The sequence below is a fragment of the Barbus barbus genome, assembly GCF_936440315.1.
Source record: "Barbus barbus genome assembly, chromosome: 22".
Classification (NCBI taxonomy): Eukaryota; Metazoa; Chordata; class Actinopteri; order Cypriniformes; family Cyprinidae; genus Barbus; species Barbus barbus.
The window spans coordinates 5609975-5682063 of record NC_136750.1 but is presented as its reverse complement, the minus strand read 5'-3'; the positions used below and the strand labels follow the sequence as shown (position 1 = coordinate 5682063).

Here is a 72089-nt window from a genome sequence, read left to right as displayed (position 1 = left end):
TCCTCCTCTTTAGCCCGGAGGACACGGTGTCCGTGATTTCTAACAAGAATATCAAATTTGGACTCGTCTGACCATTGAACACTTTTCCACTTTGAAACAGTCTATTTTAAATGAGCCTTGGCCCACAAGACATGACGGCGCTTCTGAACCATGTTCATATATGGCTTCCTTTTTGCATGATATAGCTTTAGTTGGCAGCTGCAGATGGCACGGCGGATTGTGTTTACCAACAATGGTTTCTGGAAGTATTCCTGGGCCCATTTAGTAATGTCAATGACAGAATCATGCCGATGAGTAATGCAGTGTCGTCTGATGGCCTGAAGACCACGGGCATCCAACAAAGGTCTTCGGCCTTGTCCCTTACGCACAGAGATTTCTCCAGTTTCTCTGAATCTTGTTAAATAATCTGTTATGCACTGTATATGATGAGATTTGCAAAGCCTTTGCAATTTGACGTTGAGGAACTTTGTTTTTAAAGTATTCCACAATATTTTTACGTACTCTTTCACAGATTGGAGAGCCTCTGCCCATCTTTATTTCTGAGACTCTAAGACATCTATTTTATAATCATGTGACAGGCCTGATGTCAATTAACTTAATTAGTTTCTAGATGTTCTTCCAGCTGAATCTTTTCAAAATTTCATGCTTTGTTGCCCCTGTGTCAACTTTTTTGAGACCTGTAGTAGGAATCAAATTTGAAATGAGCTCATTTAGAGGATACAAGTGTAAAATTGATCCGTTTAAACATTTTTTATGTTCAATATGTTCTATTGTGAATCAAATATTGGCTCATGTGATTTGAAATTCTTTTAGTTTTCATTTTATTAAAATTTTTAAAATGTCCCAATATTTCCGGAATTCGGGTCGTATGAGTCCTCTATCCATGATAGTGCTTTGCCAGTGAAAAAGTCAATTAATCTGAATCAGGAGTAGCATATGCACAAGTAAATCACCATTTAAAAGCAAAACTTTTCTAAACAAATATGTCAGTGGATTTTGATGTGAGAGGACAACAAGTGATGTTTTTCTCTGAGGGAAGCATTATTATGGGTTACAGACTGGCATTTGGACCAGAAGGAATGGTTTAAAGTAAAAATGTCCGGATGGATTTGTGTCTTGCAAACATGAAATTTTCACTTCACAAGACATTAATTGATGGACTGGAGTTGTGTGGATTACTCATGGATTATTGTTATGTTTTTTATCAGCTGTTTGGTCTCTCATTCTGATGGCACCCATTCATTGCATCTATTGGTGAGCTAGTGATGTAATTTATAATTTCTCCAAATCTATTCTATTGAATAAACAAGCTCATCTTGAATAGTCTATGGGTGAGTACTTTTTATTTAATTTTTAAAGCTAATTTTATTTTTGGGAGAACCATTCCTTTAAAAGTAGTAATTAGTGCAATATACAATACGTAATGGGTTTTGCGCTAAAAACATAGTAATTAGATCACAGTGGTTTAACAATACCACTGAATTTAATGAATTGAAATGAGACCTTTTTCTTTCATCTATTACAATGAAAACATAACAACCTGTAATTTTGCCACCACAAGTGACTTTCAACTAATTTGCTATTATGTCGATTAAACATATATGGCAGCTAACAATTGCAAGTTCAAAGCCATAAAACAACAATTGTTTATTTTGTGCATATTTGAAGCAGGGACAAAACTCCAGCTAAACACAAGAGACTATCATGACAGGATGCAAATTACATTTCAAACCGTTGTTTTTGTTTTCATCTGACAGGCAAGAAACCTGAGTTAGAAACAGGCAATAATTCATCCATCCCAAAGGACTGGAATTGCATTGGCCGTGCATCGGAAATATTGAGGTAATCCATAAGAATATCATTCATAGATATAAGGCACGCACATGAAAGGCTGTTGGGACCACGGAGACGGCGAAAGGAAATTATATGCGCTTGAAGATATCTTATTTTTACACAGACAGCACAGTAACGTACTGTGATTAACCAAGCTAGTGAAAAATCTGCTCAAGATGATACTTTAATAACACAGCCTATCTTTAGGGGTGTCACGTCTTATGGAGGAAGGGAGAAAGCAGGAGTAGCAACTTAAGGTAGAATTTGACTTTTAATATGAACAAAACGTAGGGTACACACAGACCAGCAACAAAGTAGAACAGACAAACACTAAGGCTACGTCCACACGAAGACGGGTTTCTCCGTATCCGATCTTTTTTTTTGCCTGCAAATTCCGTAAACACGGAGTCGTCTCAGCAAAATATCTGCGTCCACACGGAATCACTGAAACCGACTGAAAACGATGTAGTACACATGCCAGGCCAATATGTGGCGCTGTAATTCTGCCACAGAGATACACAAAAAAACAGAGAAGAAGACTTGGACCATGTGCGTAAACCTTGCGCGCTGAATATAAACTAACACACAAAGCAGAAGATTTTGCTTTAATAAAACTAATGAGCTCAGTAGGTTCTGCAGCACGAACACAGGCACGTAGTCTGACATTGTTGTTGTTGTCGCTGTTATGTGACGTAGCGGTGTCTAATTAGGGGCGAGACGTGGGCTGATGACGTCATCGTTTCAGAAAATATACGGATTCGCCGTCCACACAAAAACATGAAAACGGCGCTTTCAAATTTATCCACCCTGGGACCCAGTTTCAAAAATGATCGGTTTCACTCTTCGAAAACGCCGGTTTTGTGTGGACGAAACGCCTATATGGTAAAAAATGTATGCGTATACAGAGAAACCCGTCTTCGTGTGGACGGGGCCTAAGAGAAAACTTAGGGTATATAAAGGAGAAAACAAAAGGAACTAACGAGATGATTAAGGAACTCAGGTGCATGGAATAATGAATTAACTTAACAAGAATAGGAACATAACCATATAAGGAAACTCAGGAACAAGGACAGGGGTAAAGCACACAGTCCACAATCCTGACAAGGGGCATGTTTGCATCTCTCTGTTACTGTTTTACATTTGTATAACTGAAAAATAAATAGGCCTGTTGTGTGGGCGATATATGTATTTATTTATTTATATGCATGCCAATAATTTAAGATATCCACATGGTCACTGCAAAAAGAAAGGGAAAAAAGCCCAAGGAGATTCAGAGAAATTGTATCTGGCCATCAGGCTATAGCTCAAAGCTGCACTTTGATTCAAGAGTCGAGGTTTCAGACATTCAGTCTTTATATTGTGGATGAGATTTGAATTGCAGCACATTTGAAAGAACGTTTTACATGAATTCTCTGCTGTTTTGCATTGTAACAGAAATGTATGTCAAACAGTGTCAGACTGAATTTATTTTACATATAAGCGTTATATTTGTTATAGAATTGACTTTTGCCACTTTGTGAACCTCTACTAGTCTCACACACCAAACAATATAATGCTGAGAGTGAGTTCTTAATTTGAATAAAATACTTTCCTTTGTGTAGATGAAGAATGCATGTATTAAATGTGCACTTTTAGTGTTTTTCATATGTGTATATATATATATATATATATATATATATATATATATATATCCTATACTTGCAGTTACAAAATTTGTATACCAAATTTACAACTTTATTACAAATGTGATTATAAATATATGTAAATATATGGCATAGGCGTTTCAATAATGGCATTATAGCTTACCATACATTATTGTCAACACATTTGACAGTACACATATTTTAAAGATTATAGGGATAATTCTGAAACTAAATCTAAAATATGAGCTTAAGTCCTACTTAAGTGGTTCAAGAAAGCACTCCACTAAGTTCAACTAACTGCATTTAAAATTTAAAAGACATGCAACAAGCAAGCATCTGAAAACATAACATTCGATTTGCACTTAAGTATACAATATTAAAGTATACTGTATCATTAGTAAATAAGTTATTTTAAAAAGTATGCTAAAGTTGGCATGTTTTTATGCTATTGTTAGCATTTTTATGGTCAGAAAACAGATACAGGTAGATTAACAATAAATAAATAATATAACGTGTATACATTTGCAGTAGGTTATTTATGATTGCAAAGCAGCAATCTGAACAAAGGCATTGTACACAGCGTATCTGTCACGAATCATGGCCATGAACTTCCATTCGCTCAACACCAGAGTTCACTCACTCACCACAGGGACTCTTGCACTACACTAACTGTTGCACGCCACCTCAGACTACAATTCCCATCATCCATTGCACTGATCACACACCCTACATAAACCATGGACTTCCTCTTCCTCTCTGTTGAGTATTGTTTAGCGTATATCTTAGCGATAGCTACTCTACGGCGCCCACTCAGTTGTTAGTTTTTCCTTGCTAGTTTTCTCGTGTTTTGATTGCTGCCCATGTTTCCTGGATTAACCCTTTGCCTTGCCGTTCGGACTTTGTTTGCCCCTCATTTGGATCATTGCTGGTGTATCTGGATTATCTCTCTGCCTTGCCCTGTTGGATATCGTTTGCCGATCGTCGACCCACGCTTGCCCTAGGATCACTCTTGTGTCTTGCCCGTGCCATATCTGTTTGCCGTTGTTTGACCTTGCCTGTGTATGGACTATGTTTATAAATAAAAGTTTGCACTTGGATCCGCAAGTCTCACGTCTCGTTCACCCCGTTACAGTATCCAAATTTGAATTATTACCATAATTACTAAATTACACTTCTGAGATTTTTACTTTGAGCTATAAACGCACATAAGTAAATAAATTAATTTAATTAATTAATTAATTAATTGGATCCTGCAAAATACTGAAGAAATGAGAGAACACTATCAAATATAAATAACCTTTAACTGTAAAGATGCTGCTATTTTGTTGCCATGCTGCCATTCTTCCATAAAATTAGTCAAACTGTATATTTGACATGACTTGGTATGTTACACAAGTATAAATATGCTTGGCTTGCATATTAATAATAATATATGAATCAATTTATGTGTTGGACAATCAACTATTTTTCTCTACAGAATCCACAAGACAATTTTCATCTGCATCATGGCTGACTGTACATGATCTTTTACTTATAACACAACTCATCCAAATTCGAACATTAGCTGACTGACTATCTAAAAAGCAGCTCCAGGATTGAAGTGTTTACAGACTCTATAAATCAGCAGCTGTGGAGCGTCCCACCAATCAATCAATCAGATCCACACAGCTGCATGTTAGGAATCAATAGGAAAGACTACCACCTGCACGGAGCAGACCAAATCATGTGTTATTGTAGGAAGATGAGAGAAAGAGAATTAGAACAATAAGAAAAGGTATATTAGTGACTAGTGATGTGTGTGACAGCCATATGTGTTTCAAGAAGGAAGTGTTAATCTTCAAGTTCGTGAAGTTATAAAGTAAAAAAAAATATTAATTCATATTTTTTTAGACTGACTATGGCTACATTTGTGTAAAATAAGTGTGCTTTATCGTAGTGGATGTGAACTTGTAATCATTATTAACATGCATGTTACTAGCATATCGGCTGTTTATTAGAAATTATAAAGCAAATATTAATGCATTATGCATAACCATATTCTAGATCCCTTAACCCGACCCAATACCTAATCAGCAGTAATTAGGAGTTTATTTAGAGAAAACTCTTATTTAATAACAAATATGTTCTCTAATCTAAAAAAAAAAAAAAAGATCTTTATTTTTTTTAATTTTATTTCAGCTTGCATTATTAAATGGTGTTATGGTAGTATCATTAAAATACTTTTAGCATTTTAATTATTGGTTTGAATTAGTTTTTTATTCTGTTTTTAATTTTATTTTTAGTTGATCTTTTGGCAATTGTATTGTTTGTTTTGCCATACTTTTTTATTATTTATATTTTTATTTTAGATCTAGCTTTAACTTTGGTAAATCAAGTTAAACTGAATGAAAATTATTTGGGAATCAGCTGAAATAAAACAAGTTTAAATAAAATAAGTTATTGTTGTTGTTATTATTAGCAACAGCAGTATTAGTAGTAGTAGTATTTATTTTATGACTGTTAACTTTGTTTAATTAACAGCAAATATATATTTTTAATTTTTTTTTATGGTTTTAGTTTTAGTCACCTATAATTCCCCTGCTGTTCAGGAATTTTGACTTGTTTTTCATAAAAAAATTCTGACACAATTCCGAGTTTGAGAATGAGAGAGAGAGAGAAATAACAGGATATGTGAAACTTGCAATTCTAAGGTTATCTCACAATTCTGACTTTTCTTTTATATGATTCAGATTTTTTTTTTTTTTTTTTTCTTCATTCCGTAATTAAATTTCACAATTCTGAGAAAAAAAACATAAGATAGAAACTAGAATTGCAAGAAAAACAAAGTCAGAATTATGTGATAAAAAGTCACAATTACCGTTTTATTGCACTGCAGAAATGGGCTTTCACAGATACATCCATTAATGGCTGCACTGGCAGTCAATATAACAGTTTTACTGTTAGCCGCTGCGGTAATCCTAAATCACAGACACAGTATTTGTGTTTAAATTATGCATAATGGCATTAATAGGCCTGATGCTGTGGGCTGTACATGCTGTAGTCTAGTCTTGACTCTCTTCTCGTGTCCTCTGGGGAGTCCTCTACAGCCCAACGCCACTCTCAAGAGCACGTGAAGAGCAGATGCCGCCCACAGCATGTATAATGACCCTCATCAAAGTCATCAATAACCGTAATGGCCAAACAGACAGTTACGTTACATTTACCAGAATGAAGAATGAGGCTTTTGTGGCCCTGGACAGCCTTTTACACACTCGGTTTAGCTTCCTGTTTATGTCTGCTCTTCTGGCCAGAACTGCATTTTCTTACAAGTGCCTTAGATGTTGTGCATGTTGACACTTGTGGGATTCGGCACTGATGGACGGCTTGCAGACTGATTATGCACAAACATCTCCACTTAATTATATATTAATATCAACTAAAAGTTTTATTTAATTATAAATATGTGCACACCACCTTCACAATATCATTCTGTAGCAATACGAGACGATATATTTTTTTTATCTTTTCATTAACTGTTCCCATCTGGTGGAATGACCTGCCCAACTCAATACGAGAAGCCGAATCCTTACCCATCTTCAAGAAACAGCTAAAAACTCATCTGTTCCATCTTTAATAATAATAATAATAATAATAATTCGTTACATTTATATAGCGCTTTTCTAGGCACTCAAAGCGCTTTACATAGTAAGGGGGGTATCTCCTCGTCTCCTTTACTTGACCCTCTAACTCTAGCACTCTCTATTCTAATTTTATTTTATCTTAGTCTTTTTATTTAAAAAAAATAAAATTAAAATAAAAAATAAATAATAATAATAATTATCTGTACTGCGTTAGGCTAACCAAGACTTGTAATAGCACTTGCATGTTATTGCCCTTTTGTTGGTTCTGATTGCTTCTTATGTCCTCCTTTGTAAGTCGCTTTGGATAAAAGCATCTGCTAAATGACTAAATAAAAAATAAATAAAATATATTTAACATCGGTGTGATAGGTGCTGCCAGAGGTAACTGTAATGAAAGGCTTTTAAAATATAAAGCTAATCCATCACATACATTCCATAATTGCACATCAGACCTCATTAGCCAACCACTTAATTTATCGTTAGAGGTTTCCAAGTAAACTGAAACAAGCTTCACACTAGACAAAGAACAAGTTCCTGGCAAAGATTTTCTAGAATGTGTCAGTCCATTTTTTTCATTTTCTGACATGAGGACTTTCCATAGACTTTTTTCACTTTTATAACAAGTTAATCATATTTTCTACCCCCTGCCTTTAAACCTACGACTCATATAAATCTTTCTCCATTTTTTACAATTTCAGTAAGACATTATTAAAAGTAATTTTCTTCTTAGCTGGTCCTCATTATGTAACTGATTTTATATTTTACTATTCTCATAAATAATAGCACTTACTTATTTACTCACTACCTTATATACATGTTTGTTCCATTTTTTTTTTCATTGAATATGTTTTATCCGTTTTTTTTTTTTTTTTTGTAGCAAATCCATACACACAGTTTGTTCATTCGTTCGTTCATTCGTTCGTTCATCCATTCATTCTCATATACTTTTTTTTTCATCACAAAATATTACTATTTACTGGCCAGCTCTCTCTTTATTTAGCAGGTTTGCTTGTATTGTTGCAAAATGCATTATTGCCCAGCTACAATCTGCTAATTGTGACTATAATGAATGAAGATATAAATATATATATATATATTTTTTTGTAAAGCTGAAACAAAGCGCAAAACAAATTTGATTTGAAATTTTAAGATTAATTTAAGCCAGCCCCATTAAATAAACAAACAAACAGATAAATAAATACATTTTAATGCTAAAAATCTAAATTATTTTCCAAATTAAAGGTGGTAGTGATTTCTGGTAGCCAGAATGTCAAATCACCAAAACAAACACGCCCCTACCCCAAAATAGTATCGTCCCTATTTTGATAGCTACGCCCCACACATACGCAACGAAACAAAGCAAAACCAATGTTGCACCGTGTCTACACTGGACCGCGACATGACAAATCCCTGACAGAAAACTGCTCCTGCGTTCTATTTATGACGTATTAACACAAATTTCAAATGATTTTCAACGGTCGCGTCCGGTGTAGACAATCACCTACCGAGAAGAAACAAAGCAACCTCAGCGTCCGATTGCAGGCCTTCCGCTCCTTGTATATGTATATACAAATCCGATTCCAAAAAAGTTGGGACACTGTACAAATTGTGAATAAAAACAGAATGCAATGATGTGGAAGTTTCAAATTTCAATATTTTATTCAGAATACAACATAGATGACATATAATATGTTTAAACTGAGAAAATGTATTATTTTAAGGGAAAAATAAGTTTATTTTAAATTTCATGGCATCAACACATCTCAAAAAAGTTGGGACAAGGCCATGTTTACCACTGTGTGGCATCCCCTCTTCTTTTTATAACAGTCTGCAAATGTCTGGGGACTGAGGAGACAAGTTGCTCAAGTTTAGGAATAGGAATGTTGTCCCATTCTTGTCTAATACAGGCTTCTAGTTGCTCAACTGTCTTAGGTCTTCTTTGTCGCATCTTCCTCTTTATGATGCGCCAAATGTTTTCTATGGGTGAAAGATCTGGACTGCAGGCTGGCCATTTCAGTACCCGGATCCTCCTTCTACGCAGTCATGATGTTGTAATTGATGCAGTATGTGGTCTGGCATTGTCATGTTGGAAAATGCAAGGTCTTCCCTGAAAGAGACAATGTCTGGATGGGAGCATACGTTGTTCTAGAACTTGGATATACCTTTCAGCATTGATGATGCCTTTCCAGATGTGTAAGCTGCCCATGCCACACGCACTCATGCAACCCCATACCATCAGAGATGCAGGCTTCTGAACTGAGCGCTGATAACAACTTGGGTTGTCCTTGTCCTCTTTAGTCCGGATGACATGGCGTCCCAATTTTCCAAAAAGAACTTCAAATTTTGATTCGTCTGACCACAGAACAGTTTTCCACTTTGCCACAGTCCATTTTAAATAAGCCTTGGCCCAGAGAAAACGCCTGTGCTTCTGCATCATGTTTAGATATGGCTTCTTTTTTGACCTATAGAGTTTTAGCCGGCAACGGCGAATGGCACGGTGGATTGTGTTCACCGACAATGTTTTCTGGAAGTATTCCTGAGCCCATGTTGTGATTTCCATTACAGTAGCATTCCTGTATGTGATGCAGTGCCGTCTAAGGGCCTGAAGATCACGGGCATCCAGTATGGTTTTCCGGCCTTGACCCTTACGCACAGAGATTGTTCCAGATTCTCTGAATCTTTGGATGATATTATGCACTGTAGATGATGATAACTTCAAACTCTTTGCAATTTTTCTCTGAGAAACTCCTTTCTGATATTGCTCCACTATTTTTCGCCGCAGCATTGGGGGAATTGGTGATCCTCTTGCCATCTTGACTTCTGAGAGACACTGCCACTCTGAGAGGCTCTTTTTATACCCAATCATGTTGCCAATTGACCTAATAAGTTGCAAATTGGTCCTCCAGCTGTTCCTTATATGTACATTTAACTTTTAAATTTTGCTGGGGTGCGTCGAAAGACGACAATAGCCAGAGATAATTTCAAAAGAAGAGAAATATTAAGGAAATAAATGAAAACAGATATAGGCTATACCGTTATCAGCATATGTTGAAGCAGATTGGTCTCTCGTCATCTCTGAGAGAATATGCGGCGTCAGATGATGAAAGCTCCATCATTACTCCGTCATCCGTTTTTACTTTCACTTTCTGCTTAAAGTGAATTGACTGAGATTATGACGTTCACAAGCATAAATCTTGTGCAAAGTTTGCACGTGTGCAAACCCGGGTGCAAACGTGTGCTTGTGTGATAACCATTGGCTTATATACACTGACAGAAGTGAATACACCCCTCACATTTTTGTAAATATTTTATTATATTTTTTCATGTGACAACACTGAAGAAATTACACTTTGCTACAATGTAAAGTAGTGAGTGTACAGCTTGTATAACAGTGTAAATTTGCTGTCCCCTCAAAATAACTCAACACACAGCCATTAATGTCTAAAACGCTGGCCACAAAAGTGAATACACCCCTAAGTGAAAATGTCCAATTCGTCCCAAAGTGTCAATGTTTTGTGTGGTCACCATTATTTTCCAGCACTACCTTAACCCTCTTGGGCATGGAGTTCACCAGAGCTTCACAGGAGTCCTCTTCCACTCTTCCATGACGACATCACGGCGCTGGTGGATGTTAGAGACCTTGCACTATTCCACCTTCCATTTGAGGATGCCCCACAGATGCTCAATAGGGTTTAGGTCTGGAGACATGCTTGGCCAGTCCATCACCTTTACCCTCAGCTTCTTTAGCAAGGCAGTGGTCGTCTTGGAGGTGTGTTTGGGGTCGTTATCATGTTGGAATACTGCCCTGCGGCACAGTCTCTGCTTCAGTATGTCACAATACATGTTGGCATTTATGGTTCCCTCAATGAACTGTAGCTCCTCGGTGCCGGCAGCACTCATCAAGCCCCAGACCATGTCACTCCCACCACCATGCTTGACTGTAGGCAAGACACACTTGTCTTTGTACTCCTCACCTGGTTGCCGCCACACACGTTTGACACCATCTGAACCAAATAAGTTTATCTTGGTCTCATCAGACCACAGGACATGGCTCCAGTAATCCATGTCCTTAGTCTAGTGGGCTTTCTTGTGCATCATCTTTAGAAAAGGCTTCCTTCTGGGACGACAGCCATGCAGACCAATTTGATGCAGTGTGCGGCGTATGGTGTGAGCACTGATAGGCTGACCCCCCACCCCTTCAACCTCTGCAGCAATGCTGGCAGCACTCATACGTACAACATTCAACCAAACACAATCTCTGGATATGACGCTGAGCACGTGCACTAAACTTCTTTGGTTGACCATGGCGAGGCCTGTTCTGAGTGGAACCTGTCCTGTCAAACTGCTGTATGGTCTTGGCCACCGTGCTGCAGCTCAGTTCCAGGGTCTTGGCAATCTTCTTATAGCCTACGCCATCTTTATATAGAGCAACAATTATTTTTTTCAGATCCTCAGAGAGTTCTTTGCCATGAGGTGCCATGTTGAATTTCCAGTGACCAGTATGAGAAAGTGAGAGCGATAACACTAAATTTAACACACTTGCTCCGCATTCACACCTGAGACCTTGTAACACTAACGAATCACATGACACCGGGGAGAGAAAATGGCTAATCGGGAAAATTTGGACATTTTCACTAAGGGGTGTACTCACTTTTGTGGCCAGTGGTTTAGACATGAATGGCTGTGTGTTGAGTTATTTTGAGGGGACAACAAATTTACACTGTTATACAAGCTGTACACTCACTTCTTTACTCACTACTTTACATTGTAGCAAAATGTCATTTCTTCAGTGTTTTCACATCAAAAGATATAATAAAATATTTACAAAAATGGGAGGGGTGTACTCACTTCTGTGAGATATACATACACACACACACACACACACACACACACACACACACACACACACACACACATAACAAGTAGATAGAATAGAAAAAGAATAGAGAATGTTTTTTTTTCAGTTAAAAAACAGAAAATTAATAGAGAGTGCAAGTGTTAGACGGTCGAGTAAACAAATAGATAAAATAGAATTAGAATAGAGAGTACTAGAGTTAGAGGATAATTTTATTAATTTTCTTTGTTACTGTTGTTTTAAATTGAGGATGATTGGCAAGTTTTTTTTTGTTTGTTTGTTTTTGTTTTTCTGGTATAGCTATCGATACACGCAAACACACAGCACTTCCCTTGGATCAAGCTGAGATATTAGTCTAGTACATTCTCTTAGAAGCTGATAAATGAACACATCACTAGCTTAACCTCATTTGAAAGGTGCCCTTTCGACAGCAGCTTTGACCTTCTGTCCTCTTTTGGCTGCCTTGGAGTATTTGCGTGTATGTGTGCCCATATGTCCACAGTATCTATTTATCTGTGTGTGTGTGTGTGTGGCGGCGGGGGGGGGCAGTTGTGAAGGGGTCATTCAGAAGTGGGAGCAGGTGAGCAGCTCATGGGCCTGCAGCAGGGCCTCTGGAGAAGTCGTGTGAGATCGGTCTTAACTCTGCCTGCTCAGGGTGATGGATAGAACCCGACTCAACACCTGCTGCCCCGGTGCTGCTTATTGGGCACATGAATCAATTTAATGAGAGATGGAAAGGTTCAGGACTTCAATAAACACCCAGTTGAATCCCCTCCAATACATGTCCCATAAACAGGGTTTGGGCGCAGACACCACTGGGGCAAATTAGATCACTTTCTCTTTTGTCAAGAGAACGCTGTCGCTCATTCAATTGTTGTCTTGCACCCTGGGCCCAGCTGCATCTAGTGTTTAAGACCACATGATGTCACAATCAAAGACTTTGTATGGCCTTAATGCTTTTGTGCACTTTATTTAAAAAAAATATATATAAAAAATCTGTCAACTGTTTTGATTTGGTTCTCAAAAAATATTCTTATATTTAAACTATTATACTACTATTTAAAAGTTTGTGTTAAGTAAGAAAAAAAATAAAAGAAATTAATTAAAAAAGTAAATACTTGTATTCAACAAGGAAGCATTAAACTGACAAATGTGACAGTAAGGACATTTCTAATGTTATAAAAAAGATTTCTGTTTCAAATAAATGCTGCTCTTGTGAACTTTCTAATCAACAAAAAACCCTGAAAAACATGCAACTTCAATGCATTGATTATGCCTTGTAATAAAATTGTAAAACAATTATAGTACATTATAATACTTATTCATTGTTACACCTTTAGAAAGTATAATGCATTAAAATGCATGACAAAAAAAAACGTATAATGCAGTTATAATATTATAATGCATTTTGACTTTGGTTACAAATACAGTGCCCTCCATAAATATTGTAACAGTAAAGACAAAATTGCTCTGTTGGCTGTGGAGTCAAGACATTTGCAAATATCATTAAAAGATGAACATGAGACAAAACTACAGAATGTCACATTTTATTATTAGCCGTTTCAACACATATATGTTTTACCAAATAAAAAGAACAGCACTTTTAGAGTTCATCCCACTCATTGATGTGAGCATAAGTATTGGGACAGTCGAACATAAGGCAGATATAAAAGATTAAAAGCTATTATTTAGTTGCAGATCCCTTGCACACAATCACAGCAGTGAGTCTGTGACCCATAGACATCACCAGACTCTTGGTCTCATCCTTTGAAATACTTTTCCCAGCCTTTAATGCAGCCAATTCCAATTGTTTCTTGTTTTGGGGAAATTCAAGTTAAATCGGATTTAAATCTGGAGATTGACTTGGGCAATCTAAGATTTGCCATTTCTTTGCCCTTATAAATTCCTTGACTTAACTGGCAGGGTGTTTTGGGTCATTGTCCTGATGCAATATGAAGCACTTCCCAATTAATCTGGTGGCATTTTCTTGAATATTGGTAGGCAAGATGGTTTTGTACCCTTTCCAAATTCATTCTGCTACTGTCATAATATATTAAGTCATCAGTAAAGTTGAGAGGGCCTGTTCCAGAGCCCTCTCAGATGAGGCTGTATGCTTGGGATCATTTGCAGTTCCCTTTTTTTCTCCACATTTTTGCTTTCCCATCACTTAGATAAAGATTCATGTTTGTCTCATCGGTCTATAAACACAGTTCCAAAACTCTTCTGGCTCAGCTTTGTGCTTTTTTGCAAACTCTAATCTTGCCTTTCTATTTTTGGTGCTGGTCAGAGGTTTGCATCTTGCTGTGAAGCATCTGTAATGCTGTGTCAAAGTCTCCCGAGGACAGTAAATTGTCAAAGCATCACCCCAGCTTTCTTGGAAGTTGTTGGTGATTTTACAGACACGTCATCAACTACTGTTGTTTTCTAAGCCAATCAGGTCGTTGTTGGTTGCTGGTGTCGCTGGTGGTTTCCAAACTCTTCTCTATGCCCTTTGTTTTTGCTATAGATCTAATTGACTTACTCTTTTCTTTTAGCATCCAAATTGGTAGCTTTTTTCTCAAAGTCAGCTCCATCGTCTTCATCCTGGTTTGTATGTGTCATCATCGAATGCAAGATTCAGAATGCAGAAGTAATGGATATAACTGACACATTCCCTGCTTTTAATATCTGAAGAAGTAATGCAACAGGACACAGCTGATCACTTAGAAAGACCTGTGAGGCAACTGTTCCAATACTTATGCTCACATCAGATAGAGGGATTAAACTATAAAAGTGCTGAACTTCTTAACTGGTAAAACATCTGTGTTGAATCACCCAGTAATAAAATGTGACATTTTGTAGTTTTGTCTCATATTCATCTTTTAATCATATTTGTACATGTCTTGACTCCACAGCCAACAGAAAAATTTAGTTTTTACTGTTCCAATATTTTTGGAGGGCACTGTATGAAAAGATATGATGCATTAAAACATACATTATCAATGCCTTTAAAATGCATTATACATAAAGGATTTAAGTATAATGTTAACAAATATTAAGCAGCAACATCTATTTTCAATATTGATAATAAGAACCCTTAATATAAACAATAGAGCAGAAATGACCACTGATAATAACTGAGCACCAAATCAGCATATTAGAATGATTTCTAACTATCATGATTACACAATACAACAATATTATTGTTTTTTCTGTTTTTGATCAAATCAATTCAACCTTAGTGAGCAAAATACTTCTTTCAAAAACATAAAAAATAAAGAAAGAAAAAACATTCTTGAATGACATGTGCTTTATGTATTTTAATTTATTTCTTGCTATTCCTTTTTAAATTTTAGAGCCTTTGCATGACATTCGATCAACAATCTAAAATACCTGTCCTTGTAATTGCTACTTATGTGATACAGAGACTCTCTTCAAAGTCACTTTTGTAAGAAAGCATCTGTGAGGATTAGAATGTACACTAGAAGTGAAAGTTCTGTAAGGCAAGCAGCACAAATTGTGTCAACATCAGTTGCTGTACCCAGTGCCAAGCAAACATATTATTTATACAGCACTCTCTGACATCTCTGTCAACTCTTTTGGCCAAATCGTTCCTCACTCCATATTTTTGTGGTTTTGAATCAATCTAAACTGCCAGTCATACAGTGGCAGAGAGAGCTCAAGGCACTGCAACTTCAGAAAACACATGCAAATAGTAAAAGCACCAGCAAATCAAGAAAACATCATCAATTTGACAGCAGGTGCTGCAATTGCTCACAACATTACAAAATAAAGAAACTGTGACGAGACGAGGAGAACAGAGGACTCAAAGGCAGAGGATTAGATGCAAACAGAAGGTTTATTCTGGAATTTGAAAGCCCAAACGACATGACCAAATACTAAAAGTGCCCCGTAGGGGTGTTAAAAGCGGTCTTCCATTCGTCCTCCTCCCTAATCCGCACCAAATGATAAGCGTTGCGGCAGTCCAACTTCGTAAAGATGGTTGCCCCCTGCAAGAGCTCGAAGGCGGATGACATCAACAGCAAAGGATAACGATAACTTCACCGTGATGTCATTCAACCCCCGATAGTCTATGCAGGGGCGCAACGAACCATCCTTCTTCCCCACGAAGAAGAACCCTGCCCCAGCCGGAGAGGAAGAGGGTCGAATGATGCCTGCTACCTGAGAATCGTGAATATATTTATCCATGGCCTCCCTCTCAGGCCTGGACAGAGAGTAAAGGCACCCCTTAGGCGGAGAAGTGCCAGGCAACAGGTCTATCGCACAGTCGTACGGGCGGTGTGGAGGCAGAGACAAAGCTCGGGACTTACTGAAAACTGCTCTCAAGTCATGGTAAGCCTACAGTACATCCTCCAGGTTCACCGGCTCCTCTTGCAATACAGAACAAGATGTTACAGGGGAAAATGCAGCACCCAAACATTGAGCTAAACAGAGAGGGCTCCAAGTCAGCACGGAGTTGAGAGCCCAGTCAATATGGGGGTTGTGCTTAACCAGCCAGGTGTGTCCCAACACCACTGAAGTGGTGGTTGAATGGATGAGGAGGAAATTAATGTCATCAGCATGATTGCCGGAAAGTATGAGTGTGACAAACTTAGTGGCATGAGTAATCCTGGTGAGAAGGGTGCCGCAAAATGTTCTAGCCGATATAGGTTCGGCCAGGGCAACAGATGGAAGTCCCAAGCGTGTGGCCAGCCCAGAATCCATGAAATCGCCCTTCGCTCCAGAGTCAATCAATGCTGAAACCTGATAAACAGCCCCATTGAACAATAATGAGGCTTGGAACTCACAACAACCACCAGAGGGCAGTTGAGTACAACTGACGCTCATCGTACGTGCTCCCTTGAGTGGTGAGCGCCGCCTCGCTACCAGGCACGACGCTGCCACGTGACCTGCTTCCCCGGAGTAGAGACATAGTTGGTTGTCCAGGCAATAACGCCACTCTCTTACAGTCAACCGTGCTCTGGAAAAACAACTGAATGTTGGAGAGGCATATCACTTGCAGCTCCTGACGCGGCTCTAGTGACGAGCTCAGGGGGGAACACGCTCCTCCGATGAAGAGAACGGAGGGAAATCCGGTTATCCACTCGGATGGCGAGGTCGATGAGCCCATTCAGGCTCAAGGGTAATTCAAGGGAATATATCTCATCCTTGATATGCTCGGCCAGACCGTGGAGAAAGTGATACCAAAGATCTTTCTCCTTCCAGCCACAGGATGCCGCAAGCATGCGAATCTCGATCGAGTAGCTGGAAACTGAACCCTCTCTCTGCCGTAGCAGTGCCAAGGCTCGTGCCGCCTCAGTTCCCTTAGCCGAGCGATCAAACACCTTGTGTAGCTCCTCCGCGAAACTCTCAAAGGAAGAACAGCAGTTCTGCTCGGTATCCCACACGGCCGTTCCCCACTCTCTCGCTTGGCCTACCAAGAGCGTGATGGTGACAGCTACCTTAGACCATTCCGTGGGAAAACAGGATGGCTGCAGCGAGAAAGTCAAAGAGCATTGGGACAAAAAGGAGCGACGTGTTGGCCTCACCAGAGTAAGGAGCTGGAGGATTGAGCCGTGGTTCAGCGCAAAGGTTACTCGTTCCATCTGGAACGGGAGGAGGGGTTTCTACAGGAGCCGCGTGAGGGCTAGTGTGCAGCTGATCAAACTGTTCAACCAGCTGGTTAAGCTGGAGAGAGATCTCGGAGTAAACGCAGCAGGAAGCCACAATTTTCTTTCTGACGACGACCCAGAAGAACACCGTGCTGCATGAGGGCTTGGCGCATCTCATCCTCCTCTGCTGTGTCCATGATATGGTGAGTAGATTCTGGGGTAATCCAAGTCCCTGGGGTAATCCAGCTACCATTGGCAGTGAGATGCGGATCCAATATGCTGATCACTGCCCAAGACCTAGCGCTCGCACAGGACCAACCACCTGAGAGTGGAGCGAGGCAGAGAGCGGCAGTCCTACTCTCTCTGGCTGGCGTCCTGGGATACAGACAGACGGAACGTGCGTGAAACACAAGAGCACAGCATACAAAACAATCTACTCACAACAAGGACTAGTCAGAAGAGAACTATAAAGGAAAGGGTAATGAGCAACAGGTAGAATAGAAGCAGCTCATGACACGTGCAGCCCCACTGCCAGATCAGCGCTGATTGCACCTGTCACGAGCCGCTGAAAAAGACATGACAACACAGACAGCAGAGGGAGCCAGGAAGGCACCCTGACCCATGACAGAAACGCATTGCAAATGCTCACAACAAAACCAAATAAAGAATTTTATTTGCAGCGCGTTACTTTTTTGGTTGTGTTGTGAGTATTTGCAGTGCGTTTCTTTATTTGGTTGTATTGTGAGCATTTGCGGTGCATGCGTTGTAAAATTTACGAAGTTGTTTTCTTAATTTGCAGGTGTTTTATTTGCAGCGCTTTGAGCTCTCTCGGCCACCGTACAGTCATGATGTCTTTCTCCCTTACCAAACTGAATCAAAGTAGATCTGATGCCTGAATACAATATACAGATTCAGTAATACAGCTGTGATTTATGAGCCTTTTTAGCTTAACCTTATATTAGGATGCCAGTTGTATACCTTACTTCTCTGGAGTGAAGCAAGCGGAACTGGTTTCAGATTTGTATTATATATCTGCATCCTAATCTCCCTAATTGACTATCCCTGGCTAGCTGACTACTAATATTATTTCATAGTAAAGTGTCTGTCACATTAAACCATTTTTTATTTATTTTTTGGCAGAAATAGGTACAATTGTAGTTGTATGCAAGTAGAAATTTTAAACGAGTACTATTAATGGAGTAATCTTTCATCAGGTACAGGATTTGTGTAATTCATCCAGCACTGCTTGTCACAGATGCCTCTCTCTATCAAAACACGCCATATTTTTAAGACCAAGCATCACTTCACGGATAACTGACACTGCAATACGTCTTCAGTCCAAAGGATCCAATTCTGCTCGATGTCAAAGCCTGACTTAACAAGTGACTCAAAACAAACATTCGTTCTTCTGCAGTTTTTGACATCTCGTCCTCAGTTTGTTTTTGTTTGTCTGCATTTGTGTCTGAGAAGAAGTTATGAAGACAAACTAGGGAGAGGTGAGAGTGATGGAGAGAGTGTTTTGCGAAAGAGAGAGCAGGAGAAAGAGATAGAGGTTGAGACCGATAGCAGGGTGCCATAGGTAATCAATACCGCAGCGGTGACCTAAGTGTTTGCTCTCTCGTTTATCTCATTTGAAGCTGCAGGTTGGGACCATCTGAACGCGTAAACAAGAGCATCCCTTGAATTTAACCCTGCTGTAGAAGGTCCTTTTGGCATAATCTAATAGTTAAACTAATTTAAAACATTACTGCTGTTTTTGCTTTGTTCGCAATTTTTGTAAAACAATATTTTAATTATCCGCAAATGTAATTTCCACAACATCAAAGTTTCTATGGTTCAAGAACATTTATTTGGTAGTGGAAATGAGAATTATAAATGTATTGGAATAAATTGGCATGACTTTTATTTATATATATATATATATATATATATATATATATATATATATATATATATATATATATATATATATATATATATAATTTCTAAATATAACTTTTCCTTATTTGTTCATGAAATTACAGCTTGATTGCAAAGTAAGCACATAAAAATATTTTGAAAAAAAAAAAAAAATCCTGTAATTTTCACACATCACATCTCATATTTTATATCAAATTTATGCAATATTCATATAATTTATGTAATGAATAGAAATAATATTCACACAAATACTGACTGATTTCTTTTTTTTTCACATTTTGTTTAGGTTATAATTTAATTTATTTTTCAAAATTAATCGGTTATTAATATAAATTTAATATTTCATATTTTAATGTCAGACTTTTTAGGATTTAAATTCCAGGTCTGGGACAAAGAATAAATTAAATATATACAAGCGTGACTTTTTAGAATTAGCAAAAATAAATTTTGAAGACATGGTCATATATTAATTTAACATATATTAAATTATTCACCCGCCCCATTAATTTACTGTAGATTATATTGTAGAAATAAATGTTTTTATTTATATGATTAACAAATATTTACATTCTATAAAAAAATGCAATATTTTTATTTATTTTTTTTACCTATAAATTATAATTCAGAAATGTGAAAGCTTCTTCTTCTTCTTCAAAAAAAAATAAAAATAATAATAAATAAAAAGTAAAAAATAAGTAAAAAAAAATATTTATCACAGTCTTTATATAGAATGTAAATGTTTATTAATAATAGCAATAAAAACATTTATTTCTACCATATAATCAGTAAATTAACGGACGTTGAGAAAATCCCCTTTTTTTCAAATAAGAGCAAATCTTGCATCATGTGGGTCAGGTATACCTCTGGAGGAGCAGTTTTCATTGAATGGGAAGGCTAACAAATACTGCTCTTTTCAGGTATTTTAAACTTTTGGTGCAAACCCAGGCATGCTGCATAATGAACAGCCATCATAGCCACCACAGTTTTGCTCCGGAACATTTTATGTGCTCCAATCTGTTCAGATTGAAGCACCGCTCTTGGCCCGTGGCACTTGCTATTTCCTCTTTACTGTTTCATTGTGTGCTGTGGAACTGTCTTTGTGGACTGCAGTCACTTTTTGCAAGTTTCCAACTTGAGATGACTTTGAAATAAGTTGATTTTGGAACAAAATAACCTACAGCTGAGCCCAGAAGGGCTCGATACCTCACAGCACTGGAGTGCAATCCCCTTTATCTACAGCATCTCAAGAGTTCCTATTTTAAAACACATCTAAATTCAAGAAAACCGATGCAAGGTGAAACACAGCTCATTTGAATTGTGGATGCGTCACTTTCAATATGCCTCTTCAGGTCTGGTTTAGCTGTAGTTTGCGGAAAGATCAGCAAACCAGGAAACCGTTTGTGTCGGCCTGATAAAGTGTCACAGGCACTTATGCTGAGGGTGGCTGATTTAGGCTGTGTACTCGCTCATTACCGTGGCGGATGCCCTTGGACCGCAGGTTGTTGAAATTAAGCATGACATCCCATACAACCCCAGGTAAAATCTATCATCCAGAGATCCGCATTTCCATCTGAGGTGAAGCCAAACCTGCAGACTCTCATCCGGTAGATCCCGCTCCACACGGGTGAAGGTGCAACAGGCAATTGAAGCGGCATCCATGCTGTGGCTGCTCAGTGAATACATTTCTCTTCATTGCGGGAGACTCTGAGAGTAATGGGGCATGGTGAAGTCATGGCCCCATGGTGCCACAATGAAGGGGGGTCTTCAACTTGGAATAGAAAATAAGGGCCTTCTGTTACTGAAGAAAGAGAGTGACCTTAGTGAGCTACTGCTGTCTTCATCAGCGGCTACTTTTTAAGGAGGCACCCTAATATAAATGGCACCAGTCATGCTGAAACATCCATTTTAGGAATCCCAGACTAGTTTATGCTTATTGTGGTTCATACCTGAGTAAGCCTATTGATCAGTATGATCAAAGCTTTTTTATCTAAGTGTTATTTGGTTACACTTCAGTTTAAAGTGTTTTTGTTACAGTGTAATTGTACATTTAAGCACTGAATAATATTAATTAATTACACGCACTTAAAAATTAGGGTTTGTTTTAGGGTTACTTGCATGTAACTATGCATAATCCATTGTTATTATAATAGTAAGTGCATGTAACGTATAACAAGGACACCTTAATATAAAGTGTAAGCTGTTATTTCTATCAAAAATACAAATTCTGTAATCAACTACTCTCTCTCATGTCATTCCAAACACATTAGACTTTCATTCAGATTTTAAGCACAAATGATGATAGTTTTAATGCAACCTGAAATATTTCTGTCCCTCCTTTGAAAGTCAATTCCACCAAAAATGTGATGCTTCAAAAAGCTGGTGGTCTTCTAAAAAGATGATAGTTCTTTATATGAATATATTGGAATATTGAATAATACAAATGGAATTGTTGCTTTTCATTTACTTCAAATGTGCTCACTTATACGATATAATGTATATCATTGTATATTCAATAATACACTACATAATATATAGATATACAAGATAAAATATGATACTGTGTGCATAAATATACAGTATGTAAACATATATGTTCTATATGGACATATACTATGTGTTATACATGTACACAGTTATTAGGAAAATATGAATTGCGATATATCAATATACAGTATAGCAACACATGATCCATGTATCTATTCCAGTATAATAAATAGGCCTAAATAAATACATAAATATGGGAGACTAGATCTTACAGTATATATATATATATATATATATATATAAGAACTTGTTTTCCAAATATGGAAATTTATTGTTTAATATATTTCATTATATTTTCCAGTATATTCCCACATTTTTGGTTTGTAAGCGTTGTTCTCACGTGTTACACAAGCATGTTTGAGCTTTCACCAGAACCAGTGAAATTTGATTAATAAAAGTCTAAATGAATCTGTTTAGATAAAAAATATATTTTCTTTGGGAAACCTCATTAGTTCTCACATGCCAAGCAACCAAGCTTCTGTTTTTGATGTGGATGATTGATCAATGTTTATATGTGAATAAAGTTAAAACGAAATAAATCTGATCGTCATATAAAATTATCGTATGACTTTAGAAGACTTACGTACTTAAAAGTGTTTATGAACTTTTTGAGATCTCGACATTTTGGAGAAATGGACTTTCAATCGAGGGACAGAAATCTGTCAGTTTTATTAAATATATCCTCATTTGATTTTCAAAGAATAATGAAAGTCTTACAGATTTAAAATGGCTGAATATTCCTGACATGAAGCACACAACAAACTTGATTAACACATTAGAATGTTGCTAAGCTAATGACTTTATACTGTAATATCCTTTTTCCGTGACTTAGAATATATACAGATGTCAAGGTTGGTTTATTGTCATTTCTGTTCTGTGTAACAAACAACATAATGTTTATGTCATGAAGCAACGGTACAGATGCTTAACAGTAGAATATATGCAGGTTCACAATAATTCAGGTAATAGATACAGCATATGGACTGCGGTGTATATGTCAGCACGTATGTCCATGTATTATTTTTATCATGGTAAATAAAATACAAATGTGTCCAAATGAAATGCTTCTATCAAATATAAAAAGATTGCATTATTCTGGCTTTAACAAATCATCACACAAGACCGATGGAATTCCTCAAAACACGTCTGGAAAACAAACACCTTTGATAATTTCATATCACAGAGGCTAAAAAAGACTGGATGCCTTATATTCGGCTCTTTGAGGTTCTTATGTGGGAAAAAAAAAATCACTCTCTCAATCTCTGTTCACTTCATAGCTGGTGTGATTATGAGAACAGAGAGCTTGGAAATGCTTTTGAGTCTCTGTCGGCACTTAAAATATCTGTTTTTATGTTTGTATGCACTGGATGTGTGAATTCTTGTTTGTAACCATGCTTAGCATAACTCGTTTTAATTGCCTCTGTACTATCCAGAAACTGTATTTATTCCTTTTTATTTATTTATTTATTTTTTTTACTGCTTTTGTAGGTGTGAATAGTTTGTGTATGTGTGTGCTTTTGTGTGTTTCAAGTCTACACATCATTTGTCTTTATTTATTAGTTTATTTAAAAATGCATTAAAAATACAATTTATACTCACATGAGTATTTATATATTTCATTTACTCACAGAAAGAGTGCTATCTACACTTGCAAGCAATCAGAAAGTAAGTCTGAGTGCTGAAAACAACAACAAAAAAAAACATGCTTTTGAAAAAAAAAAAAAAATCAAATCCTGTCAAATTCAACTTTCCTCCAGTTTAAGTGTTAGAGCAGAAGAGTTTACTCACTGTAGCCATCTGGATGCTGGTGTGCCCTTCTGTGCTAGCCGCTGAAAAACTACCCTCCAGAAGCAGACACCAGACACGATACACCCACAAAACACCCTGCAGATTCCAGACCAGACACAATCCCGCCATAAAACTGACAGCTCTTCCCTCTTGTCAGAAGGATTTGACACATGAAAAGTCTTTAGAAAGATGAAGGTTCACAATATACTATTCTTGAACTCTAAATGAGAGATGCATTGCAAGGCTTTGATTTTCTATAACTGCCCACTAGTGGACAAGCAGTGTATAGAATCTGTTTTATTTTTGTTTAATAAGCCATATTCCTTTCTTCTTAAATCAGACAATACTTGGAAATGTACTTACAAATTATAGAAAGAACCTAATAGCTTCATTAACTGTTTGAAGTAGAGCCTACAGTATATGAACCTATCATGACTTTACAGTACAAATATGAATGTAAAGATACGGGGGGGGGGGGGGGGGGGGGGTATCTTTACATTCATATTTGATTTTTGTTCTGTAAAAAAATCAGCCTGACAGACCTGCCATTGCCTATTATGTTGTTAATATTAATTAATCAACAACTTGATTAGCCATTTTTACTGTTTTTATTAAACTGTGAAAGCACCTGGGGAGCAGTTGGGGGTTCGGTGCCTTGCTCAAGGGTCTCACCTCCGTCGTGGTATTGAGGGTGGAGAGAGTGTTGGTTATCCACTCCCCCCACCTACAATCCCTGCCGGACCCGAGACTCGAACCCACGACCTTCGGGTTACAAGTCAAACAGCCATTAGGCTACAACTGCCCTATCAGCTACATGCTATTATCATATATAAATTTGTTACATTAATATTTACATTTTTATATAAAATAGTTTGTTCAATAGATTATGCATTGTTTGCAGTAGTATCTAATACTGAAATGTCAATTCTCAGAACAAACACAATATCATAACACAGACTCCCAAAGCCATAGGCTCACTTTATAACTTAAAATAGTTTTGATACTCTGACAAAACATGGGGGGGGGGGGTTATATATATATATTAAAAAAATTATATAAATATAAAAATATTTGAAATAGTGCCAACACACATGCTTGAAACATACTCGTATCTCTTAAATAAAATAGTTGAAGACTACATGCAGTAGTCTATTTCCAGAGAAAAAAATTGTTCTACTAAGAGATCAAAAAGGAGGCAAAGCAAAGCTGAGTCCGTAGGAGTAGCTTTCTTTATATACATAATATACAGATACAGTCACCCACATATTTGCTTCTTTCAAACGTAATTAGGTTCGATATCATAACACTGTAACTGTAATATGGGGTATCTGTGAATAAAGGTTATATGAGTATAAATTAACTCAAAAAGTGAGAACATTATTCAACCTAACCCTAACCGTAACCCTTTTCATGGACTTATTTTTAATAGTCCTTAGTTACCATGGTTACTGATTAATTTGTTCACACCTGTTTGTCTTTGAGTTCATTATTCCTGTGTATTTAAGCCTTTCGGTTGTTTCAATTCATGGTCCTGTATTGTTTGTGTGGTACATGCTGATATGTTGCCTTATTATCTGTGCACTGCCTGAGTTTGTTTTGTTCGGTTTAAATAAGTATTTTTAATTTGTTTTATTATTATTATTATTTGAACCGTTTTGGAACCTTTTTCATTTTCCCTGAACAAAACTGTGACAGTGTTATGACCTCAAAGCACTTGTACAAAAGTGCATGATTTGCAGACTAATACATTTTGACATTTGCATCACAGTAGGCTCCTGTAGGCTATGGTTTTCTGACGCGTTGTAAACTTTTCATGTTGTAAATGTTCAGAAATTCGAGTCAGGATAAAAGCCAGCTAAGGTGACATATTGGCTTCAGTAAATGCGTTGTATGTCAAGTTTGCTTACCTAAACACTAATGGTAAGGTTTAGGGTGGGCGGTATGTTATTTTCGAAAGAGATAGAGAATTTACTTTCTAGCGCCGTTAATCACATGGATGTTTAATTTCTGATTAGCCATTATACAAACATCAAACAATGCAATTAAATATTTCCAAATTTATTTTCATCTGCTTAGGATCAAGCTAAACATGCTTTTAGAGACTCTCACTGGACATTTCACATAGAAATCGCCGCAAAACATGCAAAATGCAAAGTTACGTTATTTTCCAGCAATGTCACCAAAGGCTTGTTTTGGTTTTTTTTCAATTGGCTGCATTTAGTTTCTTGCTGTGCAGTACACAGGGCCATTCCTCTCCAAACATTAGTTTTACTGTTGACATAATTTAAAGTCTGTAATTGTATATCACAAGAGACTTCAGGCTAATATCAGTTATTCAGGCTTTGACATCTATTGAAAAAAACGTTAAGGCACTTTTTGAATCTCGAGTATAGGAAGTGCTTTAATAAGAGACATGGTTAGGGCTCACAGTGTGTCATCAGAGGCAATGCAGTCACTTCCTCACTGCGAAAAAACACACAGGTTAGGTGTTAGAAATGGTAGATATTTTTAGCCTGTTAAAGAAAAAGTTCACACATTACATATAATTTCCTGACTTTTATAGTGTTCATTTATAATTTCTGACAACAGTATGCTTCCGCTGTGTGGAGAAGAGCAATGTCAACATCCTACAAAAATATCTATTTTTTGTGTTTCACAGAATATAAAAAATCAAATAGGTTTGAAATTTGAAAATTACTGACGCATGCATATGTTTGCTAGTATTGTATGAAAAGGCTACACAGCATGTAAAAAGCTGACTGTATGGATGCACAGGTGAATTTGGCTCTGAGCTCTTTGGTGTGTCTTCATGAAGTGATGTCATTCTTTTTAAATTGAATGTGTTCGGGTTCGCAAACGAAGGTAGGATGCAAAGAGAGTAAACAGATGAAGCCTTCCCTCCACACCTTTCAAAACACACAAACACTATAATTCATTCCAAACAAGAAAAGATTACCAAGATGCACTGCTGCGACTGGCATAAAGCCGAAGGTGAAATATGGAGCAAGGATAAATGGGGTGTGTTAAATAGACCATGTTTCCATCAGTCGGCCAAAGTGAACCACATGTGCCATCTCCCAGAAGTCTGTTCAGTTCTCTTATCAGGAACAGGCCTCTTATCTCATAGCTCCATAACAGCAAACCAGCCTGTCCTCCTCCAAAAAACGACCCCATAGGTCGTATGTGCAAGCAGCTTATTACGACCCTATTTTACGTTTTAAAGTCAAGCGCCCTCTAGCGCTCCTGTAAATAATGGCAGTGCCGTGTGTCATGAAATGACGTTTGACCGTCGTTACCAGTTCAAATAAAACATTTTTTTTTACAGTCTATGGCTCAAATACATTTTTTTTATCTTCATATTTACACGATATTACTTAATAAAGAAAACTGAGTTGTTTAATAAAAAAGAAAAATATATATTTTTGCGCCATTTTGGAAAGTAAAGAACCACATTAAAATTGAAATCTTTTCAAATATAATTTTAATTATAATTAGGCTTATATTATTATTATTATTATTATTAATAAATCTTAATTTAAAAAATAACTTTCAATTAAACATTTTCTAAGAAAGCACAACTAAAAAAAAATCGCTGAAAATGTTTAAAAGCACTTCAGATAATTAAAATTATATGTTTTCCTTCTGTCAAATAAAAATAAATAAATAAAAAAGCTAGCAAGCAAGCGCCAAGGGGAAGATCAGATGAAGCAAAGGAAGAAGAAGAACGGGAGTCCTGGGCCAGGCGTTGCACTGATCGTCGTAGCTAAGGTGCGCATTTCAAGTATCCTGTTGTTGTTTTTTTAAATATTAATAAGTATTTATGTTGATTGTCTGAAATTCATGTGGAACTATATAAGTCCAGCTCGACGTTTTGATTATGGCTTGGTTTTATCCATTAATAACACGTTATTATCTTGCTACCTAACGTACTATCCATGATCGCTAGCATCATGTGCTGCTAGTTCACATGCAAACATTGCAGCTAGGTAATTACTTAATTAGTTCGTGCACTTTATGGCATAAAATCCTTGCTTCCCAATTAGCTATAAACCGGAGAAGTTCATTTAGGGGGCCTTCCATAATTTATCCGGTTAAATTATAAATAGACAATAATTTCGGAGGCATTCCCTCCTAATAATAATAATAAAAGGGTTTTGAAAAAACTAATGCCCTTTTTGTAACAAAATACATGTAAATGAATGGCAAATAGTAATTAAGATATGACCTGTAAATTGTCTGATGAATCACATTCTCTGTCCTGAACTAAACTTTATGTAATATTGCCAGAATTTGCCACTATTAACTTTAGCCTAGTCCATAAATTAAGGTAGGGTCACCATTATAAGAATATTTTCTAAATTGCTTAATCTAAATTACTTAATTTCGGCACATTATGGAAAACTATCAATTCCTCTTTAAATTAGGGATATACAATTTTAAAGATTTATTAAAAACATAACAGGTGCAGTATTGGCAAAATAGTTTGGCAGAATCAGGTTCAGGTTGGAAATAAATAAATCCCCATTAGTGCGTTCAGATTTATAGGCACAGTCTGTGGCCACTCTTACCGAGGCCTGGTTCTTCTGATTCGTGCACTCTCAGAAATTTTGTTGACACTCAGCTTATTCCTCTTTGACCTTTGTGGTTATTTCAGAAACAAGTTCAATGCAGAGTTGGTACAACTAATCCTATCACATCTGTTTGTTTTTCAGGTTTTTGTACCCATCTATTCCATCACTGAAATATTATAGAAATCAAACGGTTCTTTTAAGAGCCAATTTCTTTCTTCTCCTCTGTCTCTTTCTTTTTTTTATCTCTCTCCCTTTTGTACTTGTTTGTACTTTGACTTTATTCATTATTTCTCTTAAAAACATCTTCAAATGGCATCTGAGTCATTCAGACAGTATAAGGAATGGCTGGAAGCAGCAAAAACCATGGCAGATGAGTTGGAAGCCCAAAAAGTAAACCTTTTCACATATTATTTCTCTATCATGCCATTTAACTAAATGCAAATGTAAAAGAATAGGGCTTTTCTCATGCCTCCCCCAAATATATAATTTTGTTTTTAATTTTAGACTTCAAAAAAAAGAAAACAAAAGGAAAGTCAAGACTGCAATGTTTCCTGGAGAAAGAGAGATGAGCATGGGAACATCCTACCACAACGCGTTCAGAAGAATAGATCTGGTTAGTAAAATATACTGTTATCCTATTGTTTACGCTTTTGGTCAGCAGTTATGTTTTCAGTATCATTACATTCTGTGTTTGCAGTTAAACCTGCTGGCACTAGGGAGCTTGCAGAAGTTGAGGAGATGCATATAAATGAATGTCCAGAAGAGGTCCCAAGTCTTGGTAAGCATAAATTGACAGTCTAAATAATTTTAGCCTTTATGTTTAAATTGAAAAATGTCACATGGCAACTGACAAAAGTATGTAATAGCCATTTTTCATGATGCATATAAAGTGACAAAGCCATATAAGAAATTAATATGTTGCTTTATAAAAATGCATTAATGCAACTGTAGTTTTCATTGTCATTGTTGTTGTTATTATTTATTTATTTTAATTTTTTTGTAGATCAACATCTTCAGAGATTAAAAAACCTACTAAATTCTGTCTCTGCATCAGATGAAATATTAGAGGCACCCACCATGTCTGTATGGACCAAAAGACAGGTCATGTCTGAAAAAAGGTTTAAGGCTGCATTGCCAGAGATTTTAAACTGCATGCTGGCTGCAGAGACTGTAACCCAGCATTGCTGTCAACAGTGCAAGGCTGCTGACGCTGTTGTCCGGTGTCTAGAGTGTGTTCCATCAGGATGTCAGTTTTTCTGTTCGACGTGTGACTCTGAGATCCATAGTAAACATGTGTTCCATGACAGAGAAGCTATGGTTGATGGTTTTTTCAAGCCTATTCCACCAACATCCTTAGTGGTGATTGATGAAAGGGGCCAATATCAGCTCCGTGAACAAGGTGTGTTCCTCTCACCATGTTTTCATAATGTCAACTACATGTACAATGGTACTATTTAAGCTCTTGTCTGCAGTATCCTTTAATAAATGTGTCGATGTTACTGATATTACTATCTGAAATTTTCAGTGTGTATGCTTCCTATTCCTCCACCAATGCAAATCTGCTCCTGTGGTCCAAGCCAAGCCTTCACAGTTATCCCAGGAAAGCAGACTGTCTTGGTGACTATCAACGGTATGTCTTGTAACTTCCTTCTAAATTTTTATAATCCAGGAGATGAATTCATACATAATAGTGGCTTACTTATTTTTGTGTCTTAATTTTTGTCCTGTGCTGTACAAATTGTCCTTTGCTGTATTGGTGAAATAGTAACCACGTGTTTATTTTAAGGTGCATACAACCTGTGCCTGCCTAGTATATGCTGTCCAATTTGTTCTTGTAAATGGACTCCTGGGATTAGTGACTTGCTTGAATATAAATACTGGCCAGCAACCACCAGCTGCCAAATGCTGTTCAAATTTGATGTGTTCACATCATTTGAGCAGATGAAATTGGCTAGCCCAGCATCATCTCAACAAGCATTTCTCAAAATGCTTGAACATCGATCACTTTGCACTGGTCGGGTAAGGACTGTTTTCATTTGCTACATTTTTGAATTTCTGACTTGAAACACTTTCATTAACCAAAATAATACCATCCTTCTTTCCAGACGGGTAGTATTTGTTGTGATACCTTCCACAGAGTCTTTCGAGAGTTTGCCTTCTGCCGTTTTAAGAAAGAGGATATGTGCCTGATGGAACCCTTTAAATGCCCAGCATGCACGCCAGACATGCTGGCTATATCTGCAGATGGTAATAGAAAACATTACCGGTTCAAGAAGTCCAAAGGGTCAGTGGAATGTTTTATTTTATATATATATATATATATATATATACTGTATATATAGGGTGGCACAGTGGTCATTTTGTGTATCCCTGCGATAGACTGGCTGCCTGTCCACGCTGTACCTCACCTCTCACCCAATTCTAGGTGGAATAGGCTGTAGCCCCCCCCCCCCCCCCCCCCCCCCCAACAACAACTACTTTAAAGAAATTATTTATTTTTGTACTTTAAACTGTGAGTTTTTAACTTCTCACACAAGCTAATGCCAAATAACAGCATTAATTTCCAATTAAATACATAAAAGCTGATCGCTCAACACGGTGCTCTAGATCAAATGTGATTCACACAGACTAAAACCTTTATGGTTATTTATCACATTAAATGAGGAGAATACAATGTTTATGATTATGCGATTTTGTTGTCAATTCTTATTTAACAGGACAGATGAACCATCTCTTTTTGAAGGATTATTCATCGCACAAGATGCCAAAGTATCTGCCTTTGTTGACCAAATCAGAAGCCAGATGATTAGTGTAAGGATTTATTCAACTCTACAACCCTTCTGTATTTTTAAATTGTCCTGGGATTACATGTAACGCATTGCTTCTACTTTCAGAGGACAGGTCATGACGTCTGTGGGCCGGCAACATTTACAGCAGGCAGAGAAACATCACAGAAGTCCAGGGCCAAGGTGGATGAGGAGGGCCTTGAAATAGCTGTGTGCCGACATGGAATCTTGCTGCAAGGCTTGAATCACTACCGTGGTGAAATATATGCCTACCCAATGTTCCTGCAAAAGGAGCTGGCACAAGCTGCTAATGCAACATTCTTTTGTACAGACATTGCTTGCAGGTAAATAAATAACTACTGCCAAATGAAGTTTTACCGTTATGTCATGGGCATAACACCATGGCTAGCAAAAAAGTACACCTTTATTATATTATGGACTTAGAAATTTAATATGGCTACTGAGTTATCAGTTTAGTTTACTACTACAACAGTTTAGTCCATAAGGTCTAAGGAAATATTATCATTTATATGACTGCATAGTATTCTTTGATTGAATTGTACCAGTCACATAGGTCCTGATTTGACTCCTTACCATTTTGTGCCATGCACATGTGTTTTTCCCGTTACAGGTACTGGCCTTATTTGGAAAGGATGGCAGGGAAGTTGCCTGAGCTCCTCCAACCACTCACCACGATGAAGCCTTTTCTGTCTGTAATGCATGCTAAGGCTCACACTGGCAAATGTGAGGTACAGTGTGCGTGTTAAATGTTTGTGTCATAAGATGTTTTTAGGAACATAACCCTACAGCATCAGGAAAAAAAAGAGTTTCCTTTTTATCTGTAAATACAGGTGTTTCAGAAAAGGTAGTGCACATAAGTAAAATCCTTTAGTGCAGTGGTTGTCAAATCTGTCCTGGAGGACCACCAGTGCTGCACAATTTGTGTGTTTTCCTGACACACCTAATTCAGGTCTTACAGTCTCTACTAATGAGCTTGTGAGTTACAAAATGTGCAGTGCGGGGGGGTCATGACGGACAAGTTTGAAAACCGTTTGAATAAAATGGATTGTTCCGGATTGGTTGAGCCGCATTCTGTATGTTGCTTGGTAATCTTTTTTTTTTTTTTTGGAAGCACAACTGTTTCTGAGGAACTACATTGTTTGGAAGAATACTGTTTTTATATCTATATCATTACACTTATTTGCTTTTTTTTATTTTGTGACCTTACTGCGTATATGGAATAACTGTTTTATAAAAGCAATAAGCCCCAAGAAGCCGTGGTGTACAGTGAATTTACAACAGCTAAGGGGGTTTGTAACAATGCTTCTTAGCTGTTACAAATTCACTGTAAACCACGGCTTCTTGGGGCTTATTGCTTTAATTTATATATGCATATATAATTATATAAAACACTTTTATGTACTTATAAAACTCATTTTAATTTTTTTTTTAATTTACTAATTTCTCAAAATCTAATTTAGTATACACAGTCTAAGAAATAGGATGATAGTGATGAATGTCTTGATCTGATGTTTTGGAACAGGTCAGGTGGGGCGGTAGAAGTCAGGATGGTGCAGGAAATACAGTTGGTGAAGAGGTGGAGCAGGTCAATAGCTTCCTTTCAAGGGCAGCTCTTACTACAAAATACATGACCAAGTCAGGTTGGTTAAAAGGGAATACTGTGTTTGAAACACAATACTAGATTGTACAATTGATTTGTCCTTATCTGTTTTATTTTTAAAGGCAGAGCAGATATGATAACTGTGCTTGCCATGGGATGGAACCATAGGAAGGTGGAGAGTCTCCATAAGACACTAGCAAAAAGACTTGTCAAAGTAAGAAGACTACACTGCATGTTTACCCTCTGGGGTCTAAGGTGCTTTCTTGGCTCTGGAGGTGTTTTGACATACATTTGTCTTGTTATGGTCTTGTAGTTCACTTACAGTCAGTCAGTCACATTCAGCGTTACATGAGTTCAGTTCTGACGTGATGTCTCCGTTCTCTCCTTCAGGAAATGAGGGTTACATATATAACCGAGACGTTTTGTATACTGACACATGTCGATTAATTACAAGTAATAATCAAACTGAACATTTTTCTATACTACATAAATGTTCCAAAAATATGTAAGCAGACAAAAGGGAATTTCGACAGCATAATTTATGGTAGTGGGGGACTGTGTTCACGGCCTCCCCTGCATTTTGCAGTTGTTGCCTAATTTTGCAGGGATACTATGTTTTCTCAATTTGTTTCTTTTTTAAATAGACTTCACAGAGAGCAGAAATGGAAGCAGCCAATCTTGAGACTCTCAAGCAGGAGTTCAGCATCTCTGTGGAAGATGTGGATCGGTGGGTGAAAGATGTCAAGCTCTGGGCTGCCACTGGTATGTCATATTGTATGGTATTGTCTATATTGGTACTTTATTTTCCATACATTTGGCTAAACTTTAGCAGTGATACTGTGTTTTTTGTAATGGTCAACTTTGCTTATTTCTGTTTTTCAAGAGAAACCCAGTACTCACAGTAGCCAGGAAGAGCTCCAGAGAGAAATTGATGAAATTATTTATTCCATCCGAAGAAAGAAGCATGATCTATATCGACAAAATGGTATTTGCTATTACGTCACTCAACTTTTTTTCTTTTTTTTTTTAATTCTAATTAAATTTTCTGAACCTTACAGACAGCAGCCAAACAAGGCAACGCAAAAGAAGGAGACTTGGTGAGCTGAAAAAGACTCTCAGAGAGAAGATTGTGCAGTACAACGGCATTCCTGACACTGAAGAGAAAATTGACCCAGAAGCAGCATGCAGTCTCTGTGATGATGTCATTCTGCCTTGGGAAGCACAAGGAGATGGTAAGTAATGTGTTGTATAATTGTGCTTTTATTAATTCACAAAATTATGTTGATTGTAAATATAAGTAATAACAGTCAGCATTTTAATACTGGGTGGTGAAAAAGGTGCAACATCAGAATCAGAATCAGAATGAGCTTTATTGGCCAGGTATGTTTACACATACAAGGAATTTGTTGTAGTGACAGAAGCTCCACAGTGCAACAGAAAGACAGTAACAGGACAGGACACAGGTAATGAAACAAAATAACAGGAAATAGCCAATAACCAACATACAGTAAAGAATGACATGTTATATATTGCTGTCATCTGTAATGTTTTTAAATAAAAGTTGACACATCTTAATACTGGGATGAGCATTTAAATACCTTTCGGTGTTATTTTGTAGTTAGGGTTGGGCGATGTCTACTAAATTGGCATCAGCCGATGTCTACAGTGAAACATTGCGATGGACGATGACATCAGGGGGCGGGGCCAGGGTATGATGATTAAAGCAACAAAATCATTTAAAACAGGAACCAGAACAAATACTGTACATTGTATCACATTTTTATATGCACAAATACACTATCTGTAAAATCAGATACTATAACGTTTCTGCAGATATTGTCAATCATGGCAAGTGTATCAAATGAAAAAAAATAAATGCTGAAGTGCTCACAAACACTCAAAGACAGGCGTTTTCTGCAGAGCACCTGTTGTTTGCAGCTACAACACGCTTTGGTGGACACCACCTAAGTGATTAGAGAAAGGTCAGATGCCATCCTTTCAGCAGGTTTTAGCGTCTTTCCATTGTTCTAATACTTAATTGTAGTGTGATGTTTCAGTTGTAAATTATGCATATTGGCTGCATTATAAATTATAAGCATAGTTATGGATGATATAGTTAGTATATTATCTATATTATTTCCAGTATAAATTGTTCTTGTTGGACAAGTTCTTTATCAGTATTACTCTGAAGACCCACAAAATGCCTAGTGAAGACCACTGTGCTAGACGTAAAGCTGAAATAAGTGTTTTTTTTCCCCTCCACTTTTATTTTCAAAAATAGTGGTGAGTCTCCGCTTGAAGAGGCGACTGTTTGATCAAGTCATGCTGGTCAGCCGATTGGAGGAGGAGAAGATCATAATTGTAAAGGAAATGACTCAGCACTATCAACACCTAAAAAAAGCACTGGACAAACTGGACAGCCTCCTTGGGGAGACTAAGGAGGAAATGAAGATCCATAGTAGTTAAATCAATGGTGTAAATTAGTAATATGTGTTGCTAAGGAGTTCATTTGGACAACTTTAAAGGTGACTTTCTCAATTATTTTCATTTTTGTCACCCTCAGATTCCAGATTTTCAAAAAGGTTGCATGTCGGCCAAACATTGTGCATACAAACCATACACCAAGGGAAGATTATTTATTCAGGTTTCAGATGATGTATAAATCTCAATTTCGAAATATTTACTTATGACTGGTTTTGTGGTCCAGGGTCACATTATATTATCATTAATTAATCATTAATCATTAATTAATTATCAATATATGATCATTAATGAAGTAATATATTTGTTATTTTTCTTTTTTCCCCATAGACGCATTGTAATTACAGCATACAAAATAGCAAATTAGTATTGTTATTCATTCTTTTTATTAATATTACTTTTATCAGTACCTACTTTTTATTTATTTTTTTACAAACCTCCCTGATTCTTTTCCTCAAAACTTTTTGGTAGGGGAAACTGGTGGAGTCTTTATGAATGGGGCATTCTGAAACAAATTAGAAAATGGTTATAATTTGTACCAGACATAAGTAAAAGAAAAAGTTGAACAGATATCTTCTACCCATTGATGGATCATGGATAAAGAGAATTTTTAAAAGGAAACTGAGAATTGAAAGTCAACTGAACAGGACCCTTTTCATAGATGTTACAGTAATATGGAATGTAAAAAGTGATAATTCATGATATTCTAGGGAATTGTGTGCTTCTAATTTTATAGCAACAGTTTGGACAGGACCCTTTTCTATTCTAACATGACAGTGTCTCTGTGTATAAGACACGGTTCAAAAAGACATGATTGATTGAGTCAGTGTGGGAGAACTTGACTGGTCTGCAGAAAGACAAGTCCTGATCCCAGCTGAACACCTCTGGTGTGACTTTATATGCAGACCTTGAGCCAGAAACTCATCATCAAACACCAATGACTTGTATTGACACTATATTGGCAAAACAGAAAAAGCACTTCCAAAACTGTGGCAACAAAGATGGAAACATAATTCATTTATTTACAAACTGTATTTCCATCTTTGTTGCAACAGTTTTGGACGTGTCTAAAATGACAGCACCCTTATGTACCAGTCACTGGTGTTTGGCCAGTGTAGTACTCCAGTGTTGGAGTTTTTAGCTCAAGGTCTGCATTTAAAGTCACACCAGAGAAGTTCAGCTGGGATCAGGACTTGTCTTCCTGCAGACCAGTCAAGTTGTTCCACACTGACTGAATCAATCATGTCTTTTTGAACCGTGTCTTATACACAGAGGCCCTGTCATGTTAGAATAGAAAAGGGTTCTGTCCAAACTGTTGCAATAAAATTAGAAACACACAATTCCCTAGAATATCATTATATGCTTAAACATTAAGATTTGTACTCATAGAAATTACTAAAGCAGTCAAACCTGTTCATAAGAAGGGGGTGACCCAATACTTTTGGCAATATAGTATATATATAAATATACATATATATATATATATATATATATAATTTTTTTTTTTTTTGTGCTTTTTTCACAAAAAGGACTACACTTGGGTTGTATATACTCATAACATTAAATAACTTGCAAACCAAAAAATAAAAATAAAAAAATAAATAAAAGATGCATATTACAATATGTATCTTTGTAGAATTCTAACCTAGACCTTTTAAAAAACAATGAGAAAGGCCCTGTTCCTTCAGGTGACTAAAACGGTTTCACACTGCAAAAACTAAGAACAGTTTTGATTCATATATCAAAACAAATCCACAAATACATAAATACCTCTAGGTTCTGCTTTCCTCTTTATTTGTCTTTTTTTTCCCGAGGAAGATACTGAGTCTGGACTGCCTAGCTCAGTGGGCACAGGAGTGAGTTTAGAAGCAGCAGAAAGAGTAGAGGCTGGTGGCAGAGGAGAATCCACGGAAGAAGATATAGGACTGGGTTGAGAGACCTTGAAAACAGGCTGAGTCAGGGGGGAGACTTGAGAAGCAACGGATAACGACATATGTGAAGACAAGGAGGTCGTGAAAGAAATAGGAGACGTTAAGGAGGAAGATGCAGGGGTAAGTAAAAGAGTTTCAGAATCAGGGGGGAGCAGAGGTGTTGACTCTGGTGCCGGGTCTGCTGTGTCTAATGGTGGCGTCTCTGTCTGTGTGCCGTTTGTTGCTGGAGTCTCTTCCATGCTGCTTGCTGCTTTATCTGTATTAAAAATAATAATTGTGATATGAACCTAATAATCTGCTGTAATCAACACATTTAAAACAAATCTTTTTAAACGCTGAAATACACTATGCAACTTTTTTAACTCTGTATTGGCATAATAAACTAAAATACATGTGCCTCATTGCTTAGAAGATGCATGATATATGAAAAAGCTATGTTATAAAACTGTCTAAAATTGTCAAAAATTTTTGATATCCTCCATCTGGATGGAATCACAGCTAGAAGCTAAGCAAAAAAAATAAAAAATGTAGTATGTGATTTTAAACATGATTTTCTGTAAACTCTTACTGCCCAGAATGTGAAGGCTGGCTTTGACTTTCAGCAACTAGCATCAAAACATGATGTGAAATTAAATGACCAAGTATACACTGCTATGTACATTTGCAGTTCATACACTATGCTCATCTTATTCTAGCATAAAGTAGAGCAGAATAAATTGAAGTAACAGTAATCTATGAGAAAAATGCTAAAAGTAAACATATATATAGTTCTGGACAATAATTCGACATAAATATATATCATGACATAATTTTTTTCAATAACAGTGATATGATTTTTATACACAATTTCAATATTTCAATATAGGCTACATTGCAGCATTTGTCACTGACTGACGTTGAGGGCACAGCTGTCAGAAAGAGCAGAACACTGAGTGATACAACAGCAACAGCAGCAGTGCTGATCACACACAATTAGACCTCACACACAAATGAATAAACAAATAAGGATTTTGCAGTGTACTTATCTAGCTCATTCGTGCATGATTGCATTTAAGTGTCATTGTTTAAATAACGACAGCCTCAAGAAAGCCCGTTAGGATGTGGGACGCAGCATATGGTAAAGCTGTGCAAACTTATTTAGATAAAAAAATGGGACAAATAATTACATTATGGTGTCATAATTTAAGTAAATGAATTAAAATTAAAAATTCAGGTAACAGCTGCAACATTATCAAAAAAAAGAAGAAGAAAAGATTACACACCAACATAATGAAGAGCTCTTTATAAATAAATAAGATAATCAACTGTACAGTGATAATATAATGTGTTCTGTTGCGAGTACAGATCTCATGTTTTCTCATGGTTTATTGTAAAGCTGTCAAGTTGTCATATGTTGAAATAATGTTTCTGGTTGATTCTGTTTTTGTGTCCTTAAAGCCCTTGATGGTTCTTTTTGATATCTTGTTTTGCCTCACTGAAGGTTGCAAACCTAGGCTCGGTACAAATAAAAGGTGAACATTTATTTATTATTTTCTGTTTTTATTTCTAAAATAGTATATAGTTTTACAGGAGGAGGTTTAATAGACTTGTCAAGTGCATTTTTCAGAAGTTTGTAAGTACAGACACCCATTGTGGGCATTCTTGGCAGTTTTTTGGCCATATCATCCAATCCTAACTTAATTTAATTATTTTGTTGTTGTTTTCACTGATTAAACATTTGAGCCTAATGAGTATTTTATGAATGTAACTCTTAGGGTCTGCATTTGGACAGATACTATTATTTGGTGTGTGACTGACGATTACACACAAAACTGTTTGCTGTCAGTTCTATTGAATGAGACATTTTACCATTACTGGGGAGCAGAGGTGTTGACTCTGGTGCCGGGTCTGCTGTGTCTAATGGTGGAGTCTCTGTCTGTGTGCCGTTTGTTGCTGGAGTCTCTCCCATGCTGCTTGCTGCTTTATCTGCAATAGCCACTGTTAAAAAAAGAAACATGAGAATAATAATAATAATTCAACAATAATTCAGCAAAAATAAATAAATAAATAAAGTTTTATTATTGAGTCTATTATTATTTTACTGTTAAGTCTTCCTATGGGTTGTACTTTACATAATATCAATTTGACATGATCAAAATAATACATGGCAGGCCTCAAGTTCTTATATAATTTGAACTACATAAGAAGGAGGCTTCAAGGTCAAAGACCTCAGAGGCTTCAAAGGTTTGGAACCATAGCACTATAACTGAGGATCAGACACTAACAAACTTTCAAATGAAAAGAAAATACATATTAACATTTGTGCAAGGAGACATGATAAATAAAAACAATGTGTGTTCTAAAATGATAGTCCTATTGAATGAGACATTTTCAAATAATAAATCAAGAATATATATCATGCTGTTCACGTTAAAGCAAAAACAAATTCTGCTTAGCAAATGTATGTACTGTTGGTAAAACATTACTGCTGTTTTTTCAAATTATTTCTCAAATAAATCAAGGATGCACTAATAAACAATGAAATATGTGAAAATATAGCATGCACATTTGTGTTTATTACCATTCAGAAGACTTTCATACAATCTCTTTATCGTGACAAATGCATCCTGAACATCTTCTGTGTCCATCTTCCATGGACAGAAGCACTCAGCAGAAAAACCATTTGAGGTTCTCCTGGCAAGGAAAAGGACTGGATACCTTTCCAAAAGTTCCCATTTGTGGAGCTGGAATAAAATTGAGACTATAAATTTAAATAAATAAAATTGAGAGAAAAAAATAAGACACACGCTTGACAACTATTTGAATTCACTGAGCGATCAGAGATAAATAAAATTTTTATATTAGGGCTGTGATATCAAATAACAACACACACATATATGTATATTTAGATATAGATATCTAAGTGTATACAGTATGTACACACACACACACACATATATATATATATATATATATGGGCATACTAGGGTTGAGGTAAGTTGGAGCTAAACTCTGCAGGACAGTGGCCCTCCAGGACTGAGTTTGGACACCCCTGTTCTATATGATTTTTTATTTTACTTTCTAATGATAAGCACAACAACAAGCAGTTCTTTATCAGACCTGAGCACAGTCAGCGGAAAAATACAGATGTAATGCTTCAGTCAATGTACACACTGAAGAATGAATTGTTGAAATATATATATATATATTAGTGCTGTCAAATGATTAATCGCATCCAAAATAAAAGTTTTTGTTTACATAATATGTGTGTGAATTATGTATATATAATTATGTCAATTCTTATCCTCCTCAATTATGTATATATAAATACACACACACATGCAAGTATATTGAAAATATTTACATGTATATACATTTATATTTTTATATTATACATATATTATACATTAACACATTTAATATATAAACATAACAATTTTTTCTTAAATCTATACATGCATGTGTGTGTACTTATATGTACATAATAAATATACACAGTATACACACATATATTATGTAAACAAAAACTTTTAGTTTGGATGCGATTAATCACGAATATAGAAATGCATATATAAAAGTAAAAAACTGTTTACTTAATTACTTAATATTTTACAATTAAGGTCTGAAAGATAAACATACCAGTACATTGGTTGCATCATATACTTTGTTCACACTGCTGTTTTTTTTTTGACGGTCTTTCCATTCTTGGGAAAGCTGTTTCTTTTTTTCCTCAAGCTTTTGCTTGTATGGCTGCTTGGCACTACAGTGTAAACACGTTTTGCTTGCTACTCCAATTTTTTTCCTGCATATGTAGCAGTCCTTTAGAGTAGGCATCTGAAAAAAGAAACAAACGATAATTAAAAAACATATTTAAGAAATATTAAATATTTTGTCACCCTGACTATGTTGACGAGAGTCACAGTCTCCGAAAATATTGTCACCACACTGACCTAACTTGCAAAGCTTTTAAAGAAAACTGCAACTGTATAATGCTACAGTACAATAGAGTTATTAAATACCTACTGAGAATGACACGTGTGAGTTATGTAGTATAACAGATGCACTCATCCTAAAAGAATGCCCACATGGACACCTGTAATCGACTGGTGTATGATGTTGAACAAACTTCTGTTAACAAAAAGGTTTATTTATGTACTACAATTTGATAAATCTGTGGCCAAACATAATACAGTACCAAGTTTTAAGTACTGATGTTGTTTTTTGTTTTACAGTGGTTTAATGACCATATATAATTATTTCTCAGTCTCTTTATTAGAATATAACCACAATATACAGGAAATTTGTATGCAGTATTAAAGAACAGAAAGAAAAAAACCCAGCTTCTATAAACTAAAGTGTCAATTATTTAGTGACATACTTGAGCAATAGCGGGACCCTGGCTCTCTTAAACATAAATGCAATAGAAAAGGACTAGTATAGCCAGGAAAACTTTAAAGTTTACACTATCTATTGTTATCCTGCTAATCCCGAGGAGCTGCTAAACAATTTTTCTTTGTTACTTTTAACAATGACAGTAAATATCTATTCCATATTTATATTCCATTGTATTTCTTAAAAACAATTACTTTATTTGAAATAAGTTATTACAAACATTTTATTTAAAATATCAATGTGTATTATTACTACTACTAATAATAGCCTAATTATTATGATGACAGCATTTGCACTTTATTACACAGTTATAGAAAATAATTGGATATTTCTGTAAAACATGATCTGAAATATGATACGAATCATAATTTAGAACATCAAATGGACGTCATTAGGAATTAACTTAAATGTAGTTTGCATGTGAAATATTTTAATTGTTTTCATGATAGAACGAGTCAGATGAACGAAATCTGGAAACCATGTTCGTTTTAACAAAATGTCTGGACTTTTTACATGGTCCCTTACCAAAACTTTTACAATTTCCAATTAATATCACACTAAATTCTAACTTTACAATGCTGACGTGTTCTGCTCAATTTATTTGACCGCCAAACATGTTAAAATAATTTGTAAATAGCGTCCCGTACAGATTTAACACGAGAAGCATAACGTAAATTAATTCTGAATAGACGACAGAATTATAGGTAACTTAATAAGTTACTTATTCAACAATAATCGATCTTTTTCGAATATCTGAAATATTGTGACGACGGATATTAATAAAATGAAAGCTTAAGGTCACTATGATGTTCACACTGGCTAACTTTTCCATTTCACGTTAGCCTAACTTACTTGTGGATTGGATATTCCATAATGACATTTAACGTTTTCCCAAGTAATTAAATAAGTTACAGCTAAACATCACAAACTAAGTAAAAAAAACGCCTTGATTACATATTATTTTGTTCTCACGTTTATATTATCAAGGTTCGCTAATAACATACCTCTAATTAGCCTCGATTATCCAGCAGAAAATCCACAATGCATCGAGGCGAAATGTGTGTGGTTTCCAGCTGCCTTTAGGGGCGCTATTTTCAGGAACGCTCCACTGGGTCGTATTTGAGGAAAGTTGCAAACGACCTATACGGTCGTATGGGTTGGAGGACTTGTTGCAGCAAACACACACACAGTTCTAACACCAGCGCCAATGCTGAATTATCTTCATCAGTTTGTAACTAGGTGACATTTGGTTGCCTTTTTGTCAATCAGTGATGTAAAAGTTCATCTCATAGGCAGACTGAAAACAAAGAAGCCATCCGTAGGATTTCATTGTAAATTGTATGCTAATTTTGAATTTATACAAAGACCTACCTTTAAATTTAGTTTTCCACATAAGCCTGATCATCCACCACTAAAATTATTATTTTAAAGGTCAGAAAGGATGCCATATGGGTTCACCGAAGGAGTTCTAATAAACCTGAAGAAAATGGGAACATTTCCATTAATCTCAAATGGCAGTTTCTATTTAACCAGTCCTGAGAGTACAAGACCTGGATGTTCCCTGAATGCCTTGCAATAATTACTCTAATATAATAAATTTCTTACAATACATATGTTGTTTTCATGAATTTTTATTCTCGACACAGTTGAGAATAAAATAATAATTTTCAGGAAGATGCAACATTTACCAGCAGAGTCTGTCTGACAAAAAACAAACCAGCTAAACCTCGACCTCCTGAGTGCACCATTGTCAAAGCATTAAAGTTATTTCAAATCTGCAATTTCCGTCAGACTTATCTTTCACTGAGCTATGACAAAGAGCTTTGACATTCAGTGTAGCCTGACCTTAATGAGTTGATGTTTTTCCATTTGATGCACTGACCTGTGGTCACCTCTTCCTCTTGTGGCTGTAGCTGGTGCTCTAATCTGTTATAAGTCTGTCTGGTTGTAAAAACAGCGTCACTATAATGCCTCGTTTTCAATTTCCCTCATTTTGTCCTGCTTAAAACTTTCTTCATTAATGTAGCAAAATTAGACAAAGTTTCATGTCCCGGGGGAACCTATAAAATCCCTTTCCTAATTAACTAGTATTAGCAGTAAAGACATCATTGCAAGGTGGCTTTAATTACTTTTTGACATTAATAGTATGAGACTGGATGCAGATTGTTGTTGATGGGCTAAATTTATAAGATCATAAACACCCACATGCATGGACACTTTTTCTTCTTCAGGCTGAATAAAAGTGAGAAGCTCATCGACCGAAAATTTCATTGATGAGGCATCAGCAGTTTTCATTTTATTGACTGACTTCACTTGAGAGCCGACATCTGATTAATTTGTTTTTATACTCCAAGGATGCTAATAAGGTCAATGTTGTTTTGTAGACAACTAGTTTTGGGACGTAATTTTTAAAAGACATTGGAATGACAGCAGTCAACAAAGCCAATTTCTGAAGTCAAAAATCCTGCAACAATTAACATAAACCAAGGTGGTTAAATAAACAAAATCAGAAAAAAAAAGATTGTAGGATTTATGTTACTTAAACACTAATCTTTAACACATGCAATATCTCTAGGTAAATAATGCAAACCCGTAATGCTCCACATCAAAGTGCTGTACTGACATCTAGTGGATAGTGTGTAATATGATTAGTATTATGTGTTTTTAATTCAGCAAAATATTCTTTGGAAGAGTGGATAAAATAACTGCAAAGACATTGATTGTCTTGTTCTTTGAATACATTTATTATGGATCAACATATTAGCCTCCTGTTATAAATTCACTCATATTTACTCACCAGTCCAAAACTCCTTGTTAAATAAACAGCTATTATCCTCATTTTTAAGTGGTAGCTCAATGATATTGAACATTCTTGACAATCAGTTAGCACACCATACAAATAATAGTAATTGTGTGTGATGTAATATAACCTTGTTTCTCATAGGCTTAGTCTGATTTGCCTGTTTGTCTATTTATAACAGCTGAACAGAGGAGAGATATTTACATCCACACAGATCCATTTAAACAACCACAGGTCATGCTAACATCGCCAGGGCAGGCAAGGGTAAGTGAGACTGACCTGTATTTATGCTCGAGACCTTTAACAATAACAAAGACGTCTAGAACTGTGTGTTACTGGTCTCTCTCAGTGAAGAGTACTAATTGTGAACGTGTTTATTGTTCGAAATTCAAAGATTGTCTGTGTTTGAAGGTGCATGTTTATTATAAACGTTGTTCTTAGAAGTTCTGCAATTTTTATGGTCAAAAAGCTCATCTGAGCAAAACAATGTTTGTTTTATTGTCTGATATGTAAATATTTATTCAGTGTAGTCTGAGAATTGTCTCGTTATGTGGTTTTATGTTGTGTCTGTTCTAGAAAGACAAGTCAATAATTGTCTAGACAATAGCAACACTGGAATATTTCCGAGACTTGTTTCCTTTCAGCGTCTATTCCCTTGTCTCATTAGAGAGTCTATTTTCAAACTCAACAAATATCAACAGTCATAGTAAGCTTCGAGTTTCAAAGTTGTCATGTATTTCTTGCTTTCAAACAAGCAAGATAGTTGTTATTTATCAACTATCAAACAATGTAAATACAATAATGGATATCTTGTGGGCAACAAATACATGTATTCGATTGTCACCTCTAGGGCAAGAATATGACTACCAGCTCTGGTCTTCATCCACACTGTGAAAAATGTCATAACCAGCACTGTAAGGTTCCCGTAGACATCCCTACATCATGCATCTTCATTTCCTGCCACCTGAAATGTGGAGCCGCTTTCCACCTTTGTAAAGAGCATTGTCTTCTCTGCCCTAAGAAAATTGTATCCTGACTCAACTCTGGTTATGGCTGTCCCATGACTATGACTCGTCAACGACTTGACCAGCACCTAGAAGTGTGTCCTGCCAGTGTCATCACATGTACACTGGAATGGAACCGATGGCCTGTGAACGAGACTGATACCACCTTTTACAGGAATGCCCTCCAGGATCCGAACTGCACGAGTCAGTTGGACCTTGCTATGGCCCTTAGGGATCAGAAGCTTCTGTTTAGCTCAATTCAAATGAAGACACTCTTCCCTGAGTTGACAGAGAAGATGGAATAATCTGAAGTTCAACTGGATGGTGCTGTAGGAGGTGTTGATCCAGAGTGCTGGGAGTCTCAGAACTTAAACCCAGAAGAGATGTTGGAGAATAGTCTTAATGGGGAAGAGGTACAAGAACTAACCCAACAAGAAAGGTTGGCCCTGGCTAAGAGTAAAGATGTGGCCTGCTTGGAGAACTACAGGATGTGGGAGAGAATGTTTGCAAAGGAGAAGGAAGGATGCAAGCAAATTGTGAAGAAATTAGAGGATAAAAGTTGTCTGACTAAGGACAAGGAAGACCCAAAGGTGACACCTCAGAATTCCCACGATGCAGAGATTGCAAGGACAGGTTTATCCCCTTGGCAAGATGGTGTTCTGGATAGACTACGTAAAGTGGTCAACGTGGCAGAGTATAATATGTATCTGGTGCACAATGGATGTATGCTTATCAACTTCGGTCAGCTGGCTGCTTGCACACCTAAAGACAAAGATTTTGTTTATGGAAATTTAGAGCCTATTGAAGTTCAAACCATAGACTCTTTCAACGTGCCGATCAGCTTCAGAGTCAAGCGTAGCCATCTCAAGGATCCATGACAAATGGTTAAGAAGACAGACCAAAATGTGGACACATCTGATTTACACATTGCCATTGAAGAGCACCCAAAGGCGAACGAGGTAGAGACCACATTGCTGTGCTGTCTAGGAAGAGAACTGAAAGGTCATCAGATTTGTGAAACTCTTGGAACCGATGGGTTGTATGTTGACTTTGGCACCCAGACCTATGACTTCGATTCTGCTCCATTCAAAAATGATGGATCTTTGGCCGATGTTGTCGCCGACCAGACTCAAAACCTACATGTTCAGATTCATACCGAATGTGTGACTAGGAGACACAATAAATCCTGCGCAGCCTTTACTTACCTGTGCTGTCATGCCTTCAGGCGTGATGAATACCCTTGGCACTTTACAAACGTGCATGGAGACATCCATGTCTTAGTGGCTGGTTTTTACAGCGGTGCCCGCTGGCTTACCTTGGTTGCACCTTTAGCCAGAAGCAATTTCGACCATCTAAATATCGGGCTACCATAAGCTATGATACAGATCTTAGCACTTTCATCTTACAACCAAATGTGGCAGCGTCACTCTACAAAGGAGTAAAAACTTTTAGCAGTGAACGTAAACGAGCAAGGAATTTAGATTCTCTAAGCAGACTTCCTTTTGAGATCTTAAAACACATAGTGAGTTTTCTGGATAGTGTGTCTTTGGGTCGTCTATCTCAGGTTTCCCAGCTAATGAGGGAGGTGTTCTTCAGCAGAAGGGCATGGTGTCCTTCAAATGGGAAAAAAATACATATTCTCATGGTGGATTCACCTGGAGGACCCGAAAAAAGGAAATTGTATTTCTTGTTTTTTTGCCCCATACTAAAACAATTCATACCAAGTAAAAAAATAATTATAATAACATAATATCACAGCTTGAGGAACAGCTGTATACAATATTGCTTAATATTGTATTATTAATTTAATTATTCATAATTAGACTCCCATGAGTCTAAAAATCATGTGAACAGTCACAGTTGCATCTGAAAAAATCTTCAATGCTTTCCAGCCCATCTAATTATATTTTAGGAGCATTAGCCGTGTCGGAGGGCACGATAAACATCCTAAGTACGTTGGTGCTCTGTTATCTGTTCTCTGAGGTATGTGGGTCAGAGAGCAGATGATGACATACATGGGTTACTTTACCCTCCCTGGCTCCATGTCAGTCAGCTACAAACTGTTGAAAATTTGCTGTTGGATGACAGGTGGTCACTTTCTTTCTTTGGCCATTGTATGGGAAGTAGATTTTAGCATTTAACCAGTAGGAGGTGTAACCTGCATTGAGGAAAGCAAATAAGAATAGTGGTCTGGAATGGCGATTACCATAGTAATAGTAAATGTATAATGCACTGGACTGACTTTAAAGGCACATATATACTTTACCCTTATAATGTTAGGCAGACATAATATTACTTAAAGCAACCTCCTCTTAATTTGTATGGTATCTTTTATTATTATTATTATAGTAAAATGGATTGTATTACCTGAGATTTATATACCACTTGGGATTTTTTGTTTTTTGCAATGACGTAATAATATATTAGACCTTTCTCATCCCCATGTAGGCATGGGAGTTTAGCAGTCTGTTCTCTCCAGTGGATAAATGGGTCTTTTAAGACATGCCCCCTATGGCAGAACACCTGAAGGTCTGTCCTTTCTACCAGAAAGAGATCAGAAGTGAACCTGTGGCGTTACCCAGCATGATAGATCTCCAGGAGAGAAGAGGAGAGGTCCAGACTCTAGTCAATAGTGTCTTCACTAATGACAAGACACATGGAGAATAAGAGACAAGCTTGTAGCACAAATAAAAGCACCGCTGTAAGCAATGACCTCATCAGATATCTTCTAGATGAATTTATGCTTTAGTCAATGTCAACTTTGAATGGATTTTCTTTTTTTTGGGGTAAACTGCCTAACTTTAGACAGATCTTTGCTGACCTCTAGTGGCTGAAAAATACACTGTTGTATACGCATGTTTAAAAAATCAACTCAAAGAGATCCTTCATCAAACAAAGAAAATCGTCATCATTTATTCATACTCATGCTGTTCCAAACCTGTACACATTTATTTATTCTGCTGAATACAGTTGCCAGAAGCCACTGACTACAGTATTATTTATATATATATTAGATGCAATATATATATATATATATATATATATATATATATATATATATATATATATATATATATAAATGTGTATATATATATATATATATATATATATATATATATATATATTGCATCTAATACTTGGTTCATAACAAATTATACTGTTGGCATAATTTGATTTATAAGTTTACAAAATAAAACAATGTCTTTTTTTGTCCTTGGATTAATGACAGTAACACTCGAGTGTATACAATCTTCAGTTGTTCTTTAGCATGATTTTAGAATCTGCATAAAACGATCACATAATCAATGTCACACATTTACTTATTTAATCAGTGACCTATATCTTAAATATCTGTATCTTCATTTTAATTTTTTCACTTTTTCTATTCTAAAAGTTTATTTCCATCATAAAGTCATAAAGTTCCATCAAAAAGTTTATTTATCTCTTATATATATTTCCATCTCTATGGCATGTCTGACATTTCTGGGTTGCGTAGTTTATTGATGACCTCTGACAGCATGCTGTTGCATAGGGCAGCGTAGGGGTTCAAGATCACAGCCTGCTGCCGGGCAAACTCGCTGCCTAGAGCTGCTGCCTTCTCAAAGTCCACCCGAGCCTCCTCATCACGACCCGACAACCTTAGAAGGAGCCCACGCTGGACCAGAGCCTGGCAGGCTGATCGCCCAATGCCGCCGCTGAGAGAGATGGCATGGTCCAGATCTTCTACTGCACCTGCAATATATGAAGTTCATCAGTGAGACAAACCAAAAAGTAACCATGGTTTCGCTCCACTAACCATAGTTTAACTATGGTATTTGTAGTAAAACTATAGTTAATCAAATGGATATAAAAGTGCTGAACACTGAAAACTGAACATGTTTTTAGCCCCACTCACTGGAACAGAATAATATTTGCAGAAATGTCACCAATTTTTTTTTTTTTCTTTTTTTTTTTTTGTGGGTGGTGGGGTGGGTGTCCTAATGAGCCTGTGCTATTTTAAAAAATAAATAATAATAATAATTTTGGGTTTACAGAGCAAAGGACATTTTATGGATTTAAACAAGGCATGTGCGGAGTTAATTTGTGGTTACCATGGTTTAACTATATTAAACATGTTTTTTTTTATTGTTATTTTTAATTTTTTTTGGAGTGAAACCATGGTTAAGTATATGTTTAGCCATACATAATGAGCTGGTTTTATGATACAAATGTCCAAATATATTGGTTTACAAATCATGCACTATGAAAATATATTTAAGGTAGTATTGTGCAAGAAAATGCACGAAAATAAGCTTTTATTATTTTTTTTTTTTTTCAGAGACCATAATGAAAATATTATGTATTTTCATTATGGTCTCTGAAAAAAAGAACTGCATAAATAAAAGTTTGAAACCTTTCTGCTGATACTGGGAGAGAAAGAAGAAATGTATCACCTTTGGTATCTCCCTGCAGGCGTTTGGTCTGTGCTCGGTTGTTGTAGGCTGAAGATCTCTGAGGCAGGATCCTGATGGCCTGGTTAAAATGCTGAAGAGCAGCGGGCAGGTCTCCAGACTCAGCAGCCGAAACTCCCTGCAGTTCCAGATCTTTCACCCGTTTCACTAGCTCTGGGTCAAAAACACTGTCTAAAGAAAGAGATTTGAAAGAAATACACAGTAGTGTTCACAATGAGAACACATCTTTATAGTATTTGAAATCTATCTATCTATCTATCTATCTATCTATCTATCTATCTATCTATCTATCTATCTATCTATCTATCTATCTATCTATCTATCTATCTATCTATCTATCTATCTATCTATCTATCGCAATATAACATTAAGTGAATCAACAGATACACAAACTTTGCATATGTAATCCAATTATGGACCTTCATTTTACCATCGTCTGTCAGCTCATCTTCTTGATTTAATCCAGGGATATCTCCAAAAGGGCTGGTAGGGTTAAAGATGGCCTGTAAAACTGCTCTGTCATGTGCTGATGCCATTTTCCTCTCGACAGTGGTCTAAGATCCAAAATGATGCTTTTTTAAAGTTGCCTACATTTTTATGGGAATATAGGCGTTCCCTGCATAACTCTTTGAAGCGCTCCACATTAGCCAATCAGATAAGGGGGTGGAAGCAGGACTTTGAGATGGTCTGTGTTTGATTAAGTCAGCTGTGGGTTGTCGAGGATCTGAAAGCATGACATGCATGCTGCTCTGTCGAAGTCATTGTGTACAGCACCTTCAGATTGGATGAAGTACAAGCCTTTATATCAAGTTTTAAAAATTAGGAAAAGTCCAAAAAAATTAAATTAAAAGTCACATGCAGTTTGTGTGATATGAGTTTGCCACAAAATTAATCTGCTCTAGTTCTATACAAAAACATTAATTTGTTCCTCCTCACTGTACATAACACTGAAATTTCTAGGTGAACATCCTTTCATTCTTGTTGGTCTTACAGAGATTTTCCAGAGATTGTCCTCACAAGCAGAATTCATGGCATCCAACAGTTACCTGGTCTTGTGCCTTACAGTCATACACTTTCCATCCCCATGCTGAAATATCTGATTCAGGAAATGGAGTATGGTGGAAGGAACTCTAGTGTTATCCTTTCATGCTCAGCAAACCATTCCCCTACAATGCTGGTTCTGTGAAAGTTGACATTATCCCACATAATTATATAATTTGACAAATCTAACCAAATCTCTTACGTGTTTTAGATGTCTGTATAGGCTTACTCCAGAAGGCCATCTGTCCAGAGTGTGTCCCCCCCGGCCGTGATCCAAGACGCTGGGATAGGTTCCAACATCCTTGAAACCCAGAGGAAAAGTGGTTTGGAAAATTAATGGATTATATGGTTTTATGTGAACTTATTACAGATTTAAAACTCCATATTCACAGACATTTTATAGAAGATAATTTGAAAAATATTGGTAGCCAAGCAGTTAAGTAAAAAAAACAAAAATAAATAAATAAATAAATAAATGGTTACTGTCTACTGTTTCGTTACCGACATTCTTAAAATTATATTATTTTGTGTTCAACAGAAGAAAAAAACTCTTACAGGCTTGGAACAACTTGAGCATGATTAAATGACAGAACTTTCATTTTTGGGTGAACTATCTCTTTAAGCATTGCCCACAGGCCATTATTGCTTTCACATGAAGTAGTTGGAGGGAAATTGATGTGTTTACTCCCAGAGCCACATGAGGGCACCAGACACCATTCGATTTTTAGTCTGAGCACCATTATGAGATGGGGTTTTTTTTTCGGGTTATTTAAAACAATAATAAATAAATAAAAATACCACAATAGTGCTTTAAACAAAATTGTCTAACAGTCCCTACCTTCTGTCCTGACATACCTTCTGCTCAGGAACACATTGTAGAGTTATACAAAGCGTGCTTTAGTTTAGTCATCAGATTTGTTTTGTTTTATTTAACAAATTATTCTGCTTATGTCAATGCATTTTGCAAAAGGCCATAGTTTCCGAGCCATTTGCTGCATCCTACAAATAACTAATATGAAAGCTGAGGTAATGTCAAGCACAAAATGCAATGCTCAGCAAAACAGCCATTTGGATCTGGGTGCATTTGTGTTACAGACATAAAATCATCATGACCTCTTCTTTATTTATACTCTCCATACAGCTGTACAGTCATAACAAGTCAGCGATTAACACCAACCGAATTTAGTACTTACACTGAGGGCCACACTATGTGATTTCTCAAGTGTAGTTCAATGAAACACTTGAGCTCAGCATGTACATGTTCCCTGTGTTTATACCCCTTTTCTGTTTGAGAGGCATGGCAGGGGGGGTTGTCGGATCAGATCACACCCTGACCACCTTGTGAAAAAACACAGATGATGACAAATGAACATGGAACAGAAATCACGTCCCCTTGCCCCTCTACAACTGATCTGCCCAACATCTGCACATCACTCGCGCATAAATTAGCATTCATTTACATAGCAAAGCCTGGTCGATTCAATCTCTTATTCAAAGTAGACCAGCTTCTCTCTATTAGAAGCAGAGACTGGTACAGAGTGACATGCATCAGTTATATGCCTCAAACATATATTTCCTTTTAAATGAGCAGATGGATATAAATATCATATATATTATAGAACTTTATTTTCTTTATGCAACATAAAAAAAAAAATTATAATAATAATATATAATCCAAACTTTCATGAACAGTGATAACAGTCATAACAGTGAGTGTCATAACAGTTTTACTATCTAAGTGAACACAAGAAGCAGGTTGACATATTTAGGCAACTATATAATGATGGTAGATTGTGGCTGAAACGTTGAACTTGTAAAACTGAAGTGCACTTAATTATATTGAATGTGCATTTGCAGTGTACTTCAAATCTTAACAGTATATTTACAAATGTACTTACAGATAATATATTATAATACATGAAACAAAAGGACATTTAAGTGTACAAGAGAGTACACTTTCATGACTATGCTTCTTAATACACTTACACACTTAAAACATTTTTTACTTTAAAGTACATTTCATAAATCAACATTATCTTTGGACAAGATTTGAAGAAATAAACTAATTTTGATGTGTTTACTAACATGCTAAATCATATGTTAAGTACTATATTAAAATTTGATTGTGCTATTCGATATTACGTTTAAAGTAAACATTTCAAATGTACTGAATTGTCATTTTATCAATACAAATGTATAAATAAAGATATATTTAAATACATGACATGTAGGTCTTAATAGAAATTACAATAAAGTATATTTTAGTTTACCATAAATATATATTCTCTGATATTCCACTTTAACAATATTTCAATAAAAGTAATTACGGAATTACATTTAAAGTTCTATTTAAGTCTATTTCAGTGAGAAAAAATCACTGTAAAGCTAATTGCATTAATTATAAATTTGAACTACATTTTAACATTTTCTACATTTTCATTTATTGGCAATTAACGTGAAATTAAGTGTTTAAAAATGTTACATTCTTTCACTAGCAAGTTTTATGTCTAGTGTATTATTACCATAATTACTTGTTTCAAAGGTAGCTATTTTCTCAAGGATATGTTCTCAAAACAAGAGTAGATATCAGGTTGGTGTAATTTGTTCGTATAATGTTAGCTTCTACCTTTTTGAATGCTATAATTGGTTTGCTGTTTAAATTTAGCTGAAAAGCATGTAATAATCTAATGGCAGGATCCCAATACGATAAATTGCTCCATATGTAATACCCCAAATGATGTCACATGCTGTGTGTGGAATAAATGGGATCTGTTTTTTTCCTGCAGTAATGGTGGAGATGTTCCATCGCTTTTTGATGTCAGAGACTTTCAAGATATATGCCTATAAAAAGTCCACTGGAGTAAAAAGTGTTATAACTAGCTCCATTCCCCCCTACTCTCTGCATAAGCTACATATAAAATAACTAAAGATGTCAGTTTTTAATCTCCTGCATTTCTCAGCCCAGCACGACAAACTGAAGACACAAACAAGCTCCTGCTAAAGACAATGATGATTCATTTAAACATTAACCTAACACTGGCAGCACCAAACATGCAACGCAGCTGGTGGCAGGATTCAATCATATTATGTCTGAAAGTAATTACATGAACGAGAGTGAGATTCACTGTGTATACCAGGAGAAATGTGTAACTGGAAACATCCATGACTCAAATAGATGGTATTAAAATTTAATATAAAATGAGGATGCAAACTCAAAACCAGTGTAATACTGTAACTTTATTACATCTGCTCAGAGCCACATGAGGGAGCTCTGGATTAGTGCACCCAGCTGTTTCTCTGCCTCGCATCAGAATGCAAAAAGTTTCGATTATATACATTATTTACTTTATACAATACAATTATTCCCTCATCGGCCACTTTATCAAGTGCACCTTGCTAGGCTTGGACCTCCTAGTGTCAGTCGCTAGAGCGCCTCTTTTTGAGATCAGGGGAGCGAGGTTTACACACACCAGCACTTACTGGCTTACTTACTTACTACGTCTGTTACATTCACCCCCCTAAACCTCACTCCCATCCGGGTCACGTAGCTGTATTAACCTGAATTGAATGTTTTATATTTTGCATTTAATAAATCAATTGATTTGAAATCCCTTTGACTTCTGAACATTTTTATAATATAGACATTAGTTATGTGGTGAATGCATCCATTTCAGATCTACACTCTCAGAAATAGGGGTACAGTAGGAGTCCATTTCTGTACCCCAAGGTACAATCTACACTAACGTACCCCATAGGGTTTATTATTGGACCTCAAGGTACATATATGTACCTTTTTGAGGGTCAAAAAGGTACATATATGTTCCCCAGCATTAAAAGGTACATATATGTACCGTTTCTTTTAAAGGTTAAGGTACAATATCAAGAGAGAGCTTCTGCTAAGCCAATTTTTTTTTATTTATATAAAAGTAGTTGTTTAAAGGTTTTAATGACACCTTAATTATTTAAGGTAGATTTGAACTAATCACTATATTTGAGTAGCCTTGAAATTAAGGAAATAAAAGTTTTGTAAGTCAATTTGCTGATATTAAATCATTATAATACAATTATCCAGCTGATGAAATTATAATATTATATTGATTATGTAAATGAAAAACAACACACATAAACACACAAATGGCTGATTCTCAGTTTATTTCATCAGAAACATTTTTGCATTGCATAGCCTGAGTACATTATCCCTCCCTAATTTACTGGAGAGAGCGGGAACGGAGACTGCCAGCTCACTACTTTTGATTGGTGGAAAGATGTGTCACATATGTAGAGCCAGCTCCGATTGGCTGCTTGAATCTCAATTGAAGAGAACGTCGTCCAGTTCGCGACTTCGCGGTCTTTCTTTCGGCAATCGGTGGAGAAGAAGGCAGACGGTTACTCATGGTTCTTACAGGGCTTTCAACCGAGGAGGTCCTTCAAAAAATATCAGAAGCAGGCATAGAAGTAACCGACGTCGAAGCCCAGAGATTCAGAGGTAAGTTTTTATTTAAATGCCATTTTATTTGACAAAATATTTGTGGTAGCCAGTGCTAACGGGCTAATGTTACCCCGCCAAATTGTATACTGCTATGTCCTCTGCTAGTGGATGAAACGTGGAATGTTACCGAATTTTTCCTTGGCTGGTCAGGCAATGTTTTTTAATATTAATATAATACATTATTAGGACTGCAGAGGGCTTTTCAGTACTTTAAACTATGACCGGGCCTTGTGCATAAGCTTGACAGTTGGTGGCGTCATAGGCCAGTCTGAACCAGGCATAACAGTAGTTCCGCATTACATTAACGTTAATTAATTTGCACGCGAGTTTTATTTATTTTTATATCGTGTATATTCATGCACCGAACCTAACATGAGCATTGGCCACAAAGCTAATGTTGTTGCTATTATGTGCTGGTCAAATTATTTCATTTTGTTTGGATTACTTTTTAGTCAAGTGCACAGCTGTTTCATATCCCTATGTTTACTTTCTTTCAGATAATGACGTGGCTGGTGAAACAGTTGACTGTGGCCTCACAGAGACTATGGTATCATACTTGTTTCAAGGATCTTTTAAGAAGCAGGTCAAATTCAACCAGTTTGTATGCAAGCTGAAAGAGGCTGTAGTAACGCTGACATTAGAGCCTGTGCCTCCAGAGGAATGCCAGCAATCTAGTTCAGCTAATTTATACCAAGGTTAGTGAATGTATGATGTTTTCAAAGCATCTTCCAAGTTTCATCTTAGCTTTAGTGACCAACTTGAAGCTTAAGAACACTAGTACCATAACTTTTGTTCTAGTAATTATTGTCCTCATAGCAGTTAATATTTGGGGCAGACATTGCATTTTTTAATTCAGGCTACCTGAATTTTCATACCTGACCTGTTGCAAGGATTTAAGATATATTATCAAAGACTGCAGGCCTGCACTTTACGTGGTGTTTGGTAACCTATTAATTGGAAGGGTCTTAGCAGTGTAAACTGTTTGTTAATTTGATTTACACCTAAAATTAAAAGTTAAAAAAAATCTATAATACAGGAATGGAGCTAATGTGAGACTGCCTGGTAGTTTTGACATTCCAGCATTCCCCAGCTACCTACAAACAAAACTAGACAACAAAGAACCATGCCAGAAAAATCCAAAGGATAGACACACAATGATCCGGGTTCTCTGAGGCTGTGGCACAATACACAATGCACGTAAGTGTATTGAAGGCAATGTTAGACACCAATATTTTAACTGAAGTCTTTGTAGAGCATATTTGCCCCATGAAACAAAATTCATGCTGAAAAAAAAAAATGGATTGTGTTTGTCCTGGTGCATGATTATTTCAAGGCAGATGGCCTTCAATTGATTTACATTTCTTCTCTTGTAGGTATCCCACAACTTCAGAATATGTGCAAGTTGTAAAGATGCTGATTGCGAAATATCCTTTCCTGAAGGATCTCGAGGGAAATGGTTATGTAAGTGCATTAGCAAATAACTATACACAGTATTTTTAACATGAGGTATTACATCTTCTCAATGTTATGTGCAGGTCTGTCATAAAAGAAAAGTGGGGTGGGGTTTGGGATGTTACCCTAACTTAGGTAATGTTACCTAGGTTAATTGTTCATTTATGGAGACGAGTAGCAGCAACCTGGATGTAATGTAGGCTAACGTCAACAACAGGATAAAACGTGTCGGTATCTTTATCTTGTTGCATTTTTTTGCTGCCGTGTCCATCTCACCTTTTTTACCCCTGACCAGTTTTCATGCCTGAGCAGTCTTTTAGCACACATGGCACATGTCTCTGAGGCGTAAATTCAAATGGGAGCGTGCACCTCTGGTTGACAACAGTGAAGTGAGAGGTAGTAAGGAGAAGTTTGGCCACACAAAATAAAAGCAACTTGTAGAAACAGCAAGGACCAGTCAGAGAAAGGTGTCCAAGGTCAGTGATGCCCAGCTTGGTGCATTGGTAATAAATGAGGCTTAGTTAAGTTGTAGTTAGTTGGTTAATGTATCTGTCGTATTTTCTTTTTCACAGTTTTGTAGTTATCAATTATGAGGTTGTCAAGTAAGTTCAATCAGATTGATAGAAGATTGGTTCACTCAATGGAACTACACAAGACAATTTATTGTTTAGTTTTATGTCAGATGTGTTTGTAAGTGTATCTCTCTCTATCTCAATTCCCATAAAGGCACCAAGTGTTCTGGGTGAGGATCCATCCTCCATTGAGGCTCATGTGAATGTCTTAAATAGCCAGTACCAGAAGATGCAACCTGACTTCAGGATTGTACGAGACCGAATGCAGCAGACGTTTGCATGGCGGCAAAAGGAGATTGCTAATGGCATGACTGTAGAGGACACAGTTAAGAAGTACCCTTTTTTAAGGACACCCACCGGGGTAAGTAAAAATGTATCCTAAGGTCATAGTTAGAATTCTTAATGGTATATTCTTATTTGCTGGTCCGTGTGAGTGTAATGCATGCACCAAGTTTGATTCCCTGTCATGAAAATGAGAACTTCACCAGGAGTGTACTGCTCCAAAATGACGTACACACAGATACAGGGCTCTACAGTGCGACCATTTTGCTCGCATATGCCCCTAAAATTCGATACGTGCGAGTAACTACAACCTACCATAATCCCCCCACCCCGCCAGCTGCGGTGCACCTTCACTAATCGTTCAAAACACCACGTCCCGAGTAGCGGGCAGGATGCGACACAAAGCTGGTGTCAATCATATGAAAGTTGCTGAAAGTCTGGCAGGAAAAAAGCCAGCTAGTCACCGGAGCACCGGGAGAGATTCCTTGTGAAGTTTTCATGACAGGGAAGGAGTTATTGGGTCAAACTTGGTGAATGTATTGTACTCTAATAAACAAGCAAAAACCACTATGTAACTGAAATGTTATTAATCATCATTAAAAATGTGACCGTGGAAATAAATGTGAATTTTAATGGTTTAGTATGAAAACTAACATGTAGTCTACACACAAATGTCACATATCTTCCATATGCCATTTAAGTACTGCTTCTGAGATTAGTATCAAGCTGCATGATGATTTCTGGTATGGAATAAAGCTTGATGTTTTTTCTTCTGTAGTTGTGTGATGAGTTGGAACGTATCCATCCAGCAACAGGGAACTTGTGTCAGCGATTCAATGAAGGCTTCAAATGTATTGTACCGAAGGTGCTTCAACTAGCTCAAAGGAAATGCCCACTATTCCAGTTTTACCTGGAGACAAAAGAAGCTCTTACTGAGGATCTTCCAGGTACTGATTAAATGTTAATGCCTATACCACAGTGTTTCCAAGTCGTGGGCCTTAATATGTCTTTAATTCTATTTTAGATTTGTTATTATTCTTATGTCATAAAACGGTGTACTTGAATTGAGGTGTTAATTAACACCGGTTTTGTGGGAAAATCATCTTTATATTCAAATTGCTTACCTGAAATTGACATCTACACTGGACCAAATGTCTAGTGATGACCTTTTATATTTACTTGCACTGCTTCTGAATTAGAAAAATGTTGTTTAAATATCAAGTATATCTCATGTCTTGCAGATATTGACTTTAGGGCAGCCCTCATCTTTCTGCCTTACATCTTCAAGGAGAACATTGATCACTTTATTACACTTGGAGAGGTATGTCTTGCTTGCTAAAATCTCTTTTGTTCACCTCCATAACACCAAATACACTTGACAAATGTACTGATAGAAAGAAAATCATATTAACACCACACGTCTCCACTTAAAGGAATACTTTATCCACTTTTAAATATTTAATTACTTTTAAGTGGTATGTAAAGTGGTAATAAGGCTGATCACCTCATCATTGTTGCTACGCTGAAGACTTGCTTGGATGGTCCTATTGCTTTTTGTCTTCCACCATTGTTAAATTACTTTAGATTCATCAGTTCTTGCTTAATTCCAGTCAAACAAGTTTTAACCGCTATTCATATCTGTTCTTGTGTGAAAGGAAAAGGCGGAAGTTTGAGTACATAAGCACAATATTTGTGCACAATGACTACAAAATAAAATTTTACTCTAATTGTGTAGCATGAACACCCAAAACAAAATCTAATTTACTATCTACCGAATCTGCACACCACATCAGAATATAGTCACATTCTAATTATAAACCACTATTTGAGCATATAATGTGTATGCAAAGAATGTAGATGATGCATGTGCTTAGTAATCTAGTGTATCTACCCAATAACACAATGCTAATCATTGATATTTTAACAACCCTATCAATGAACAACAGCCTCCCATTCCTCCTTAAAGAGCAAGTGCAATATGTCAGAATGGATTAACTTTTTTTCGTTCGTTACAAGAATTTGTGAGGTATTAATATTTTACACCAAATGGTAAGAATGTCAGGTTAATTTTGCTTTTTTTCCTTTTGGCTTTGAATAGACTGATCTTGACAGCCTGTACCCAACTATTCAGTTCACCGACCGAGACTGGAAAATGGCCTTTGCCAGGAGAGCTCCAAACATTCTGAAAGTGGACCACATCGAGGTGTTTCGCAACTCAGGAATCGACGAAGGAATCATCTCAGCCTTCTGCACATACTTCGTGTTCAATTTTGCATATCCAAGACATCTGAACACTCTGATGTTTCTCCAAAGGTACATTGCCAAAATAGTTGTGGATGGTGACCAGCCTCTGCCAATAACTGTCACTAGGCAAATAAATCTCCTATACTGACTCCACCATGCCTCGTCCATACCAGTGCCCCAAATGCTCCAGGAAGACATTCACCTTGATGAAACTAACTGCAGAAATTTTATAAACCTAGCTACAACACTGAGCAACAGACACCAGTTCAGACAGTGCTGGGAGTTTTGTGGGAGTATGCTGGGTGAATTTGAGAAAGCCCTGGTAAAAAGTGTGACCACTCCATTTTTATCTTTACCTGTGGAGCTGCAGAGAGCCCAGATGGACAATCACAACCTCTGTGATGTAGATTTAACCGAGAAAGCTATCCAACGTGTGTCTGAAGTAACCGTCAACAATGTGAAGTATGCGGTCAGATGTATTTGTCATAGATGTACTGCATTCTGAGCGTATTCCATTGTTTTGGCAAATCAAGTACATCTTTAACATAGACACTATGTGGAAAAATGTTGATTCCTCTGTTCTATGACCATCACTTTCATGCATGCAGTGTCAAGGTTGATAAAGAATGGACTTTACTGAAACCAGGAGATGAAATGGACTTTTAAGGCATATGACACTTAACTCAGTTGACCACAAGTTATGTCACAGTTAGACATTGTGTTTAAAATGAAATGTAAAATAAAAAGGACTTAATAAATTCTGATATTAATACAGCGTGTGCGAGTAATAAATATGTCAACGATTGTACCCTGTCAAAGCCAATTTTGTACCCTTTTTGAAGGGTCCATTTTTGTACTGTTAAATAAAGGTACAAAATTGTCACCACAGGTACAAGACTGGTCTCTTAAGGTACAAATCACAAGGGTACAAATATGTACCCTATGCCAAGGGTACAAAAGTTGTACCCTTGAGGGTACAGCCCCAGTGACAAGCCATTGTACCCCTAAAGGTACATTTATGTACTTTATTTTCTGAGAGTGTATAATAGCTGTTTTTCCCAAAGACTTAAGTTATAGTAGCAAATTATTGGCTCAAAGCTGCACTTAAAAGTTAGTTATCAAGCATCTCAGTCGTAATTTAAGCGAAGTGTAGGACTACATCATAAGTGTCAGTCTTAGAGATGATTCAAGACACGTTGCTGTGCCACAAACGAGATTGTGGATGATGACATACACATAGACAATCAGATTTCCTTAATTAAGAATATTCTCAGATAAATTCACATTGAATGGTTAAATTCCTAATAGGAGTTTACACACATTTGACAATGAAGAATTTTTAAGAGAATGCATTATGGCAAGGAAACAAAGTGTCATCACAACCTTCAATTTAGGGTTGTCCCGATAGAGATAGTATCGTGTATCGAGATATCACCTGTTGCTGATGCCTTTGACGACAGCAAGACGATTATTATTATCCGTTAAAAATACAGACGCCTATCTTTTGTGGTGCAGCGCGGAGAGTCGCTTCAGAAACTAGTGGCTGTGATCAGCTCCGATGGCCATGTCAGAGCCTTAACGCGCTGCAGACGTGTGTAGTGTAAATAAAGGGCAAGAGATTTATTCATCATACAGTGTAGATCGCTTCACGGATTATAACAGGAGTCTTTTTTTTAAAGAGCATACGATACTCGCGCTAGACTGAAGTCAGTTATGATATTCTTTGGTAATGTAAATGTCCTCTGCTTGTTTTGAATAACTGAGGAAATGTAATCGTTTGATTAACTGCTCGTCGTCAGACATTTCAAGAACATTCTTCCACTCCTGAAAGATTCGTGCACGTACATCTCCTCAACGCCATCTCAAGCTCCTGCTGGCAACTCCTAACCAGTTTCGTTCTGAAATGCCTGAGCAAAGTCTCTCAAAGTATTTCTGTATAATTGTCTTATACGACTGTGTTCCCAAATAGCAGCATTCACCTCCGAAAGCAATGACAGCATTTACTGTGTTTCGTCTGCAAGCTCTGAGGTGCAAGTCATTTTTCATAAATGAAAATTATTATATTCAGAAGCTTATCCTAATTTTCTATAGGCTATTTAGTGCTAGTTTACCGGAAAATGAGGATTTTGTTCCCTTTGACTCGTTGGATGGTAACGGATGCAATATTCCAATTTCGCGCATAAATTAAATTCGCAACTTTGGATGGAAACCCGGTTTATGGCATAAATTAGGTGCATAAATTATGACATGATAGGAGCATGCATTTGCTGCAGATTTGTCAACTGCGAATGATGTGAAAAAAAGATGCTCTGTTGGATAGAGATCTAGTGACTGTGGAGGCCATGTGAGTGAACACATTTTCATGTTCAAGAAACCAGTTTGAGATGATTTGAGCTTTTGTGGGAGGTTATCCTGCTGGAAGTAGCCATCACAAGATGAGTACATTGTGGTCATGAAGGGATGAACATGGTCAAGAACAATACTCAATGCTCAATGCTCAATTGGTGCTAAGTGTACTAAGAACATCTCTCCCACACCATTACACCACCACCAGCCTGAATCACTGATAAAAGGTAAGATTAATCCATGCTTTGTAATTAAAGGCAAATTCTGACCTTACCATCCAAATGCCACAGTAGAAATCAAGACCCATCTGATCAGGCATCCTTTACCCAATCTCGTATTGTCCAATTTTGGTGAGCCTGCATGAATTGTAGCTTCAGTTTCTTATTTTTAGTTGGCACCCGGTGAGGTCTTCTGCTACTGCAGCCTATTTGCTTCAAGGTTTGATGTGTTGTGTGTTTAGAGATGCTCTTCTGAATACATTACCTTATAATGAGTGGTTATTTGAGTTACCGAGTTACTGTTTCAATCAGCATGAACCAGTTTGGCCACTCTCCTTTGACCTCTGGCATCAGCAAGGCATTTTCACCCACATAACTGCTGCTTACTGGAAATTTTCTCTTTTTTTTACCATTCCATGTAAAATCTAGAGATGGCTGTGCTTGAAAATCCCAGTAGATCAGCAATTTATGAAATAATCCAACCAGCCCATCTGGAACCAACAACCATGGCATGTATAAAGCCACTTGAAACACCTTTCTTCCCCATTCTGATGTTTGGTTTGACATTCAGCAGATCATCTTGACCATGTCTACATGCCTAAATGCATTGAGTTGTTGCCATGTGATTGGCCGATTAGATACTGTATTTGCAGTAATGAGTAGTCGAACAGGTGTACCTAATAAAATTGTGACTAACTGCAGCCATGTGCAGTTTATGAGAGTAGTTGATAACAAACAACGGACTACTGCCACAAAACCACAGCCATCTCAATACCTCACAATCCTTGTGTCTGTGTGTATATTTTTTCTCATTTGTCCTTTGTCCCATGTGGTACAGTGTGAATGCAAACATTAGCAAGATGCTATTGCCGCAAATGTCATTGCATCAGCGCCACTTTTCCTGATTATGTCAATACCAGCTGACATCTGTGCGCTCACAGACAATAAAACCAAGCCAGAAGAGATTGAACATGGCTGCAGGACAAGAGGGAAATTAAGAAGGAATAAAGGAAAGTTGACCCCTAGAGACAGGAGCTAGCTTTGGCATTCATTCAAATTGAATATTTCCCATTTATTTTTAACTGGGGAGTGAGGAAAACACACATCTCATTAAAACAAATATGGATTCACACATGCTGAGAGTCTAAATTGTCATATGGAAAGTGGGGTGAGAGCACAGCTGTCTCTGTCTGACATGTTCGGAGAGGACTTTATTTGAAGCATCACATATATGGAGGTCAGTAATTTCTTTAAATATATATATATATATATATATATATATATATATATATATATATATATATATATACTTTTATTCAGCAAGAATGCATTCAATTTATATGAAAAAATAATAGTAAATACTTCTGTTTTAAATAAATGCTGTTCTTTTAAACTTGCTATTAATTAAAGAATCTTGAAAAAAAAGTAAAAACAAATATAATGATTACAAAAAAAGTTTGAGAAGAAAATCAGCATTGATTTATTTCTGATGGATCATGTGACACTGAAGACTGGAGTAATGATGCTGAAAATTCAGCTTTGCCATCAACACTATAAATTGCATTTTTCTTTATTAAAATAAATTATAAAATAGTTACCATGATAAAATGAGAATATGCATCATAATAAAATCTTAAAATCGTAGTGACACTTTTATACTTAACCTGATACATATACATAGAATACATTGATACTAATAATAAAAAGTCTATTACAAAATGCAAGGCATAGTCGTACACTTAACACATTGAAACAATTGGGCCAAACTTTATTTTTAATTACAAACCATGGATTAATCTTACCTTTTATCAGTGAGTCAGTGCTAATATCATTAACAATACGGTATGGTACTTAATTAAACTATTCACAAAAAAGAGGAGTAATATAACGAAAAACCTTGAATATATTTGCAGCAGTATGTGTTTTCCACACACAGAGAGCATGTTAATGTGCATGTAGATGATGAAAGTTTGAAGTTGTATAAGTAAAATATTCACAGTGTTACAAGTGCACTCGGTTTACACTTTAAAAAATGTCATCTATAAGGTCATACAACAGATTACTGAATTATAAGGTCTTATGAATGCATTTTAATACATGAAGAATATTTGCAATGCATTAAGCCTTTGAGAAAAGTCCTACCCGTGTTTCATCATGGTTGTCATTAATCATTCATGCAACACCTCTTATGTATAGTATGAATATCTCGCATTAAAAAAAGAACACACTTCATACGTTAACAGGTTTCTCTTTAATTCCCTCACGTTTTCTTAGTTCAGAGAGCTTGTTCCTTGTTATTTTCTGTTACTTAAGTAACGTCATGGTGTGGATATCATTTCAACCCTGAGGGGCTCACGCTGTGTATTGACTCAGAATCTGACATCAAAGCCTTGACTAGCTAATCCATGCCTGCCCCATGGAGTTGAACAGAGGTTTGGAAGTGTGGATACCTGGGCGGCAGAGCTGTAGATACTAGTGCGGTGCAGAGGGGTGGTCGTCATTTGGCTGTGCAAGGGCATTCTGAGCGGGATTAGAGCAGCGCAATCCACTCAACAAAGACGTGGTGAGAAGTATATACACACCAATATTGATATATATATTCTGTGAATATACACAGAAAACATTGGCTCTGTTCCAAACACTAGACACTTAAAAATAAGGTTATACTTAGAACAAAATCATAACAGCTAATGCTATATAAGGAGAACCTTTTAAAAGTGAGTTAAAAAAGTAGTTCTCCCCAAAAAACTAATTTTGTCATCATTTACTCATGCCGTTCCAAACCTGTAAGAGTTATTTTTTGTTGAACATAAAATAAGATATTTTAAAGATTGCTGGTAATCAAACAGTTGATGGTCCCCACTGACTTCCATAGTATTTCTTTCCCTACTATAGAAGTCAGTGTGGACTAGGGATGCAGCGATTAACCAGTTTTACTATTAACCGCGCTTTAAAACGTCATGGTTAATTAATCGTAAAGGCTCCGCTACACCGAGTGTTTCTGTTGCACGGAACGGAACTGTTGCAACTTGTGCAAAACGGTGCACCAGTTTAAGATGCCGTGTTTATCAGAGACACTACACACACTAGATTAAATATGACAGAGGAACCAAACAGCGAGCCATTATTTCCACTAGAGAAACGACTGAAGTCGATAGTGTGGGACCAATTTGGGTACACCATGAATGACCAGGGCGTCATTTATATATTGCCGTAAAATTTCCTGTTAAAGCGTATACATAAGGGATAATGCACAGCTAGCCAACCTGTTCTCGTTATGAAATAAACTATTTTAATGAACGACGTGAAGTCATGGACCACCTGACGCGAAGTTCCAGTGTTTAACCCTCCACCCTTAAGGTTTACGTTGCTGCTATTTCCACCCACCACGACCCCATAGAGGGGAGATTGGTGGGGAAGCACGATCTGGTCATCAGGTTTCTTAGGTGGGCCAGGAGGTTAAATCCTCCTAGGCCTCCCTCCCTACCCTCTTGGGATTTGGCATTGGTGCTAAGAGCCCTATAAACTGACAGAAGCTGCCACTGTCTCCACCGCACGTGTTTTTATAGCTTCTTGGTCACACATCACCCCGTCCGTGCCCATCCATTGGACTGATTACACACGATTCAGAGCACGGTCTCGCTGAAGGTGTTCCCAAAGCGTCTCGACGCAGCTCGAGTTCCTTAAAGGGAACTACATTCTGTGACACAAAAACAGTATTATAAAGCCAGTCAGATTTGAGGACCAGAAAGGACTGTTGTATAAATTGTAATATAATATTTTGAATCACTCCCCACAAGATGTTCCCAGTTCTGATTGCTTTAAAGTGGTCTGAGGTCATTTGGAGCAGTCATAAAGGTCAAAATTCTTTCAATCTGCTCTCAGACCACTGAAACAAGCCAACATTTTTCTGTTTACTGTTTGGAAGAACCTTCACATCATGAATGCTGCCTAGCTAGGCAGCTCACTGGAATAGAGCCAATGCGTAGGTTGAGCTGCCATGATTTTCCAATGCACAGACAGCACTCTGTTTGACGGAAGTCCTAAAATCTCTTGCTATAGTCTTCTGAGTAATAACATTTATGCAGCAATTCAGAGTGACCTTAATTAAGTCATTGCATTAAACTTAAGTAAGGATGAAGACAGATAGCAAACGAATCACTACACCGCCTTGTCACTACACTTAACATAAACAGAAACCTTTTTTTAGTAATGTGGTTGCATGGTGAGTGATGTGTCATTACACAGCATGCACAATTTTATGATTCACGTACAAAACTGCAGAATTAAAGTGGAACTATCTGAGAAAAACAGTCAAGAACACACATATTTCTGCTCTCTCGTTTCAACAGAACAAGCATTTGAGATAAAAGTGCAAATTAGAATTTATTTTTTTTTTTCCTTTTTTTTTTTTTTTTTTTTAACCACAAAAGGTTGAGCAGATGAAAATGAATTTACTAAATCAAATGCTTGAAGCATCCAAACTATTATATTGATAAGTCACTGAACATAAATGGTGTAATTTGGAGGTTCGGATTTTATAACGCCAGCAGGTTTTATCAGGGCAAGTACATGTTTTGAGGCAGAGAATCTGAATAGTTCATTCAGTAGTGTAATCCTGTCATTATTTACTCAACACATTAATTAATTCAATTATTATTAATATTATTATTATTATTTATATAAATAGAAGTCTCTTAGAAAACAAATTTCCTTTTTATATTTTTAAATGTAGTTTATTCATGTGAGGACAAGGCTGAATTTCTGAATCCTTCAGAAATTATTCTAATATGCTGACTGGTGCTCAGTTATTAATAGTGGTTCTTATTATTACCAGTGTTGAAAAGAATGTAACAATATAAATATATTTTGATCAATTTAATTATATTATTATTAATGTTTACTTATGCTGAACAGTTGGATGGTAATGTATTACGGTTTCCATTAAAATTAAGCATATTTTCAATATTAATAATAATAACAAATGTTTCTTGAGCAGCAAATCAGCATATTGTAATAATTTCTGAATGATTATATGACACTGATGACTGAAGTAATGATGCTGAAAATCCATGCCATCACAGGGATTCAATTTAACGAGATGCAAAATACGTACCAATAAGTACATATCACTGCAGTTTCCAAAATAAATGTCCACTGAGTTGTGCTAAAACACTGGTTCAATACGTGAACCCTAGCACGTTTTTATTACGTTGAGATAGGTACGTATTGCTGTGTTTTTTATTACGTTGCTTCAGGTACGTATTGCAGCGGTTCAGATTTCAAATATCTGGGGACTGTCACTAAAAGTTAATGCTCTATAGTTTGGAAATATGCCCTACACCAAACCCAACCCTAAACCTACCTGATACTGTTAACAAATGCAAAACTCATTTGTTGATGCAACCGTGCCATTTGAACTTCCTTATACGCAGACTTGAATTTTGTCGAATTATAGTTACACAAGATTTGAACCGGAGCTCCTCACCTCTCAAGTATGTCTCCATACTCCGTGAGCTATTGAACAAATCTACCGGCTATGAAAACCCATAGATATGAAGCTGGATATGTGTGATGCTAACATTCAAAAGCATCAGTTTTCAAATCTACCAGCATATTAATATTGTTCTGAAGTCATAACATGATATTCTTCAAGTAATTGTGCGAAAATTATGCTTTATTTATCGAAACTCTGTAAATTTGTGTGAAAAGGAATAAAAGACGAGTTTTACTGCCTCTAGTGTTCATTTCTTTTGGAAACTCCAGTGATGTGTACTTATTGGTACGCGTCTCTCTAAAAAGTGCCCCCAGGTACGTTTATGCCATGAGACCAGGTAGCAACATAAATTTACTGTATAAATAAAATAAAATAAGAAAGGGCTATCTGAAATTGAATATTACTGTTTTACCGCATTTTTGAACAAAGTATATTTAGTATATTTGAACAATGCATACTTAATTTATTTCACTACCTTCCAAGAATTCTAAACCCATACCATAGATTGCTTGAAGAAAATTGTCTTTTGTGTTTGACGGAAGAAAGAAAAGCATTCAAATTTAAGGTTAAATAATTTTAATTTTGTGTGAAGTCTTTCTTGAAGCTAAGTTCCTTTAATTTTCATAACAAACAACAGCACATTTCAAGCAATTCAACAAGCACTCATTAAAAGCGTGAACCCTGATCTCTTATCTCAGTCATGGTCACAAGCTCCAGCTGCCAGCTGTGTGAATTTCCTCTCACTATATGGTTCAAGTGGCAATCACAGTCTCAATGCTGTCTAAGAGATGGATAGTGATTATAAATGTTTGTCCATTAGCATGGTCAGATAATCTGAGTTTTTTTTTTTTTTTTTAATCCCTGCGCAGAATTAAAAAAAAAAAACTGGATCCTTCAGTGAGCTGTCATGACCAGTTCAATATTATAGAGTACCAACTGAAAGCAACATCTCTGTTTGTGTACTCACCTGTGTCCCTCAATCTCCCCAGAGGCTGCTGGTCATTTTGAGGTCAGAGTTTTAAGCGTACACAGGCACTGTAAAAGAATAGTACCCTGAAGATTCTTTTATTAGAGGTGGAATGAGATTTTTCTCACTTTGAGGTAACATGCTCACTCTCTTCTGCCTAAGGGTGAATGCTGGCTGTCAGCATAAATAAATAAAGATGAAAATAAACGTGCCACCCTTTTATCCATATTGTGGAAAAGTGTGCATGTTAATAGCTTGGATTTGATTCAGTCCAAATGATCTTGCCCTGGTGTCATATTACAAGCAGGAAAAGTTAAAAATATTACTATGCTGTGAAATTTTAAACTCGTGATGGGTGGAAGATTTAAAACCAAAATGGCTGGTTCTCACCTCCACCCCATCAAGGCCATGTCATCCTGCCATTAGTATTCAACAGTCAACAATATGACTTTTATAGAAGATAAAAGATGCATTTTTCTTGCACTTCATAAAATGTTTTGGATAAATAATACACTTTTTGTGGCATGACTTGTTCATAAATGTAAAATTTCTGTTCACTGTAATGACTTTAATGTGCCAGACAATCTTATGTAGTCACATTTAGCCACTTGTTAGCAACCAGCTTTTTTAAGACAAGTAAAAGCGTAAACAAATGAATGCTACTGATGCATTTTACAAATAATTTATAAATCCCATTCTTCATCCTATTTCCATCTCATATGAGAGAAATGGTTAGGTTTAGGGATAGGGGTCAAGTTAGGTGTCTAAAAAGTGCAATGTAAATATAATTGTGACTCTTCGAATTTAAAAACATACCTCAATTTATTTGTCATAATGTCAAATGTAGTCCCTGATATATAAATTTATGATGATGCAATTGACATTGCTCTTTGCGCTAATTCGTCACTATAAAGCAGCACCTGGTGTACCTTATAGTGGCATGCAAGGCTTCAGTTTTTGGTGCTTTTAATATAAGGAGGAGTTATGTGGTGATCCCTTTTGTGGAATCAGACAACAACTTTGAACACAGCCTTGAAATAATTGGCGGGTTCTGTAATTGACATGTTAACTGGAAAAAATGATTGGCTGCCTGGCTTAACATGTTGAATAAGCAATCAGCTATTGCAGGAATTCAAAGGCTGATAATAATACCTGGACATACCCCATTTGTCACAATTATATTTGCTTTAGGTGAAATAATACACTTTAGTATTCAGGCTTATTTTATATGTTCAAATAATTCATTTATGCAAATGACCTCGAGCAGCAATAGATCATCCAGTTGAACTGGAGGACAGTGTGTTGAATGTGAACTCAGGAAAAGTGGAATTTATTACTGGCGCACTTAAAAAGCTTCATCACTGCCAATGAAAATGGTTTGAATGCCCTCTAAATACTAAATATATTTGTCTCCATGTCATCTTACAGCAAAATAATATTCAAATACAAAAATAAGAGTTTTTCTCAGTCAGAATAAACCAATAATTGCTTTGGGATTAGAAAGTAAAAATGTATTACAATGATATAACAATGTAATAACATTATAATAAAGCAATACAAAACTTGAACCCCATAATAGGAGATTCAGTCTCTCCATTTTCCAAGTTAATTGCAATTCATGAGATGACAAGAGGTACAACAGTCACTTTTAACCTCAGAAACCTACAGTGATATCTGGAAAATGTGTCAAATTCATTTTTCTTAAACTAGTTTGGCAACTTTTGTTAGGAGTGCAAATTGCATTAGGATTAGAGCTCACACCTTATCTGTTAATTATAGAGATAAAAATAAACTTTTTCAACACTCATCACAAGTCCTCACATTGTCCCTGTCTATAAAGAGATAACAATTTGAGACCTAATATTTCACATATCCTGAATTATCCATTCGTATTAATATTCTTGAGTTATCAGGTATCGACAGTCTATTGCTCTACAACAAATGATTGTCTGACTAAACTATAACTTTACAAATACAGCTTACTGAGATGTGTTTTATATTAGACTAAAAGTATGTCGGCACCATCTTCTTATTAGAAAGTCTGGCTACTCATAACTAACAGGATCACCAAAAAATAAGCAAACCATGATTCATCTTGGAGAAACATTTAGAAATAACATTCAGCAAAATGTGTAATTTCACACATTTAGGATAAAATGCAAAACTTTGAAACAGCTTAAGAGCTTTTTCCATATTGATCCTGTTAAGACATTCTGAAAGCCACTTATGGATTCCCGTTTCTTTCAGAAAAGGCCTCTATTTTATCCTTCCAAATTTGCTCACTTCAAAAGACAACAAAAACACAAAGCAAGACGTGCTTTTATACATGGATGCCTTTGAAAAAGTCTATCAGACAGTGCAAAAATCTCCATATTAAACTTGCATACTGACTAGCCCAGCCTGTCGTTTACCTGCCCAGGGTGGAAAATAGGATTTTCATGGTGGAACACACATTACATTGAAGCCACAAAGTAGAATGAATAGCTTGGTCCCAGAGCTTATTTAACCGTTGATGTCATGCACCTAGATCATTTGTCCAGGCGGAGGAACTCATTCGGAAAATGTAAAGTTTTTTTCAGCGATGAAGGATCACTAATCGTCTAGCGGTGTGCAAGAGACATAGATTATGTCTCTCAGCCAGTCAATGCATTGCAAGAGTGCACTGCAGTGTCTCTTGCTAGCGTCTGTGACAGGACTAAATGAACGATATGTCACATAAGCCTGAATCCCAGTGTGAGCTAAAAATGCATGCAGAAAGAATTGGATACAATTGCTAAACATATCAGAATTCCTCTTTTACACCCCTGTAAAAGGAAATGTATGCTAAACTTTTGTTTGTTTGGCTGGGTTAAAAGTAGTTTTCCAAACCCGAATGCACACCAGTGAATTGCACCAGAGTCTGATTCAAAAAGTGGTCTACGTGGTTTGCAGTTGTTATGAATGCAATCCGTCCTAAATCATGGAAGGGAATCACTATTGTTGACACATCATTTAAATCTTTGCACGCTCCTAGGCACACTTACTAATGTATAATGCATTTCTTATAGCTGCTTGTCTCCAAATAAATTACCTTTTCATATGTGGCAGTACACAAGCAATATGGAAACGGATGTAAAATCTGTCATGTAAAGTTTTGCTGGTAAAAAAAAAAAGACAAGTTTTAATTAAAAA

The 72089-nt window shown here is 36.5% G+C and overlaps 2 protein-coding genes and 1 pseudogene across 8 annotated transcripts; 2 read left to right on the top strand and 1 right to left on the bottom strand.

The window, feature by feature from the left end:
• The first annotated feature begins 17818 nt into the window (after positions 1–17818).
• On the top strand, positions 17819–48026 carry LOC306888252 (F-box only protein 40-like; annotated as a pseudogene). Its single transcript has 14 exons — positions 17819–17939; positions 29063–29143; positions 29420–29764; positions 29891–29995; positions 31109–31176; positions 31260–31495; positions 31783–31900; positions 32695–32812; positions 32895–32986; positions 33417–33534; positions 33831–34004; positions 44537–44619; positions 45206–47033; positions 47808–48026. The product of its transcript is annotated as an F-box only protein 40-like (transcript).
• A 659-nt stretch (positions 48027–48685) lies between these two features.
• LOC306888575 (tetratricopeptide repeat protein 36) lies at positions 48686–50381 on the bottom strand. Its single transcript, XM_079446995.1, has 3 exons — positions 50241–50381; positions 49793–49981; positions 48686–49091 (listed from the first exon to the last, which is right to left on the bottom strand). Exons 1-3 carry the CDS (start codon positions 50344–50346, stop codon positions 48823–48825), a joined length of 564 nt encoding a protein of 187 aa, XP_079303121.1. The 5' UTR covers positions 50347–50381; the 3' UTR covers positions 48686–48822.
• A 4680-nt stretch (positions 50382–55061) lies between these two features.
• Positions 55062–60777, top strand: LOC306888347 (sterile alpha motif domain-containing protein 3-like). 6 transcript variants are annotated; one of them, XM_079446566.1, is made up of 9 exons: positions 55156–55337; positions 55838–56035; positions 56377–56537; positions 56714–57268; positions 57365–57394; positions 57519–57725; positions 58425–58593; positions 58888–58967; positions 59745–60777. In XM_079446566.1, the coding sequence occupies exons 6-9, from the start codon at positions 57594–57596 to the stop codon at positions 60036–60038; spliced, it is 675 nt and encodes a 224-aa protein (XP_079302692.1). In that variant the 5' UTR covers positions 55156–55337; positions 55838–56035; positions 56377–56537; positions 56714–57268; positions 57365–57394; positions 57519–57593; the 3' UTR covers positions 60039–60777. The 6 variants fall into 6 exon arrangements, with proteins under 6 accessions (XP_079302693.1, XP_079302692.1, XP_079302694.1 ...); XM_079446567.1 differs by lacking the exon at positions 57365–57394 and having other exon boundaries at positions 55062–55337; XM_079446568.1 differs by lacking the exon at positions 56377–56537 and having other exon boundaries at positions 55190–55337.
• The last annotated feature ends 11312 nt before the right edge of the window (positions 60778–72089 follow it).

Excerpts from the sequence above, each read along its gene's own strand:
- LOC306888575 (XM_079446995.1), bottom strand. The coding sequence starts at position 50,346 with ATGGCATCAGCACATGACAGAGCAGTTTTACAGGCCATCTTTAACCCT. Across the intron at positions 49,982-50,240 it reads AGATGAGCTGACAGACGATG|ACAGTGTTTTTGACCCAGAG; the intron begins GTAAAATGAAGG and ends CTCTTTCTTTAG. Across the intron at positions 49,092-49,792 it reads CCTGCAGGGAGATACCAAAG|GTGCAGTAGAAGATCTGGAC; the intron begins GTGATACATTTC and ends CATATATTGCAG.
- LOC306888347 (XM_079446564.1), top strand. The coding sequence starts at position 56,751 with ATGCTGATTGCGAAATATCCTTTCCTGAAGGATCTCGAGGGAAATGGT. Across the intron at positions 58,594-58,887 it reads TCTTACTGAGGATCTTCCAG|ATATTGACTTTAGGGCAGCC; the intron begins GTACTGATTAAA and ends CATGTCTTGCAG. Across the intron at positions 58,968-59,744 it reads ACTTTATTACACTTGGAGAG|ACTGATCTTGACAGCCTGTA; the intron begins GTATGTCTTGCT and ends GGCTTTGAATAG.